Source organism: Ranitomeya variabilis, chromosome 3 (genome assembly GCF_051348905.1).
Source record: "Ranitomeya variabilis isolate aRanVar5 chromosome 3, aRanVar5.hap1, whole genome shotgun sequence".
Lineage (NCBI taxonomy): Eukaryota > Metazoa > Chordata > Amphibia > Anura > Dendrobatidae > Ranitomeya > Ranitomeya variabilis.
The window spans coordinates 244,537,741-244,609,829 of record NC_135234.1 but is presented as its reverse complement, the minus strand read 5'-3'; the positions used below and the strand labels follow the sequence as shown (position 1 = coordinate 244,609,829).

The 72,089-nt window shown below is 44.5% G+C and overlaps 1 protein-coding gene and 1 long non-coding RNA gene across 2 annotated transcripts; both read left to right on the top strand.

Annotated features, from left to right (window-relative positions):
* Nucleotides 1-7,645: 7,645 nt before the first annotated feature.
* Nucleotides 7,646-28,559, top strand: LOC143818128 (uncharacterized). The gene is made up of 3 exons (XR_013224330.1): nt 7,646-8,143; nt 22,670-22,706; nt 28,529-28,559. It is a non-coding gene; the product is annotated as an uncharacterized LOC143818128 (long non-coding RNA).
* A 14,666-nt stretch (nt 28,560-43,225) lies between these two features.
* Nucleotides 43,226-52,667, top strand: RABIF (RAB interacting factor). The gene is made up of 2 exons (XM_077295321.1): nt 43,226-43,437; nt 50,889-52,667. The coding sequence occupies exons 1-2, from the start codon at nt 43,327-43,329 to the stop codon at nt 51,132-51,134; spliced, it is 357 nt and encodes a 118-aa protein (XP_077151436.1). The 5' UTR covers nt 43,226-43,326; the 3' UTR covers nt 51,135-52,667.
* Nucleotides 52,668-72,089: the final 19,422 nt, after the last annotated feature.

Genomic DNA, 72,089 nt, shown 5'->3' with positions numbered 1-72,089 from the left:
CAAAAAGCTCTGTCTACCCCATAATCTGTACCCCTCGGTGACAGAATGGCCACACGGTATCACCCACAGAGGCAAGAATCGGATGAATTACCTGATTTGGAAGACTTACATGGCACCTGGGATCTCTACTGTCACCCAAAAATATTTCAAGTCCTGCCTTGTGTGTGCAGCATGCAATCCAGCACCGCCTCAGAAAGTTACTCAGAAACATTTGGCTAAACCACTCTATCCCTTTCAGAGAATTCAAATAGATCACAATCAAATGACAAAAGTAGGGAAGTGCGGGTATGTACTGGTAGTGACTGACATGTTCTCAGGATGGCCCGAAGCCTATCCAGTAACCAACATGACTGCCAGAGTGACTGTTAAGAGACTGATGACTGAAGCAGTATGCAGATATGAGGTCCCAGAGGTAATTGAGAGTGACCAAGTACCCGCATTCATTGCAGCACTAAGGAACTATGGACATTGGTGGGAGCTGATTTGGGTTTACATACTCCATATCACCCACAGAGCAGTGGGAAAGTAGAAACACTGAATGGCACCTTCAAAAATAAATTACTGAAAGCCAGTTAGGAGCTCAGACTTGGACAGACATTTTGCCCGTTGCCTTATACTCAGTCAAAAACACTCCAAGGGGTCCCACTAAACTTACACCATTCAAGATTTTTTGGGGGGCCCTCCAAGGTTGGGTCAATATTTTTTACAACAGCTAGCCTTAGGAAGTGATACTCTTGTAAATTATGTAATTGCCCTTACTAAAGAACTGTCAGTAACACATGTAGAAGTTTTATCATCCATTCCAGGTCCAGATTCCAGTGAAGGTACCCATACTTTCCAACCTGGTGACTACGTGCTGGTAAAGAAGTTCATCAGAAAGACATCCCTGGAGTCTAGATTTGAGTCCCTACCAAGTGCTCCTGACTACTACTTTGGTCAGGGTTGCTGTGCGCCTCCTGGATCCATCTCTCACATTGTAAACGTGTTAGTTAGGGACCGAGTAGGATCTGACCTGCTTGCCAAAGTCCAGCTACAAAGGGAGGTTTTCCACAAGGGAAAACTTGTCTCAAACTGGTGAAAGCTCCAATTCCCCCTCCCGGGCGAGACGGTCAGATCTAGGATGTGTACATCAGGGTTAGTCGCACATGTGTATTTTATGTAACCATGGAGATGGGAGATTGGAGAGTAACAGATCCAGCAGGTAGGACATGGGTAACGCGCGCCGATATACCTCCCCGATATACCCATAATTGGTTACACATTGTCTGGTGTCTATAGCATCCATATTGTCATGAAGCCTCTGATGTCATAGTGACACTTAACACTGGTGGGTTGGGGAACCACGGTTGGATCAAGATAAAAAAAGGGGTAAAGTATTTAGGGGGGACTGTTGAGGAGAGCCATAAGATCAAATACTTAATTAACCTCAAGACCCATAACATGTACTGCTTAACCTTACATAAGTTTTCTCAGATCAAAGTGAGACCCTAAAGATGGCTGCCATTTCCTGTATCAGCACACAATGTGCTGGTATCCAAGATGACGCCCACCCTGATGACCTCATAGATCCACCCACAGTGACGCCCACCCTGATGACCTCATGGACCAACCCACCCTGATGACCTCATGGATCCGCCTATGGACTTGCTTATTGCCCAACCCACTAACCAATGGAATACATCCGATCACTCCCATTTTAGAGCTAACCGAGCCCCCTTAGCGGGGATATATAAACTTGTGTCTGACTAATAAAGTCCCCTTTTCTTGGAGCTGAGCTACAGATTGATCAACTAGAGTTTACATCTGACTGTGTGTGTCATATGTTCATTTCTTTTGGTGCGCACCTGAGCAATATCCATTGGGCCAGGAGTAGGCAACTGAAGTGAAGTGAACATTTTATTAATTGTTCAACCTAACGAGCACCATTGATTCCATGGTGCTGTACATGAGACAGGGTTACATACAAAGAAATAAATTACAGTGAATAAACTATCGATGACAGACTGGTACAGTTTTGAGAGAACACCTAGTGTGTTTGAAACGCGTTGCTGCTACCCTTCGTTAGGGTGAACTATATCCTGCCTAATCCTGTTTTATCCATGAACCAATAAACTTTGGAGAAAAATATTTTGGAAGCTGGTTCACCCTTTTCTTGATTTGCTACACGTGAAACTACACGAGTCCAGTGCTTTCTCTCACCACATGCTGCTACAGGTGAGCTGTTTTTTTCCTTTTATCCAGAGGGAAGGACCCAGCCATTGTGGGCTTACATTGGGGGTTTGCAGTAATGGCGGTCAGGTTATTGCAGGCTGTAAACTTCCTTGAAGAGAGGTATTCAGGTTCTGTCTGAAAGTTGCAAATGTGGTGGATAATTATTATAATAATTATTATTATTATTTATTTATATAGCACCATTAATTCCATGGTGCTGTACATGAGAAGGGGTTACATACAAGGTTATAAATATCGTTTACAGTAAACAAGTTTACAGTGACAGACTAGTACAGAGGGGAGAGAACCTGTCCTTGCGGACTTACATTCTATGGGACGTGTTGGGACACAGAATGCCAGAGGATGGTGGATACTCGAGAGACGTTTTGGAGGTGATTGGGTAAGGAACGTATAAGTGTGGATGAGAGAAGAAAGAACGGAGATTACGTGTTGGAAGGTAATGGGAGATTAGACCAGAGATATATGGAGGAGACAGATTATGGACGGCTTTGTAAATCAGTATTAATAGTTTGAAAGAAAGTAAATATGGCACTCCAAAATGATGCAAACCATGAGATTTATTTACAATGGACAATCCAGAAAAGTGAAACGTTTGTCTATTATTCAGACCGACAATCAATCACCTGGAACATATACAACCCCTGGCAAAAATTATGGAATCGCCGGCCTTGGAGGATGTTCATTCTGTTGTTTAATTTTGTAGAAAAAAGCAGATCACAGACATGGCACAAAACTAAAGTAATTTCAAAAGGCAACTTTCTGGCTTTAAGAAACACTAAAAGAAATCAAGAACAAAATATGTGGTAGTCAGTAATGGTTACTTTTTTTTAACCAAGCATAGGGGAAAAATTATGGAGTCATTAAATTCTGAGGAAAATATTATGGAATTGTGAAAAACAAACAAAAAACACTCCAAAACATCACTAGTATTTTGTTGCACCACCTCTGGCTTTTATAACAGCTTGCAGTCTCTGAGGCATGGACTTAGTGCCAAACAGTACTCTTCATCAATCTGGCTCCAACTTTCTGATAGCTGTTGCCAGATCAGCTTTGCAGGTCGGAGCCTTGTCATGGACCATTTTCTTCAACTTCCACCAAAGATTCAAATTTTTTGTTCTTGATTTCGTTTAGTGTTTCTTAAAGCCTGAAAGTTGTCATTTGAAATGACTTTAGTTTTGTGCCATGTCTGTGATCTGCTTTTTTTCTACAAAATTAAACAACTGAATGAACATCCTCCAAGGCCGGTGACTCCATAACTTTTGCCAGGGGTTGTATATACAGTACATATTGATGTAATAATACAATTAATCGGACACAAAAACTTAACAAACGCAATATACATTCAATCCAAAACAAAGTCCAGATTTCAGCGAGGTATAAATTAGAGCTGTAGGATAATAAGTGGACCAAGGTTATGTGCGACAGTCATGCTAGAGAAAACCTACTTTTTTCTACGACATTAAAGGGAGAACAAAGAACAAGTAAGAGGGGAAAAAAAGAGCCCGGTCGTCAGCTTCTTCCTCACACACCTACAGAGGGTGATGATGCCTCTCCATGACGCTTCTTGGATTGCACCGCCTATTCCTCTTATATAGAAATAGAAGAAAACAACCGCACTCAAATTATGGATTTGCGTCATAAATGTGAGGATTTTAATAGGAACACCACAGTGATATAATCAATTGTTGAGGTAACGTTTCGACCCTTTCATGGGCCTTTATCAAACCTCACTGTAAAAATACAGAGAAAAATAATATTAGAAATCATATGTAAAATAAAGCGAAAGTATACATATACAGCCTCAATGTACAAAACAGGAGAATGCGGACAGGGCGCCAAAAGTAGAGAGCATACAAAAATAGCAGGGGAACCCATGTAGATGAGAAAATACTATATACAAAATACACAATATTTACAATAAATGCCCTAAGAAATGTAATCAAAAAATTGGGATGGACTGCTACAGAGCAAGGAGGCGAGGGCGGAAGAAGTGGACAGTGGTGCCTTACTAATATATCAAACATGAACAACATGGTACGGTTAATACATGCAAAAACAAGCAACAACTATTATAGCATGTGTATGCAAAGTGTTAAGCATAACTGACCTTCAAGAAGGAAAACGGGAGGTGAGCGATGTCAAGAAGGACACAGTGGCTCCTGAGGAGGGTAAAAAGGAACGTCAAATAACAATAAAGTGCAGGGAAGGATAAAGATTAGGACAAGAGAGCAGACAGAGCTAACAGCACAATTGCCAAAAAACAAGGCCATAAAGAAGTAATGGAGACACCGCGCACATACCACTACAGAAGGAGGAAACTGGGTGTATCCGGAACAGCACGGATAGGGAATGGGGTCCCTGTAAAAACTAGAAATCCAAAAGCGCAAATAAAAGGGCTTGTAAGATTAAAAGGTGCTGGAAGGGGTGCGCATGTAGGTACCAGAATATATAATACCTGTGGGTCCTATAGCAGGAGGAACGGCGGTGGTGTGGACCATGGATAGTGGCTGTGAGTAAAATAGACCAGGGACAGGAACTGAGGTAGGGCGGGAAGAGAGAGAAGATGACGTGGGACGCAGAGCGGCAGAGGCGCATGGGACCTGGCACCTGCGCAGTGTGCAGGGTACCCAGGTGGAATGCAAGAGGAGGGCGCATGCGCGGAGAATGCTGGGCCAGAATGAAGCGTAGGGTGGACGGCGCATGACGCATGCGCAATGTAGGTATGGCAACAGCGGGAGCGCGGTGCTACGGCGCGTGCGCATAGCAGCGGTGGCTCAGCTGTGTTGGAGCCAAGAGTGTTGTGCTACTGGGGAGGGAGCCGGAGGTAGAAGTGAAGACGAGAGATATAAGGATGTGTGAATGGGCAAGGAAATGGAATAAATAGAAGTAAGGAGAAAGAGAGAGAGCATGATATAGGAGAAAAGAGGGAGAGAGGTAGTAAAAAGAAGGGAAGATAATAACGAAACAAATGGGGTGAAAAGTAGAAAAATGTGAAGCAAGAAGACAGAATAAATGAAAAAATAAAAAAATGAAAAAATAAAAAAATAAATAAATATATAAAGAATATATAGAAATAATTAGAAAAATTAAAATAGTAAAGTGATAAAATAAAGACGAAATTAATGGGTAAGAAAATGAAAAAATAACGAAAGGAAAATCCTGATGATATAAAAATACATTGAAAAATCAATAAAAGTAAAAAATAAAAAATAAGGTACAACAACCTGAAAAAGGGGGAAAGGGATTTAAGAAAGAATGGAGTAATAAATATAAAATAAAAAAACAATAATAGTAATGAGGAAAATGCGAAAATAGAATACTCATAAAGTGGAAATAAAAGGAAAAAAAGAAAAAATATAAGAGAAAATGTAAAAAATGAAAGTAAAAATAAAAATTAAAAAATAGAAAATAAAAAAAAAGGAAAATAATGGATCTGGGTACTGACCCCAGTAGAGCGTAATGGATAACTATACTCAGGCTACCTGCAAGTGGGGGGATAGGTTAGTAAATTTAGAATAGAGAGGGTCAGCGTGCTCACACCTACATAAAGACAGTTTAGATTAAATGAATTAAGATATGAATGGAAACATACAATATATGTAATAACATAATATGTAATAACATAAGGCTCAGCCGGAGGTCACATGGCCACCTGGTAGAGAGATATTAATCAAATTAAATTGAGTTCCCTATTGAGACCTTTAGGCATTAGTGTCTGTAAGGTAAAAATCCAATAGGATTCACGTTGGCGTAGTAGTTTTATGTGGTTCCCACCTCGTCTGGGACGCTCAACCTGTTCAAGCACCTGGAAGCGTAGCTGGGACACTGAATGGTTGGCCGCTACAAAATGGTATGGAAGGGGAAGCCAGGTTTTCTTACACCTTACGGTGGATTTGTGGCTGGATATGCGATCGCGGATATGCTGCGTTGTTTCACCCACGTAAAGAAGCCCGCATGGGCATTTCACGGCGTAGACCACGTTATTAGACTCGCAAGTGAAGAATCCCTTGATTGGAATTTGTTTACCGGAGTTTGGATGGGTGATAGTGTTAGACTTAATCACATTTGAGCAACAAGCGCAGTTTAGACAAGGATATGTGCCGCGCCTTTCGGTGCCCAAAAAGGTTTGGCGAGGTATCCTGGAAGAACTGCCCAGGTCTGCCTTGACAACTTGGTCCCTGATGTTGTTTGGTCTACGTTTACACATAAGTGGCGGTATCCGGAATGCTTCTATGTGCGGGTATGCATTGTGCAATAGAGACCAGTGTTTACGGATGGTATTGTAAATCATGGGCATAACCGGGTGATGAGTATGGACAAAGGGAACTCGTTCTGGTTTAGTTGGTGATATGAAATTTGGAGATGGATTAAGGGCCTTGTTTTTTGGCAATTGTGCTGTTAGCTCTGTCTGCTCTCTTGTCCTAATCTTTATCCTTCCCTGCACTTTATTGTTATTTGACGTTCCTTTTTACCCTCCTCAGGAGCCACTGTGTCCTTCTTGACATCGCTCACCTCCCCTGTTTTCCTTCTTGAAGGTCAGTTATGCTTAACACTTTGCATACACATGCTATAATAGTTGTTGCTTGTTTTTGCATGTATTAACCGTACCATGTTGTTCATGTTTGATATATTAGCAAGGCACCACTATCCACTTCTTCCGCGCTCGCCTCCTTGCTCTGTAGCAGTCCATCCCAATTTTTTTATTACATTTCTTAGGGCATTTATTGTAAATATTATGTAAATATTGTGATATTGTGTATTTTGTATGTAGTATTTTCTCATCTACATGGGTTCCCCTGCTATTTTTGTATGCTGTCTACTTTTGGCGCCCTGTCCGCATTCTCCTGTTTTGTACATTGAGGCTGTATATGTATACTTTTGCTTTATTTTACATATGATTTCTAATATTATTTTTCTCTGTATTTTTACAGTGAGGTTTGATAAAGGCCCATGAAAGGGACGAAACGTTACCTCAACAATTGATTATATCACTGTGGTGTTCCTATTAAAATCCTCACATTTATGACGCAAATCCATAATTTGAGTGCGGTTGTTTTCTTCTATTTCTGAATGGTCTGGATTTCTCCGGGTTCAACCAGCACCAATTCCATAAATCCCAGAGTGCACGTCTTTTCCCTTTCATCGCTAATCCTTGTGGACGTCTGCACCTGTGCCCTCAATGTCTACTGATACCTTCGCCTTTGATGATACTGCTGCCACAAGGATTCTTGGTAAAGTTACCAGCTCAGGTGAATTCCTGAAGACTCCGGCTCAGGAACTTCGTACCAAGGACTATGAGCATGAGCGGAGGAGGTTGACTTTGTTCGATCTACATTCCGTCACATTAGCCGAATACTATAGACTCAGCAGGATCCCGCGTGGTCTTAGGTGCCATCTAAGACCTACACTTTTTTCTGACAAACCTGATTTTTGTGAAAAATTTCAAAAGATCTTGAATAAGTGTTCACTGGATATTATTTTATTGACTATCGATTTCCTTCAAACAGCTATCATCGAATCTGAGAAAAAGCTTACTGCCATTGAAGAACAATTGTCCACTACACTTACAGCCACCGATTGGAATTCCTTAAAGGTTAAAACCGACAAATCAATAGACGAACATCGTAAGTACTTACAGGACAAAAAGAGGTCCAAGTTTCAACAGGATTCAGAGGACTACGCCTCGGGCCGAGTCTACAGATGGAACAATTCTGCATCTCCATACACCAGGCGAGGCAACAATGGACCTCGACATTACAGGCCCTACAGCTCAGACAGCGACAGCTCTACAAACAGTTCACATAATCGTTTTTTATTCGGACGACCCAACTCGAGGCCCAACACCCGTCCCGGAGGCGACCAACAAGGAGGGCCGCCAGGAAACCGAGAACGTATGACAACGAGGTCAAAGGTAAGGCCCCCAATTCAGTCATCAACATTTCCTCCTACACCCTGAGTCCCGCTGAACTATCAGTTCTACAAAAGGGCTTATCCTTTTGCCCCACTCCACCATGGGACAAATTCAAAATGACCCAGGACTTACAACGGTTTTACCGTAACCTTCACCGCAAGACCCATTTTGGACTGTCACAGGACTCTGCTAGGAATAGGATCCCCACGGCTGTGGAGGATCCTATCCCTGAACTCAGTATTGTTAACCTAGGGCTGCGTACCACCAGTAGCTTCAATCCTCCACGCACTAATCATGCTACTGAGACCTATATTGACCTAACCCAAAGAGAAATCAACACTATACTAGAGCAACATCGTTTGGGAAATTTTCCCACTCACAGCAACATTTCCCCAGTTGAAAAACAGGCCATCGAGTCACTCAGGACCAATAAGAACATTACCATAAAGCCGGCCGACAAGGGTGGGGCAATTGTCGTTCAGAATACAGCTGATTACTCAGCAGAAATACTGAGACAATTATCAGACACTACTACATACCAGAAAATCCCTTCTGATCCGACCCCTAACATAAGATCCCAGATTAACATGATCCTTCACAAATACCAAGCTCTTAATATCTTAGATTCTAAAACTAGCCGTTTTCTCACCAATCCTCATCCTGTTACTCCAGTCATTTATACACTACCAAAAATTCACAAATCACTCCTCAATCCACCTGGCCGACCCATAGTTGCTTCAACCGACTCTATCCTGGCCCCCATCTCAATTTATTTGGAGAAGATTCTCACTCACCTTTCTAAAAATATGAGATCTTTCATTCTTGACACAGGGCACTTCCTCCAAATCCTAAAGCAATTTGCCATCACCCCGCCTGAATGTCTCCTCGTCACGTTTGTGTTGTGTATCCGCTTTTTGGGCTCCCCTGGTGGTTGCTGGTGGTACTGGTGACTTGTTTGCACTTTGCTGCTTCTGTTCACCTGCTTCCATCAGCGTTTGGGAGTTTCCTATTTAGCCTTGCTCTCCAGTCATTTCCTTGCCGGTCATCATTGTAACCAGAGCCTTCGGTTGCATGTTCCTGCTACTAGTCTGCTGATCAGCTAAGTGGACTTTGTCCTTTTGTTTTGTATCTTTAGTCCAGTTTGCAGTTTTTGTAATTCTCTGTAGCTGGAAGCTCTTGCGGGCTGAAATTGCCACTCCTGTGTCATGAGTTGACACAGGAGTCTTAAAGTAATTTCAGGATGGTTTTTTGAAAGGGTTTTCAGTTGACCGTGAAGTCCTCTTTTGTATCCTTCTGCTATCTAGTAAGTGGACCTCTCTTTGCTAAATCTACTTTCATACTGTGTATGTCTTTTCCTCTTATTTCACCGTTATTACATGTGGGGGTCTGCTATCATCTTTTGGGGTATTTCCCTAGAGGTAAGCCAGGTCTGTTTCTTCCTCTACCAGGCTTAGTTATTCCTCCGGCTGGCGCGTGGCATTTAGGAAGCCGTAGGTATGCTCCCTGGCTACTATTAGTTGTGTGGTAGATTTAGCTCACGGTCAACTCGAGTTTCCATCACCCGAGAGCTCGTTCGTTATTTATATGTTTCTTACGTTCCCTTGCCATTGGGAACCATGACAGTATGACCGGCCATGTGTTAAACTTATTGGCAGAAGAAAGGAGAGAAAAAGGAAGTCTGTACATTTTTTTTTTTCTTTTTCCCTATGCTTGCTCCATAGTTGGATCAGTTGTATTTCAGCTCTAATTACTGCCTTTGCCTTTCTCTCCTTATAATCCTTGAATGGCTCTGAGCTCACCTGTTTAAAGATGGATCCTCAGAGTTTGGCTGCAGGTTTAAATAATCTTGCTACAAAGGTTCAAAATTTACAAGATTTTGTTATGCATACTCCTATTTCTGAACCTAAAATCCCTACACCAGAGGTGTTTTCCGGAGATAGATCTCGGTTTCTGAATTTCAAATATAATTGTAAATTATTCCTTTCTCTCAGACCTCACTCCTCAGGAGATCCTGTCCAGCAGGTTAAGATTGTAATTTCTTTGCTGCGAGGTGACCCTCAAAATTGGGCATTTTCATTGGCACCAGGGGATCCTGCGTTGCTCAATGTGGATGCGTTTTTCCTGGCTTTAGGGTTGCTTTATGAGGAACCTAATTTGGAGATTCAAGCTGAAAAAGCTTTGATAGCCCTATCTCAAGGGCAAGATGAAGCTGAGATATACTGCCAAAAATTTCGTAAATGGTCTGTGCTTACTCAGTGGAATGAGTGCGCCTTAGCGGCAAATTTCAGAGAGGGCCTTTCTGATGCCGTTAAAGATGTTATGGTCGGGTTCCCTGCGCCTACAGGTCTGAATGAGTCCATGACAATGGCAATTCAGATTGATCGGCGTTTGCGGGAGCGCAAACCCGTGCACCATTTGGCGGTATCTTCTGAAGAGACGCCAGAGAAAATGCAATGTGACAGAATTATGTCCAGAAGCGAGCGGCAGAATTATAGGCGTAAAAATGGGTTATGCTTCTATTGTGGTGATTCTGCTCATGTTATATCGGCATGCTCTAAACGTACTAGGAAGGTTAACAAGTCTATTTCAATTGGCACTTTACAGTCCAAATTTATTTTGTCTGTAACCTTGATTTGTTCATTATCAGTTATTACCGTGGATGCCTATGTGGACTCTGGCGCCGCTCTGAGTCTTATGGACTGGTCCTTTGCCAGGCGCTGTGGGTTTGATTTAGAGCCTCTGGAAGTCCCTATACCTCTGAAGGGTATTGATTCTACACCTTTGGCTTGTAATAAACCACAGTTCTGGACGCAAGTGACTATGCGTATGACTCCAGACCATCAGGAGGTGATTCGCTTCCTTGTGTTGTACAATTTACATGATGTTTTGGTGCTTGGATTACCATGGTTACAGTCTCATAACACAGTCCTTGACTGGAAAGCTATGTCTGTGTTAAGCTGGGGATGTCGGGGGGCTCATGGGGACACTCCTATGGTGCCCATTTCGTCATCTATTCCATCTGAGATTCCGGCATTTTTGTCTGATTATCGTGATATTTTTGAAGAGCCTAAGATTGGTTCACTCCCTCCTCACAGGGATTGTGATTGCGCCATAGATCTGATTCCTGGCAGTAAATTTCCAAAGGGTCGTTTGTTTAACCTATCTGTACCTGAACATGCTGCTATGCACGAGTATATTAAGGAGTCCCTGGAAAAGGGACATATTCGTCCTTCTTCATCACCTTTAGGAGCCGGTTTTTTCTTTGTCTCTAAAAAGGATGGCTCTCTGAGGCCTTGTATTGATTATCGACTCCTGAATAAAATTACAGTCAAATATCAGTATCCGTTGCCTTTGCTGACTGATTTGTTTGCTCGCATAAGGGGGGCTAAGTGGTTCTCTAAGATTGATCTTCGTGGGGCGTATAATTTGGTGCGAATTAAGCAGGGGGATGAGTGGAAGACCGCATTTAATACGCCTGAGGGCCATTTTGAGTATTTGGTAATGCCTTTCGGCCTTTCTAATGCACCTTCTGTCTTTCAGTCCTTAATGCATGATATTTTCCGTGAATATTTGGATAAATTTATGATAGTGTACTTGGATGATATTTTGATTTTTTCTGATGACTGGGAGTCTCATGTTCAGCAGGTCAGGAGGGTTTTTCAGGTTTTGCGGGAGAATTCTTTGTGTGTAAAGGGTTCAAAGTGTGTTTTTGGGGTTCAAAAAATTTCCTTTTTGGGGTACATTTTTTCCCCTTCTTCTATTGAGATGGACCCTGTCAAGGTTCGGGCTATTTACGACTGGACGCAGCCTACTTCTCTGAAGAGTCTCCAGAAATTCTTGGGCTTTGCTAATTTTTATCGTCGATTTATAGCTGGTTTTTCTGGCATTGCTAAACCTCTGACGGATTTGACTAAAAAGGGTGCTGATGTTGCCAATTGGTCCCCTGCTGCCGTGGAGGCCTTTCGGGAGCTTAAGCGCCGCTTTTTGTCTGCCCCTGTGTTGCGCCAGCCTGATGTTTCCCTTCCCTTTCAGGTTAAGGTCGATGCTTCCGAGATTGGAGCGGGGGCGGTTTTGTCGCAGAAAAGTTCCGACTGCTCAGTGATGAGACCATGTGCGTTCTTTTCGCAAAAATTTTCGGCTGCCGAGCGAAACTATGATGTTGGTAATCGGGAGCTTTTGGCCATGAAGTGGGCATTTGAGAAGTGGCGTCATTGGCTTGAGGGTGCCAAACATCAGGTGGTAGTTTTGACTGATCACAAGAATTTAATTTATTTGGAGTCTGCCAGGCGCCTGAATCCTAGACAGGCACGTTGGTCGTTGTTCTTTTCCCGGTTTAATTTTGTGGTCTCGTACTTACCGGGTTCTAGGAATGTGAAGGCAGATGCTCTTTCTAGGAGTTTTGAGCCTGACTCTCCTGGGAATTCTGAACCTGCCGGTGTCCTTAAGGATGGAGTGGTTTTGTCTGCTGTCTCTCCTGATTTGCGACGTGCTTTGCAAGAATTTCAGGCGGATAGACCTGATCGTTGTCCGTCTGGTAGACTGTTTGTTCCTGACGAGTGGACCACTAGAGTCATCTCGGAAGTTCATTCTTCTACTCTGGCAGGTCATCCGGGAATTTTTGGCACCAGAGATTTGGTGGCTAGATCCTTCTGGTGGCCTTCCCTGTCTCGAGATGTGCGTGTTTTTGTGCAGTCTTGCGATGTGTGTGCTCGGGCCAAGCCTTGTTGTTCTAGGGCTAGTGGGTTGTTGTTGCCCTTGCCTATTCCGAAGAGGCCTTGGACGCACATCTCTATGGACTTTATCTCGGACCTCCCTGTTTCTCAGAAGATGTCTGTCATCTGGGTGGTGTGTGACCGTTTTTCTAAAATGGTTCATTTGGTGCCATTGCCTAAGTTGCCTTCCTCATCTGAGTTGGTCCCTCTGTTTTTTCAAAATGTGGTTCGCCTGCATGGTATTCCGGAAAACATCGTTTCTGACAGGGGTACCCAGTTCGTGTCTAGATTTTGGCGGGCAGTCTGTGCCAGGTTGGGCATTGATTTGTCTTTTTCGTCTGCATTCCATCCTCAGACCAATGGCCAGACGGAACGAACTAATCAAACTTTGGAGACTTATTTGAGGTGTTTTGTGTCTGCGGATCAGGATGATTGGGTTGCCTTTCTGCCGTTGGCGGAGTTTGCTCTTAATAATCGGGCTAGTTCTGCCACTTTGGTTTCTCCTTTCTTTTGCAATTCAGGGTTTCATCCGCGTTTTTCATCTGGTCAGGTTGAATCTTCGGATTGTCCTGGAGTGGATGCGGTAGTGGATCGGTTGCATCAGATTTGGGGACAAGTGGTGGATAATTTGGAATTGTCCCAGGAGAGGACTCAGCAGTTTGCTAACCGCCGTCGTCGTGTTGGCCCCCACCTTCGTGTTGGGGACTTGGTGTGGTTGTCTTCCCGTTTTGTCCCTATGAGGGTTTCTTCTCCTAAATTTAAGCCTCGGTTCATCGGTCCTTATAGGATTTTGGAGATTCTTAACCCTGTCTCCTTTCGTTTGGACCTCCCGGCATCTTTCGCTATCCATAATGTGTTCCATCGGTCGCTGTTGCGGAGATATGAGGTACCGGTGGTTCCTTCTACTGAACCTCCTGCTCCTGTGCTGGTGGAGGGTGAATTGGAGTACGTGGTAGAAAAGATCTTGGACTCCCGTATTTCCAGACGGAGACTTCAATATCTGGTTAAATGGAAGGGCTATGGTCAGGAAGATAATTCTTGGGTAACTGCCTCTGATGTTCATGCCTCGGATTTGGTTCGTGCCTTTCATAGGGCTCATCCAGATCGCCCTGGCGGTTCTTGTGAGGGTTCGGTGCCCCCTCCTTAGGGGGAGGGTACTGTTGTGTATCCGCTTTTTGGGCTCCCCTGGTGGTTGCTGGTGGTACTGGTGACTTGTTTGCACTTTGCTGCTTCTGTTCACCTGCTTCCATCAGCGTTTGGGAGTTTCCTATTTAGCCTTGCTCTCCAGTCATTTCCTTGCCGGTCATCATTGTAACCAGAGCCTTCGGTTGCATGTTCCTGCTACTAGTCTGCTGATCAGCTAAGTGGACTTTGTCCTTTTGTTTTGTATCTTTAGTCCAGTTTGCAGTTTTTGTAATTCTCTGTAGCTGGAAGCTCTTGCGGGCTGAAATTGCCACTCCTGTGTCATGAGTTGACACAGGAGTCTTAAAGTAATTTCAGGATGGTTTTTTGAAAGGGTTTTCAGTTGACCGTGAAGTCCTCTTTTGTATCCTTCTGCTATCTAGTAAGTGGACCTCTCTTTGCTAAATCTACTTTCATACTGTGTATGTCTTTTCCTCTTATTTCACCGTTATTACATGTGGGGGTCTGCTATCATCTTTTGGGGTATTTCCCTAGAGGTAAGCCAGGTCTGTTTCTTCCTCTACCAGGCTTAGTTAGTCCTCCGGCTGGCGCGTGGCATTTAGGAAGCCGTAGGTATGCTCCCTGGCTACTATTAGTTGTGTGGTAGATTTAGCTCACGGTCAACTCGAGTTTCCATCACCCGAGAGCTCGTTCGTTATTTATATGTTTCTTACGTTCCCTTGCCATTGGGAACCATGACAGTTTGACGTCAAAAGCCTCTATACCTCCATTAGGCATGATCTAGGTATAGCAGCGGTTGGTGATCTCCTGGAGCAATCTTCATTCTCATACTATTCCAAACAGCTATGTCTTGACCTTTTGTCTTTGATTTTACGCAATAATTTTTTTCTATTCGGCGATCACTTTTATCTTCAGACCCAAGGTACTGCCATGGGTGTTAATGTAGCTCCGGCCTACGCCAACACCTATATGGATGCTTTTGAACAAAACTATGTCTACAATAACTCTTTGTTTCAGTCCCATAATGTTGTGAAATTGGATTCTGGGCTCCCCCGGTGGCCACTTGTGGAATTGAACTTGTGTCATCATCCCCTCTGTTCACCTGCTCCTATCAGGATGTGGGAGTCGCTATATAACCTTGCTCCTCTGTCAGTTTCTTGTCGGTCAACAATGTAATCAGAAGCCTTCTGTGCTTGTTCCTGCTACTAGACTACTCCCAGCTAAGTTGGACTTTTGTCCTTGTGTGTTTTTGCATTTTGTTCCTGTTCACAGCTGCTGTTTCGTTACTGTGTCTGGAAAGCTCTTGTGATCGGAAATTGCCACTCTGGTGTTATGAGTTAATGCTAGAGTCTTAAAGGAATTTCTGGATGGTGTTTTGATAGGGTTTTCTGCTGACCATGAAAGTGTCCTTTCTGTCTTCCTGCTATCTAGAAAGCGGACCTCGATTTTGCTAAACCTATTTTCATACTACGTTTGTCATTTCATCTAAAATCACCGCCAATATATGTGGGGGCCTCTGTCTGCCTTTTGGGAAAATTTCTCTAGAGGTGAGCCAGGACTGTCTTTTCCTCTGCTAGGATTAGGTAGTTCTCCGGCTGGCGCTGGGCATCTAGGGTTAAAAAACGTAGGCATGCTACCCGGCCACTTCTAGTTGTGCGGCAGGTTTAGTTCATGGTCAGTATAGTTTCCATCTTCCAAGAGCTAGTTCTCATATATGCTGGGCTATGTTCTCTCGCCATTGAGAATCATGACAGTTTGACCGGCCCAAAAAAGGGTTAAATTACTGGCTGAGAAAGGAGAGAAAAAAGAAGTCTGCTACAATTTTTTATTTTTTTTTCCCTCTAGTTCTGAGTGTGCTCTTAATTGAATCACTTGCTAGTCTGCCTATACTGCAGCCTTCCTCTCTTTCTCTCCTTCTAATCCTTGAATGGCTCTGTGTTCACCTGTTTCAAATGGATCTTCAGAGTGTAGCTACAGGTTTGAATAATCTCGCCACAAAGGTACAAAATTTGCAAGATTTTGTTGTTCATGCACCTATGTCTGAGCCTAGAATTCCTTTGCCTGAATTCTTCTCGGGGAATAGATCTCACTTTCACAATTTTAAAAATAATTGCAAATTGTTTTTGTCCCTGAAGTCTCGCTCTGCCGGAGACCCTGCACAGCAGGTCAGGATTGTAATTTCCTTGCTCCGGGGCGACCCTCAAGACTGGGCTTTTGCATTGGCACCAGGGGATCCTGCGTTGCTCAATGTGGATGCGTTTTTTCTGGCCTTGGGGTTGCTTTATGAGGAACCTCATTTAGAGCTTCAGGCGGAAAAGGCCTTGATGTCCTTGTCTCAGGGGCAAGATGAAGCTGAAATATACTGCCAAAAATTCCGCAAATGGTCTGTGCTTACTCAGTGGAATGAGTGCGCCCTGGCGGCGATTTTCAGAGAAGGTCTCTCTGATGCCATTAAGGATGTTATGGTGGGGTTCCCTGTGCCTGCGAGTCTGAATGAGTCCATGACGATGGCTATTCAGATCGATAGGCGTCTGCGGGAGCGCAAACCTGTGCACCATTTGGCGGTGTCTACTGAGAAAACGCCAGAAAATATGCAATGTGATAGAATTCTGTCCAGAAGCGAGCGGCAGAATTTTAGACGAAAAAATGGGTTGTGCTTCTATTGTGGTGATTCTACTCATGTTATATCAGCATGCTTTAAGCGTACTAAGAAGCCTGACAAGTCTGTTTCAATTAGCACTTTACAGTCTAAGTTTATTCTATCTGTGACCCTGATTTGTTCTTTGTCATCTATTACCGCGGACGCCTATGTCGACTCTGGCGCTGCTTTGAGTCTTATGGATTGGTCCTTTGCCAAACGCTGTGGGTATGATTTGGAGCCACTGGAGGCTCCGATACCTCTGAAAGGGATTGACTCCACCCCATTGGCTAGTAATAAACCACAATACTGGACACAAGTGACTATGCGTGTTAATCCGGATCACCAGGAGGTTATTCGCTTTCTGGTGCTGTATAATCTACATGATGTTTTGGTGCTGGGATTGCCATGGCTGCAATCTCATAACCCAGTCCTCGACTGGAGAGCTATGTCTGTGTTAAGCTGGGGATGTAAAGGAACTCATGGGGACGTACCTTTGGTTTCCATTTCATCATCTATTCCCTCTGAGATTCCTGAATTCTTGTCTGACTTTCGTGACGTTTTTGAAGAACCCAAGGTTGGTTCACTACCTCCGCACCGGGAGTGCGATTGTGCCATAGACTTGATTCCGGGTAGTAAATACCCTAAGGGTCGTTTATTTAATCTGTCTGTGCCTGAACACGCTGCTATGCGAGAATATATAAAGGAGTCCTTGGAAAAGGGACATATTCGTCCTTCGTCATCTCCCTTAGGAGCCGGTTTTTTCTTTGTGTCTAAGAAAGACGGCTCTTTGAGGCCGTGTATTGATTATCGACTTTTGAATAAAATCACGGTTAAATATCAATATCCGTTACCACTGCTTACTGATTTGTTTGCTCGTATAAAGGGGGCCAAGTGGTTCTCTAAGATTGATCTCCGTGGGGCGTATAATTTGGTGCGAATCAAGCAGGGGGATGAGTGGAAAACCGCATTTAATACGCCCGAGGGCCATTTTGAGTATTTGGTGATGCCTTTTGGTCTTTCAAATGCCCCTTCAGTCTTCCAGTCCTTTATGCATGACATTTTCCGCGATTATTTGGATAAATTTATGATTGTGTATCTGGATGATATTCTGATTTTTTCGGATGACTGGGACTCTCATGTCCAGCAGGTCAGGAGGGTTTTTCAGGTTTTGCGGTCTAATTCCTTGTGTGTGAAGGGTTCTAAGTGTGTTTTTGGGGTTCAAAAGATTTCTTTCTTGGGATACATTTTTTCCCCCTCTTCCATCGAGATGGATCCTGTCAAGGTTCAGGCTATTGGTGATTGGACGCAACCCTCTTCTCTTAAGAGTCTTCAGAAATTTTTGGGCTTTGCTAACTTTTATCGTCGATTTATTGCTGGTTTTTCTGATGTTGTAAAACCATTGACTGATTTGACTAAGAAGGGTGCTGATGTTGCTGATTGGTCCCCTGATGCTGTGGAGGCCTTTCGGGAGCTCAAGCGCCGCTTTTCTTCCGCCCCAGTGTTGCGTCAGCCTGATGTTGCTCTTCCTTTTCAGGTTGAGGTCGACGCTTCTGAAATCGGAGCTGGGGCGGTGTTGTCGCAGAGAAGTTCCGACTGCTCCGTGATGAGACCTTGTGCTTTTTTTTCCCGTAAATTTTCGCCCGCCGAGCGGAATTATGATATTGGGAATCGGGAGCTTTTGGCCATGAAGTGGGCTTTTGAGGAGTGGCGTCACTGGCTTGAGGGGGCCAGACATCAGGTGGTGGTATTGACTGACCACAAAAATTTAATTTACCTTGAGTCTGCCAGGCGCCTGAATCCTAGACAGGCGCGCTGGTCGTTGTTTTTCTCTCGGTTTAATTTTGTGGTGTCGTACCTACCGGGTTCTAAGAATGTTAAGGCGGATGCCCTTTCTAGGAGTTTTGAGCCTGACTCCCCTGGTAATTCTGAGCCCACAGGTATCCTTAAAGATGGAGTGATATTGTCTGCCGTTTCTCCAGACCTGCGGCGGGCCTTGCAGGAGTTTCAGGCGGATAGACCTGATCGTTGCCCACCTGGTAGACTGTTTGTTCCTGATGATTGGACCAGTAGAGTCATCTCTGAGGTTCATTCTTCTGCGTTGGCAGGTCATCCTGGAATCTTTGGTACCAGGGATTTGGTGGCAAGGTCCTTCTGGTGGCCTTCCCTGTCACGAGATGTGCGAGGCTTTGTGCAGTCTTGTGACGTTTGTGCTCGGGCCAAGCCTTGTTGTTCTCGGGCTAGTGGATTGTTGTTGCCCTTGCCTATCCCGAAGAGGCCTTGGACGCACATCTCGATGGATTTTATTTCGGATCTGCCTGTTTCTCAGAAGATGTCTGTCATCTGGGTGGTGTGTGACCGTTTCTCTAAGATGGTCCATCTGGTTCCCTTGCCTAAGTTGCCTTCTTCTTCCAAGTTGGTTCCTCTGTTTTTTCAAAATGTTGTTCGTTTGCATGGTATTCCTGAGAATATCGTTTCTGACAGAGGGACCCAATTCGTGTCTAGATTTTGGCGGGCATTCTGTGCTAGGATGGGCATAGATTTGTCTTTTTCGTCTGCTTTCCATCCTCAGACTAATGGCCAGACCGAGCGGACTAATCAGACCTTGGAGACATATTTGAGGTGTTTTGTGTCTGCGGATCAGGATGATTGGGTTGCTTTTTTGCCTTTGGCGGAGTTCGCCCTCAATAATCGGGCCAGCTCTGCCACCTTGGTGTCCCCGTTTTTCTGTAATTTGGGGTTTCATCCTCGATTTTCCTCCGGTCAAGTGGAATCTTCGGATTGTCCTGGAGTGGATGCTGTGGTGGAGAGGTTGCATCAGATTTGGGGGCAGGTGGTGGACAATTTGAAGTTGTCCCAGGAGAAGACTCAGCTTTTTGCCAACCGCCGTCGTCGTGTTGGTCCTCGGCTTTGTGTTGGGGACTTGGTGTGGTTGTCTTCTCGTTTTGTCCCTATGAGGGTTTCTTCTCCTAAGTTTAAGCCTCGGTTCATCGGCCCGTACAAGATATTGGAGATTCTTAACCCTGTGTCCTTCCGTTTGGACCTCCCTGCATCCTTTTCGATTCATAATGTTTTTCATCGGTCATTGTTGCGCAGGTATGAGGTACCGGTTGTGCCTTCCGTTGAGCCTCCTGCTCCGGTGTTGGTTGAGGGTGAGTTGGAGTACGTTGTGGAAAAGATCTTAGACTCTCGTGTTTCCAGACGGAGACTCCAGTATCTGGTCAAATGGAAGGGATACGGTCAGGAGGATAATTCTTGGGTCACTGCCTCTGATGTTCATGCCTCCGATCTTGTCCGTGCCTTTCATAGGGCTCATCCTGATCGCCCTGGTGGTTCTGGTGAGGGTTCGGTGCCCCCTCCTTGAGGGGGGGGTACTGTTGTGAAATTGGATTCTGGGCTCCCCCGGTGGCCACTTGTGGAATTGAACTTGTGTCATCATCCCCTCTGTTCACCTGCTCCTATCAGGATGTGGGAGTCGCTATATAACCTTGCTCCTCTGTCAGTTTCTTGTCGGTCAACAATGTAATCAGAAGCCTTCTGTGCTTGTTCCTGCTACTAGACTACTCCCAGCTAAGTTGGACTTTTGTCCTTGTGTGTTTTTGCATTTTGTTCCTGTTCACAGCTGCTGTTTCGTTACTGTGTCTGGAAAGCTCTTGTGATCGGAAATTGCCACTCTGGTGTTATGAGTTAATGCTAGAGTCTTAAAGGAATTTCTGGATGGTGTTTTGATAGGGTTTTCTGCTGACCATGAAAGTGTCCTTTCTGTCTTCCTGCTATCTATAAAGCGGACCTCGATTTTGCTAAACCTATTTTCATACTACGTTTGTCATTTCATCTAAAATCACCGCCAATATATGTGGGGGCCTCTGTCTGCCTTTTGGGAAAATTTCTCTAGAGGTGAGCCAGGACTGTCTTTTCCTCTGCTAGGATTAGGTAGTTCTCCGGCTGGCGCTGGGCATCTAGGGTTAAAAAACGTAGGCATGCTACCCGGCCACTTCTAGTTGTGCGGCAGGTTTAGTTCATGGTCAGTATAGTTTCCATCTTCCAAGAGCTAGTTCTCATATATGCTGGGCTATGTTCTCTCGCCATTGAGAATCATGACACATAATCTCTGCTGGCTTCGCTACATAGACGATGTCTTTTGTCTATGGACAGGCCCACAGGATTCCCTTATCACTTTTACAGACCACCTCAACTCTGTCCGTGCTGAACTCCAATTCACATTGAACTTCAGTACATCCCAAATTTAATTTTTAGACACTCTGGTCATCAGAGGTCCTAACGGAGATCTCAGCACTAGTGTTGAGCATTTCGATACCGCAAGTATCGGGTATCGGCCGATATTTGCGGTATCGGAATTCCGATACCGAGTTCCGATATTTTTGCGATATCGGGAATCGGGATCGGGATGCATATTCATGTGTAAAATAAAGAATAAAAATAAAAAATAGGGATATACTCACCTTCGGACGCGCCCTGGTTCTAACCGCTGCAACCGGCAGCCTCCGTTCCTAAGAATGAGCGAGTGAAGGACCTGCGATGACGTCGTGGTCTTGTGATTGGTAGCGTAACCGCTCACGTGACTGCGACGTCATCGAAGGTCCTTCACTCGCTCATTCTTAGGAACGGAGGCTGCCGGTTGCAGCGGTTACAACCAGGGCGCGTCCGAGGGTGAGTATATCCCTATTTTTTATTTTTATTCTTTATTTTACACATGAATATGGATCCCAGGGCCTGAAGGAGAGTTTCCTCTCCTTCAGACCCTGGGAACCATCCAGGATCACTTCCGGTATTTGTGTCCCATTGACTGGTATTGGTATCGGGTATCGGTATCGGCGATATCCGATATTTTTCGGATATCGGATACAATCCAATACCGATACTTTCAAATATCGGAAGGTATCGCTCAACACTACTCAGCACTGATCTTTTCTCAAAACCTACTGACACCAACAGTCTTCTTCATTATCAGAGTTGCCATCCGGCCTCCATCAAGCATAGCCTGCCCCGGTCGCAGTTTAAACGAGTGGTACGCATAGTCTCTAACCCAGATCTACTACCTACCCGTCTTGATGACATGTCCCGCAAGTTCCCAGCAAGACAATACCCCAGCAATCTACTTGTCAGAGAAAAGAGGTCAGCCCTTAATCCATCTCCAAATGTCATATCACCAACTAAACCAGAACGAGTTCCCTTTGTCCATACTCATCACCCGGTTATGCCCATGATTTACAATACCATCCGTAAACACTGGTCTCTATTGCACAACGCATACCCGAACATAGAAGCATTCCGGATACCGCCACTTATGTGTAAACGTAGACCAAACAACATCAGAGACCGAGTTGTCAAGGCAGACCTGGGCAGTTCTTCCAGGATACCTCGCCAAACCTTTTTGGGCACCGAAAGGCGCGGCACATATCCTTGTCTAAACTGCGCTTGTTGCTCAAATGTTATTAAGTCTAACACTATCACCCATCCACACTCAGGTAAACAAATTCCAATCAAGGGATTCTTCACTTGCGAGTCTAATAACGTGGTTTACACCGTGAAATGCCCATGCGGGCTTCTTTACGTGGGAGAAACAACGCAGCATATCCGCGATCGCATATCTAGCCACAAATCCACCGTAAGGTGTAAGAAAACCTGGCTTCCCCTTCCATACCATTTTGTAGCGGCCAACCATTCAGTGTCCCAGCTACGCTTCCAGGTGCTTGAACAGGTTGAGTGTCCCAGACGAGGTGGGAACCACATAAAACTACTACGCCAACGTGAATCCTATTGGATTTTTACCTTACAGACACTAATGCCTAAAGGTCTCAATAGGGAACTCGATTTAATTTGATTAATATCTCTCTACCAGGTGGCCATGTGACCTCCGGCTGAGCCTTATGTTATTACATATTATGTTATTACATATATTGTATGTTTCCATTCATATCTTTGTTCATTTAATCTAAACTGTCTTTATGTAGGTGTGAGCATGCTGACCCTCTCTATTCTAAATTTACTAACCTATCCCCCCACTTGCAGGTAGCCTGAGTATCGTTATCCATTACGCTCTACTGGGGTAAGTACCCAGATCCATTATTTTCCTTTTTATTTTTATTTTCTATTTTTTATTTTTATTTTTACTTTCATTTTTTACATTTTTTCTTGTATTTTTTATTTTTTTCCTTTTTTTTCCTTTTTTCCTTTTTTTCTTTTTTCTTTTCATTTTATTTCCACTTTATGAGTATTCTATTTTCGCATTTTCCTCATTACTATTATTGTTTTTTGTTTTTTATTTTATATTTATTACTCCATTCTTTCTTAACCCCTTAGTGACAGAGCCAATTTGGTACTTAATGACCGAGCCAATTTTTACAATTCTGACCACTGTCACTTTATGAGGTTATAACTCTGGAACGCTTTATCGGATCCCGCTGATTCTGAGATTGTTTTTTTCGTGACATATTGTACTTCAAGTTAGTGGTAAAATTTCTTCGATATTACTTGCGATTATTTATTAAAAAAATGGAAATATGGCGAAAATTTTTAAAATTTTGCAATTTTCAAACTTCGTATTTTTATGCCCTTAAATCAGAGAGATATGTCACAAAAAATAGTTAATAAATAACATTTCCCACATGTCCACTTTACATCAGCACAATTTTGGAAACAAATTTTTTTTTTGTTAGGGAGTTATAAGTGTTAAAAGTTGACCAGCAATTTCTCATATTTACAACACCATGTTTTTTTTAGGGACCACATCACCTTTGAAGTCATTTTGAGGGGTCTATATGATAGAAAATAACCAAGTGTGACACCATTCTAAAAACTGCACCACTCAAGCTGCTCAAAACCACATTCAAGAAGATTATTAACCCTTTACGTACTTCACAGGAACTGAAACAATGTGGAAGAAAAAAATGAACATTTAACTTTTTTTTGCAAACATTTTACTTCAGAACCATTTTTTTTAATTTTCACAAGTGTAAAAACAGAAATTTAACCACAAATTTTGTTGTGCAATTTCTCCTGAGTACGTCGATACCCCATATGTGGGGGTAAACCACTGTTTGGGCGCACCGCAAAGCTTGGAAGAGAAGGAGTGTCGTTTTACTTTTTCAATGTAGAATTGGCTGGAATTGAGATCGGATGCCATGTCACGTTTGGAGAGCCCCTGATGTGCCTAAACAGTGGAAACCCCCCACAAGTGATACCATTTTGGAAACTAGACCCCTTAAGGAACTTATCTAGATGTGTGGTGAGCACTTTAAACCCCCAGGTGCTTCACAGAAGTTTATAACGTAGAGCCGTGAAAATAAAAAAATCGCATTTTTTCTACAAAAATGATCTTTTTGCCTCCAAATTTTTATTTTACCAAGGGTAACAGGAGAAAATAGACCCCAGAAGTTGTTGTACAATTTGTCCTGAGTACGCCGACACCCCATATGTGGGGGTAAACCACTGTTTGGGCGCATGGCTGAGCTCGGAAGCAAAGGAGCGCCATTTGACTTTTCAATGCAAAATTGACTGGAATTGAGATCGGACGCCATGTCGCGTTTGGAGAGCCCCTGATGTGCCTAAACAGTAGAAACCCCCCAAAAGTGACCCCATTTTGGAAACTAGACCCCCCATGGAACTTATCTAGATGTGTAGTGAGAACTTTGAATGCCCAAGTGTATCACAGAAATTTATAATGCAGAGTCGTGAAAATAAAAAATATTTTTTTTTTAACAAAAAAGATTTTTTAGCCCCCAAGTTTTTATTTTCACAAGGGTAACAAGAGAAATTGGACCCCAAAAGTTGTTGTTCAATTTGTCCTGAGTATGCTGGTAGCCCATATGTGGGGGTAAACCACTGTTTGGGCGCATGGCTGAGCTCGGAAGGGAAGGAGCGCCGTTTTGGAATGCAGACTTTGATAGAATTGTCTGCTGGCGTTATGTTGCGTTTGCAGACCCCTAATGTACCTAAACAGTAGAAACCCCCAACAAGTGACCCCATTTTGGAAAATAGACCCCCCAAGGAACTTATCTAGATATGTGGTGAGAACTTTGAATGCCCAAGTGCTTCACAGAAGTTTATAATGCAGAGTAGTGAAAATAAAAAATATATTTTTTTCCCACAAAAAAGATTTTTTAGCCCCCAAATTTTTATTTTCACAAGGGTAACAAAAAAAATTGGACCCCAAAAGTTGTTGTCCAATTTGTCCTGAGTATGCTGGTACCCAATATGTGGGGGTAAACCACTGTTTGGGCACACGGCAGAGCTCGGAAGAGAAGGAGCGCCATTTTGGAATTCAGACTTTGATAGAATTGTCTGTGGGTGTTATGTTGCGTTTGCAGAGCCCCTAATGTACCTAAACAGAAACCCCCCACAAGTGACCAAATTTTGGAAACTAGACCCCCTAAGGAACTTATCTAGATATGTGGTGAGAACTTTGAATGCTCAAGTGCTTCACAGAAGTTTATAATGCAGAGTAGTGAAAATAAAAAATATATTTTTTCCCACAAAAAAGATTTTTAGCCCCCAAGTTTTTATTTTCACAAGGGTAACAGGAGAAATTGGACCCCAAAAGTTGTCCAATTTATCCCGAGTACGCTGATGCCCCATATGTGGGGGTAAACCACTGTTTGGGCGCACGGCAGAGCTCAGAAGGGAGGGAGCACCATTTGACTTTTTTAGCGCAAAATTGTCTGTCGTGTTTGGAGACCCCCTGATGTACCTAAACAGTGGAAACCCCCCAATTCTAACTCCAACCCTAACTCCAACACACCCCTAACCCTAATCTCAACCCGGTCCATAATCCTAATCACAACCCTAACGATAATCACAACCCTAACCCCAAAACAGCTCTAATCTCAACTCTAACCATAACCCTAATCAAAACCCTAAATCCAACACACCCCTAACCCTAATCTCAACCCTAACCTCAAACCTAACCCTAATCCCAATACACCCCTAACCCTAATCCCAACCCTAACCTTAACCCTAATCCCAACCCTAACCCTAATCCCAACTCTAATCTCAAACGTAACCCTAATACCAACCCTAATCCTAACCCTAATCCCAACTCTATCCCTAACTTTAGCCCCAACCCTAGCCCTAACCCTAACTTTAGCCCCAATCCTAACCCTAAATTTAACCCTAACCCTAGCCCTAACTTTAGCCCCAACTCTAACCCTAAGGCTACTTTCACACTTGCGTCGTGTGGCATCCGTCACAATCCGTCGTTTTGGACAAAAAACGGATCCTGCAAATGTGCCCACAGGATGCCTTTTTTGCCCATAGACTTGTATTACCGACGGATGGCCACACGTCGCGTCCATCGTGCACTGGATCCGTTGTGTTTTGGCGGACCGTCGTCACAAAAAAAGTTCAATGTAACCTTTTTTTTGTACGTCGCGTCCGCCATTTCCGCGCATGCGTGGCCGTAACTCTGCCCCCTCCTCCCCAAGACATAGACTGGGCAGCGGATGCGTTGAAAAACTGCATCCACTGCCCACGTTGTGCACAATTTTCACAACGTGCGTCGGTACGTCGGGCTGACGCATTGCGACCGCCCCGTACCTACGCAAGTGTGAAAGAAGCCTAAGGCTACTTTCACACTAGCGTCGTACTCGGCCCATCGCAGTGTCGGGCCGACGTACCGACGCTAGCGTTGTAAGCGCCGCACAACGGGTGCAGAGGATGCTGTTTTTTCAACGCATCCGCTGCCCCATTGAGAGGTGCGGGGAGGCGGGGGCGGAGTTCCGGCCGCGCATGCGCAGTCGGAAATGGTGGACACGTCACACAAAAAAAGTTACATGTAGCGTTTTTTTGTGCCGACGGTCCGCCAAAGCACGACGCATCCGTCGCACGACGGATGCGACGTGTGGCAATCCGTCGCAATGTGTCTCTAATGCAAGTCAATGGAGAAAAAAAACGCATCCTGCAAGCACTTTTGCAGGATGCGTTTTTTCTCCAACGACGCATTGCGACGGAAGCCAAAAAACGCTAGTGTGAAAGTAGCCTAACCCTAACCCTAAATTTAGCCCCAACCCTAGCCCTAACCCTAACCCTAATTTTAGCCCCAACTCGTCTCTCCTGCCGGCCGGCAGATGGCAGCAGATGGCGGGCGCACTGCGCATTCGCCCGCCATTTTCTTTGCAGAGGAAGAAGCCGGCCGGCAAGAGGAGACACAGGAGGACTCGGGGACGCCGGGTGAGTATGATAGGGTCCCCGAATCCCCCTATTTCTCTGTCCTCTGATGTGCGATCACATCAGAGGACAGAGAATTACAGATCGCTTTTTTTTTTTTTTTGCGGTCGCCGGTAAACAGTTAATTTCCCGGGATCGCAAAACAGGGGTCGGTAAAAACCGACCCCGATCATGTTCTTTGGGGTCTCGGCTACCCCCGGCAGCCGAGACCCCAAAGATCTTCCGGGCGGCGGGCGCACTGCGCATGCGCCCGCCATTTTTTCCCGGAAAAAAGATGGCGGCGCCCATCGGGAGCCACGAGGAGCACCGGGGGAGATAGGTGAGTATTGGGGGGCTATTGGGGGCCATCGGGGACACTATTTCTCTGTCCTCCGATGTGCGATCACATCGGAGGAGAGAGAAATTAAATGGCAAATCGCGTTTTGTTTTTTTTTTGTTGCGACCGCTGGTAAACGGTTAATTACCGGCGATCGCAACTCGGGGGTCGGTAAAAACCCCCCGAATCATGTTCTCTGGGGTCTCGGCTACCCTCGGCAACCGAGACCCCAGAGAAAATCCGACTCTGGGGGGCGCTATTCACTTTTTGTGGTTTAAGTACCCTTAGCGGCCGCCGTTAAAAGGCGTATCGGCGGTCGTTAAGGGGTTACATCCCTTTCCCCCTTTTTCAGGTTGTTCTACCTTATTTTTTATTTTTTATTTTTTACTTTTATTGATTTTTCAATGTATTTTTATATCATCAGGATTTTCCTTTCATTATTTTTTCATCTTCTTACCCATTTATTTAGTCTTTATTTTATCACTTTACTATTTTATTTTTTCTAATTATTTCTATATATTCTTTATATTTTTTTATTTTTTTCATTTTTTTATTTTTTTCATTTATTCTGTCTTCTTGCTTCATATTTTTCTACTTTTCACCCCATTTGTTTCGTTATCTTCCCTTCTTTTTACTACCTCTCTCCCTCTTTTCTCCTATATCATGCTCTCTCTCTTTCTCCTTACTTCTATTTATTCCATTCCCTTGCCCATTCACACATCCTTATCTCTCGTCTTCACTTCTACCTCCGGCTCCCTCCCCAGTAGCACAACACTCTTGGCTCCAACACAGCTGAGCCACCGCTGCTATGCGCACGCGCCGTAGCACCGCGCTCCCGCTGTTGCCATACCTACATTGCGCATGCGTCGTGCGCCGTCCACCCTACGCTTCATTCTGGCCCAGCATTCTCCGCGCATGCGCCCTCCTCTTGCATTCCACCTGGGTACCCTGCACACTGCGCCTCTGTCGCTCTGTGTCCCACGTCATCTTCTCTCTCTTCCCGCCCTACCTCACTTCCTGTCCCGGGTCTATTTTACTCACAGCCACTATCCATGGTCCACACCACCGCCGTTCCTCCTGCTATAGGACCCACAGGTATTATATATTCTGGTACCTACATGCGCACCCCTTCCAGCGCCTTTTAATCTTACAAGCCCTTTTATTTGCGCTTTTGGATTCCTAGTTCTTACAGGGACCCCATTCCCTATCCGTGCTGTTCCGGATACACCCAGTTTCCTCCTTCTGTAGTGGTATGTGCGCGGTGTCTCCATTACTTCTTTATGGCCTTGTTTTTTGGCAATTGTGCTGTTAGCTCTGTCTGCTCTCTTGTCCTAATCTTTATCCTTCCCTGCACTTTATTGTTATTTGACATTCCTTTTTACCCTCCTCAGGAGCCACTGTGTCCTTCTTGACATCGCTCACCTCCCGTTTTCCTTCTTGAAGGTCAGTTATGCTTAACACTTTGCATACACATGCAATAATAGTTGTTGCTTGTTTTTGCATGTATTAACCGTACCATGTTGTTCATGTTTGATATATTAGTAAGGCACCACTGTCCACTTCTTCCGTCCTCGCCTCCTTGCTCTGTAGCAGTCCATCCCAATTTTTTGATTACATTTCTTAGGGCATTTATTGTAAATATTATGTAAATATTGTGATATTGTGTATTTTGTATATAGTATTTTCTAATCTACATGGGTTCCCCTGCTATTTTTGTATGCTCTCTACTTTTGGCGCCCTGTCCGCATTCTCCTGTTTTGTACATTGAGGCTGTATATGTATACTTTTGCTTTATTTTACATATGATTTCTAATATTATTTTTCTCTGTATTTTTACAGTGAGGTTTGATAAAGGCGCATGAAAGGGTTGAAACGTTACCTCAACAATCTAATATATAATTGCCTAGAATACTACTTCCTGCAATTTGTGCCAAATTCCGTGGCTTTGTCCGGAGCTAATGTCCGGAGCTAATGTCCGGAGCTAATGTCCGGAGATAAGTGACGTCACCAGTGTCCTACACCCAGGCTGAGCACAGGGGCCCCAGGCAGCATATGGGGCCCCAGGCAGAGCACAGTGGCCCCAGGCAGAGCACAGGGGCCCCAGGCAGCATATGGGGCCCCAGGCAGAGCACAGTGGTCCCAGGTAGAGCACAGGGGCCCCAGGCAGCCTATGGGGCCCCAGGCAGAGCACAGGGGCCCCAGGCAGCATATGGGGCCCCAGGCAGAGCACAGGGGCCCCAGGCAGCATATGGGGCCCCAGGCAGAGCACAGTGGCCCCAGGCAGAGCACAGGGGCCCCAGGCAGCATATGGGGCCCCAGGCAGAGCACAGTGGTCCCAGGCAGAGCACAGGGGCCCCAGGCAGCCTATGGGGCCCCAGGCAGAGCACAGTGGCCCCAGGCAGAACATGGGGCCCCAGGCAGAGCACAGGGGCCCCAGGCAGAACACAGGGGCCCCAGGCAGCATATGGGGCCCCAGGCAGAGCACAGGGGCCCCAGGCAGCATATGGGGCCCCAGGCAGAGCACAGTGGCCCCAGGCAGAGCACAGGGGCCCCAGGCAGCATATGGGGCCCCAGGCAGAGCACAGTGGTCCCAGGCAGAGCACAGGGGCCCCAGGCAGCATATGGGGCCCCAGGCAGAGCACAGGGGCCCCAGGCAGCATATGGGGCCCCAGGCAGAGCACAGTGGCCCCAGGCAGAGCACAGGGGCCCCAGGCAGCATATGGGGCCCCAGGCAGAGCACAGTGGTCCCAGGCAGAGCACAGGGGCCCCAGGCAGAACATGGGGCCCCAGGCAGAGCACAGGGGCCCCAGGCAGCATATGGGGCCCCAGGCAGAGCACAGTGGCCACAGGCAGAGCACAGGGGCCCCAGGCAGCATATGGGGCCCCAGGCAGAGCACAGTGGTCCCAGGCAGAGCACAGGGGCCCCAGGCAGCCTATGGGGCCCCAGGCAGAGCACAGTGGCCCCAGGCAGAGCACAGGGGCCCCAGGCAGAGCACAGGGGCCCCAGGCAGCATATGGGGCCCCAGGCAGAGCACAGGGGCCCCAGGCAGCATATGGGGCCCCAGGCAGAGCACAGGGGCCCCAGGCAGCATATGGGGCCCCAGGCAGAGCACAGTGGCCCCAGGCAGAGCACAGGGGCTCCAGGCAGAACATGGGGCCCCAGGCAGAGCACAGGGGCCCCAGGCAGCATATGGGGCCCCAGGCAGAGCACAGGGGCCCCAGGCAGCATATGGGGCCCCAGGCAAAGCACAGTGGCCCCAGGCAGAGCACAGGGGCCCCAGGCAGCATATGGGGCCCCAGGCAGAGCACAGTGGTCCCAGGCAGAGCACAGGGGCCCCAGGCAGCATATGGGGCCCCAGGCAGAGCACAGGGGCCCCAGGCAGCATATGGGGCCCCAGGCAGAGCACAGTGGCCCCAGGCAGAGCACAGGGGCCCCAGGCAGCATATGGAGCCCCAGGCAGAGCACAGTGGCCCCAGGCAGAGCACAGGGGCCCCAGGCAGCATATGGGGCCCCAGGCAGAGCACAGTGGTCCCAGGCAGAGCACAGGGGCCCCAGGCAGCCTATGGGGCCCCAGGCAGAACATGGGGCCCCAGGCAGAGCACAGGGGCCCCAGGCAGAGCACAGGGGCCCCAGGCAGCATATGGGGCCCCAGGCAGAGCACAGGGGCCCCAGGCAGCATATGGGGCCCCAGGCAGAGCACAGTGGCCCCAGGCAGAGCACAGGGGCCCCAGGCAGAACATGGGGCCCCAGGCAGAGCACAGGGGCCCCAGGCAGAGCACAGGGGCCCCAGGCAGCATATGGGGCCCCAGGCAGAGCACAGGGGCCCCAGGCAGCATATGGGGCCCCTGGCAGAGCACAGGGGCCCCAGGCAGCATATGGGGCCCCAGGCAGAGCACAGTGGCCCCAGGCAGAGCACAGGGGCCCCAGGCAGAACATGGGGCCCCAGGCAGAGCACAGGGGCCCCAGGCAGAGCACAGGGGCCCCAGGCAGCATATGGGGCCCCAGGCAGAGCACAGGGGCCCCAGGCAGCATATGGGGCCCCAGGCAGAGCACAGCGATATTTTGGACCACTGTGCGGTGTTTCAGACCCCCTGTGTGATGTCTGGGGCCCTGTTCTTAAGTATATTAAAGATTAAAGTAACGTATATTAAAGTATATTATAGATCAAATTTGACACGTTTATGAGCACCATTGAGTGATATACTCAAGAATGACATAATTTTTCAACATTTTATGGTTTCAAACTGTAAACACTCAGATTTTTTTTTACTTCAACCAGAAAACCTTAACGGTTCATAAAAAACTTGACTGTTCAGGATATGATAAAAGTCATAGTATTCTGAATCTTTAACTTATAAAGATACCTTTACATGGGGTGATTATTGGTTCCAGAGAGGCTTTCGGCCGATAATCGTACACATGGCTGGTGACAGGACAATACAATATAAACGTTCAAAGGTAAACACTGATAACATTAAAATCTAATATATAATTGCCTAGAATACTACTTCCGGCAATTTGTGCCAACTTCCGTGGCTTTGTCCGGAGATAATGTCCGGAGATAAGTGACGTCACCAGCGTCCTACACCCGCTCAGGGTGGACAAAGATATATGCCTTCGTGGTGCGCGGCACTTTTCTGATTGGTTGCCGCCTGCCGCGAGCGACCAATCAGAAATGTGCCGTACTGTGACACACTCCGCCCGCCATTTTGGTGTGATTTTTGAATTTTTACCTCACAGCAAGTTTCTACTGCGTGGAGGCGGTCCCAGTGACGTCGCTCTTCAAGCTCCTGCCGAATTTCGTCAAAAAAATGATAATACCATTTACCAAAACTATATATATTTAGTTGTGAAGTGGTTCAGTGACATTTTCACACCAATTTTGAACTTTTGTTTGGTGTTTTCTCCATATACTGCCTATTATTCACTGACTGTTATACTGAGAGACTGCTGTTTATTAACCTCTTCGTTGCCACACTGGGTATATTGCTCTATTATTTGCCACATAAGGACATTGTCCATTATTGCCCAGCAATTTCTCTGCAATATAAACTGCCTATTTATTAATATCTGTATTCCTGCAAAGAACTAATGCCTATTATTAACTGGCTATTTTCCTACTACCTGACACTGCCTCTTATTAACCTGTTGTTTGCCACCACCACGCTTAAAGCTGTTTAGCTTAGCCAACATGAGCTCTAATAGTAAGGATACTAATGACACAGAGCCCAAAGTTGCTGATGGCGCACGTAAGATTAGGTCTGATATAAAGTATACTAATAATGCAGAGCAAAAAGACGCCGATGCCGCACGTAAGCGTAAACAGCGTGCTAACAAGAGTACAGAGGATAGATGCAAGCGCCTGGACACTGTTAAGTATAGAAATGACACAGAGTCCAAAGCTGCTGATGGCGCACGTAAGATCAGGTCTGATATAAAGTATGGTAATGATGCAGAGCGAAAAGCCGCCGATGCCGCACGTAAGCGTAAACAGCGTGTTAACAAGAGTACAGAGGATAGATGCAAGTGCCTGGATACTGTTAAGTATACTAATGACACAGAGCCCAAAGCTGCTGATGGCGCACGTAAGATCAGGTCTGATATAAAGTATGGTAATGATGCAGAGCGAAAAGCCGCCGATGCCGCACGTAAGCGCAAACAGCGTGTTAACAAGAGTACAGAGGATAGATGCAAGCGCCTGGATACTGTTAAGTATACTAATGACACAGAGTGTAAAGCTGCTGATGGCGCACGTAAGATCAGGTCTGATATAAAGTATGGTAATGATGCAGAGCGAAAAGCCGCCGATGCCACACGTAAGCGCAAACAGCGTGTTAACAAGAGTACAGAGGATAGATGCAAGCGCCTGGATACTGTTAAGTATACTAATGACACAGAGTCCAAAGCTGCTGATGGCGCACGTAAGATCAGGTCTGATATAAAGTATGGTAATGATGCAGAGCGAAAAGCCGCCGATGCTGCACGTAAGCGCAAACAGCGTGCTAACAAGAGTACAGAGGATAGATGCAAGCGCCTGGACACTGTTAAGTATACTAATGACACAGAGCCCAAAGCTGCTGATGGCGCACGTAACATCAGGTCTGATAATAAGTATACCAATGACGCACAGCGAAAAGACACCGATGCTGCACGTAAGCGCAAACAGCGTGCTAACAAGAGTACAGAGGATAGATGCAAGCGCCTGGACACTGTTAAGTATACTAATGACACAGAGCCCAAAGCTGCTGATGGCGCACGTAACATCAGGTCTGATAATAAGTATACCAATGACGCACAGCGAAAAGACACCGATGCTGCACGTAAGCGCAAACAGCGTGCTAACAAGAGTACAGAGGATAGATGCAAGCGCCTAGACACTGTTAAGTATACTAATGACACAGAGCCCAAAGCTGCTGATGGCGCACGTAACATCAGGTCTGATAATAAGTATACCAATGACGCACAGCGAAAAGCCGCCGATGCCGCACGTAAGCGCAAACAGCGTGCTAACGAGACTACAGAGGACAGATAGAAGTGCCTGGACATTGTTAATGCTGCTTGCAATAAACGCATTACTAATGAGTCTTTTGAGGACAAAACTAATCGATTAAGTAATAAAGCTGCTGCTGCACGCTCTCAACGTTGCAAACATAATATTTCCACGTCCTCAGTCATAGATTCTGCCCACAATACAGCTTCTTTGTCTCCATTCATAGAATGTGTGCAGCCTGAAGCTCCTTTAACCGTTGGTAAATCTGCACGTAAGCGCAAACACTGTCCTACTTACACTCCAAATGATAAACGCCGTCGCCTGTACACCGTTAAGTCTGCTTATAAGACATGCTTCACACCTGACTCTTCTAAGGCAACAAACAAACCATTACCAAATGCAGCTGGTGCACGCCGTGAACGGCGCAAAAAAACCGCTTGCACCTCCATATTAATAAACCCTGACCACGATACACCTTCCAACTCCTCAGTGATTGAATCTGTGGACAGTGAAGATCCTCTACCAGGTCCACGCTTTATACATGTTGGCTTAAAGAAACATTCCAATGCTCCGTTACCACAACCTGTACCTCAACATCCTACAGGTTTTACTAATGATGACAGTACCATAGTAGAACACTCCTGTGGTCCTATGAACTATTTATGTGAACATTGTCAAGCATTACATTTTAATGCTGAGATACCAGCAGATAAAAATTTTACTCTGTGTTGTCACAAGAGTAAAGTGCATATACCTATACCCCAATATCCCGAGGTCTTTAAACGATTGCTGACAGGGGAGAGTGAGTTCAGTAAGAATCTCATGGAAAATATTCGTAGTATTAACAGCTCATTTGCTTTCGCCTCCATGGGTGCCAATATATCCCCTCCACCTGGACATGGCCCTTACTGTTTCCGTATACATGGACAAATATATCATCGTACTGGAACCCTACATCCCAGTGATGATCAAGTTCCAGCTTATGCCCAACTGTATATTTTGGATACCGCTACCGCGAATGAACAACGTTTAAACTGTGAACAAAATCAAAAATGTCATCCCACTTTGATGAGTATAATTGCTCTTCAGTTAGACAATGTGAATCCCTTTGTTGCTGCCTACAAAATGTTACGAGATGTGGAACATGAAGAACATCTTAAAGCTGAAGCTAATGGCACTCTCATGCCAAATATCATCATGGCCCTTAAACAAGATCGGAATCAAGACCCTCGCCGATATAATAATCCAACTGTCAATGAAGTTGCTGTCGTATTTGAAAATGACAATGGAGAGCCACCATTTAATCGTGATATTTTAATACATTTACAACCGGACCCCAAAAATCCTTTGGCGCCAAGAACACAACAGGTCAGCATTCTACACAGTAATTTAGATGCTTTACTCTATCCTTTATTTTTCCCTTACGGAGACCAGGGCTGGCATGATGGCCTCAAGCAACAAGGGCAAAGTCCACGCAGAGTTACACAACTGCAATATTACTGCTATGTGCTGTCTGTCCGTAATCAGTTTAATCCACTCCTGAATGGTGGCAAACTCACTCAGCAGTACTTAGTGGATGCTTATGTGAAAATCGAGGCAAATCGCCTAAATTATATCCGTCAACACCAAAAGGATTTGAAAGTAGAGGATTATTGTGTACTCCAGGAACATCTCCAGAAAAAATCCATTGAGAAGGGCATCCCCATTGGAAAAACGGTCATTTTACCATCTTCGTTTGAAGGCAGTCCCAGGAATATGCAGCAGCGGTACCAGGATGCCATGGCTATTGTGACTAAATATGGTCGTCCTGATCTATTCATCACCATGACCTGTAATCCGAAATGGAATGAGATTACTGAGAATTTGGAACCTTGGCAGCGTGTGGAACATAGACCTGATTTGGTGGCACGTGTTTTCAAAATAAAACTGGAAGCACTCTTAAAAGACATTAACAACGGATTATTTGGGAAAGTTTGCGCTATGGTTCATGTAATTGAATTTCAAAAACGTGGCCTTCCACACGCTCACATTTTGATTATTCTGGACAGCAACTCCAAATTAAGGACTGAGGAGGACATAGACAATACAGTGTGGGCTGAAATTCCCAATCCTACCCACTACCCTCAGCTCCATAAAATTGTTCTCCAACATATGATGCATGGTCCGTGTGGAGAACACAACCCAAATTCTCCCTGTATGGATCTGGGGAAGTGTACAAAAGGTTTCCCTAAAGATTTGCAACCAAGAACCATCATAGCTAAGGACGCCTATCCTACTTATCGCAGACACTTTGGCCCATCTTTTCAACACCATTCTAACATGATTGACAATTCGTGGGTGGTTCCATATAATCCGTTCCTGCTATTAAAATACAAGTGCCATATAAATGTCGAAGTTTGTGGTTCCATTCAGGCAGTGAAATATTTATTTAAATACGTCTACAAAGGACATGATAAAACCAATCTTGAAATCTGCCAGACTAACATCCAACATGATGAAACACACCAATTCATGGATTCAAGATATGTCAGTGCACCAGAGGCAGCTTGGCGAATATTCTCATATCCAATGCATAAACAATCTCATAGCATCATTCGCCTTGCTGTACATCTACCGCATTCTCAGCCACTCTATTTTCATGAGGATGACTCTATTGGAAACATCAAACAAAAGCTCCATCAAAATTCTACACTTATGGCCTACTTCAAGCTTAATCAGAACGACCATCATGCTCATATTTATTTATACCGTGAAATTCCCGAAAACTATGTTTGGAAAGAAGGTTCTTGGGAAGTTAGAAAGCGAGCAGGTGGTTCTGTGATTGGACGAATGTATACTGTCAGTGTGAAAGACCAAGAACGCTACTATTTAAGATTGTTATTGTTACATGTCAAAGGTGCAACCAGTTTTGACAGCATAAAAACTGTACACGGAGTCACACATGAAACCTTCAAAGATGCGGCATTAGCTCTTGGCTTACTATTTGATGATAGTCTGTGGAGAAATACATTACTTGATGCCAGTATTCTCAACATGCCAGCACAGCTACGTGACAGGTTTGCCTACATTTGTATTTTTGGTCCTCCAGCTAAACCTCGGGACTTATGGGATGAATTTAAGGAACACTTTGTAGAAGACTACTGCTATGCATACCACTCCGACACTCTGGAGTGTGTCAATTGTGAAGGCTATGCTATGACAGATGTCCAACATGTTTTTAAAGCTCATGGCAAAACTTATACTGATTTTAATTTGCCACGTCCAGTCAAGAAACAACACCTCCTCCCACAGTATGATAAAGATTATGAGTTATCAGCAGCTGCTGAAATGAAAGCTACTCTAAATGAGGACCAACTTTTTGCTTTTGATGCTATCACTCAAGCTTTAGAAGACACTAATTCTACAGCAAAGTGTTTTTTCCTTGATGGTCCTGGTGGCAGCGGAAAAACGTACCTATATCATCTACTCCTACATCAGCTAAGAGGACAAGGAGACATTGTGTCACCTGCTGCCACTACTGGAATTGCCGCCAACTTGCTACAAGGTGGACGAACCATTCATTCTCTTTATGGGATTCCAATTCCTGTGAATGAAACATCTGTTTCCAGGATTAAGAATGATACCGATGCAGCAAAAGATTTGCACAGCACTAAACTTTTTATTATTGATGAGTGCACAATGCTATCCAAATATGCATTGCATGTCATTGATAGAGTTTTACGTGATGTCATGACAACAAATGTAGCTCACAAAGAAAAAACACCGTTTGGAGGTAAAGTGATTGTTTTTGGAGGCGACTTTAGACAATGTCTTCCTGTCATCCCTCATGGGACAAGAACTGATGTTGTAGAGAGCTGTATAAAATATTCACAACACTGGCAACATTTTACTCGCCTGCCACTTATTAACAACATGCGCTCCATTGATCCTCACTACAGCAGTTGGTTGCTTCAACTGGGAAATGGTGAACTATCTAATGAACATAACCTTGGAGATGATGTAATTGAAATTCCTCCAGACATGGTATGCACTGGCTCTTTAATAATTGAAATTTTTGGAGATAATCTTTGTATTGATGTGAATGACACCGAAAGCATAAATACAGCTGCATCTCATGCAATTTTATGTCCAAAAAATGAGGACGTTGAGAAAGTCAATTCCCAAGTCATGGATTTATTGATAGGTGACTATACTGAATATATCAGTGATGATTCCATCGATCCTGATGAAGCTGATGACCTCGATCAATACCCACTTGAGTTTTTGAATTCACTAACACCAACTGGAATGCCTTCACATCGGCTGAAACTTAAAATTGGCACCATTGTCATGTTATTATGTAATCTGAACACGAACAAAGGTCTCTGCAATGGTACGCGGCTCATTGTCACTGCCTTACATGCCAATATCATACTGGCTAAAGTAATTAGTGGGTCAGCAGCAGGAAATGTGGTATTCATTCCACGAATTGATTTGTGTCCATCAGAGACTGGATTACCTTTTAAATTAAGACGGAGACAATTTCCTATCAAGCCCGCATTTGCAATGACCATAAGTAAATCTCAAGGCCAGACCCTCCATCGAGTTGGCATTTATCTACCAGAACCTGCTTTTGCCCATGGTCAATTGTATGTTGCTTTTTCCAGGGTGAAGCAATGTTGCAATGTGAGGGTTAAAGTGGTTAATACACCACTTCAAGGACAATTATTGGCTGATAGTACTAAAGTCTTCACACGTAATATTATCTACAAAAATATTTTAGTTTAAAGTTACTTTTCTTTTTTTTCATTATTCAGTTTTTCTAATAACATAGACAGCAATAGGCAAATTCTATGTATAGAGATAAGGAAAAAAAACAAACAAAAAAAAAAATTAGTGTAGCCATAGACCTATAGATTTTAAGTACTTATGTAGGAAATACGTATATAACATACGTACTCATTAGCATATAGGGTTAATAACTCTATATCATATCTACATAAATTTAGAAATATGATATATCAATACATATTTTTATAGGTAAGTAGAACACACATTAAGTACAAGATGTAAGATGTGTATCATCCAAATGCCTGTATTTGGTGATAGGAACCTGTATTTGAAGCTCCAGCAGTATAGCTGCTGAGAGATTTCATTTTGTTTTTAAAAAGGGTGAGGTTTTTGTGAACAGGTAAGAGACGGGTGGGATGGCTGTTCACACACATCTCTATCTCCAGGTGTGTTCTGTACATAGAAATAGATATATAGATAGGTACATATTTAGATAGATAGGGAAAGAATAGAGATTTTGCTTTCACATCAACATTTTTCTGCTATTTGGAGAATTTATGGTGGAAAAAAGGCTATTTCTGCACTTCCTGCCTAAGGGCTGACCCACGCCACTCTTGCTGTAAGTTGCATGCAATGTATACGGAATTTGTACTTCACTTGCGGCAGGTGCGGCACATGTGGTTTCTGCAGTTTTCGCCACAAAATCTCCACTTACCAGTGTTTTTGTTGTGGCTGCATTTAATGCAATTGTCGAAGCCGCGTTTGCCGCATTTACTGCAAGTTAACTCCAAGCTTCATCTACATTGCATGGCACTTGCTGAAAGTGTGTTGTAGGTCAGTTCTTTGGTGCAAAGTGTGGAAGTTGTATTTTTTTTAACATTACTTCTGCAAATATCAGAAACATGCAGATGTGAAAGAGGTTTGAGTATTAAGAAATAGGAATCAGTTAGTTAGGACCCATCAGTTCAAAGGCTACCGTGACGTGGTTGATGGGCATGCTTATATTAGCCCATCGGTGTACTATGAACGTTGATTTCTTAAATTTTACACTTCTGTAAAAATAAACACAAAAAATTTGGATACACAAAAAGGCTTTTATTTCTGTTGTACTTATTAGAATTATTTAAAATGAAGGCTTAGCTAAGCCCAAGAGATGATTAAAAACGTTTCATACCAACCCATCAGATGTAAAATTACTGTGAAAATACCTGATGGGCACACAAGTATGCGCCAGTATGGGTACTAAGAGCTTTTCCACATAATAATGAAATATTTTTAAATGTCATAGAACATACCAATATACATAGTTATTGATACATATTATTTATTATTTACATTATTGTTCTTAAGCAAAGAACCGTTGTTGTGGCATTTGCCACAACACGCAAAGTTGTTGTCTGATGTCTTTCATTCCTCCCCTCATAAGCATGTTCATGGATCCTGTGTAACTGTACCTTAAATAACAAGAATTGTCAAGAGCTGGTGAGTGCAGCCATTTTTTGTTCTTTCTTACTATTATTTATTAATTGTATTATTCTTACATTTGAATAAATAAAGTATATATTGATTCTAGACTCCCGATTCTTTAGAATCGGGCTGCCATCTAGTTGATTATATCACTGTGGTGTTCCTATTAAAATCCTCACATTTATGACGCAAATCCATAATTTGAGTGCGGTTGTTTTCTTCTATTTCTGAATGGTCTGGATTTCTCTGGGTTCAACCAGCACCAATTCCATAAATCCCAGAGTGCACGTCTTTTCCCTTTCATCGCTATTCCTCTTATATCACGCCCCATTGTGAGCGCTTACTGGTTATTCCACTATCCAGATGTGACACTTTTCCACGATGACGCACGAGCCCATCCTACTCTCCTACTCATACCATGACCCATTGGTTCACCGTTCCCTTCCACTGATTGGTTCTTGTTAGTGAGCAAACGTTCTCAGATACTGTGTTACCCGAACATGCTTGTGTGCCTAAGTGCACACGTTGCAGAATTGCCGCGGAAATTTCTGCGGCAATTCCGCAACTCCTGCCGCGGGTATATCGCATGCGGAATTGGCATGCGTATTCCCGCTAAACACTAGTGTTTGACAAGCGTGACAAACTTTTTACTATTGATGCTGCCTATGCAACATCAATAGTAAAAAGATCTAATGTTAAAAATAATTTAAAAAAATGGTTATTCTTACCTTCCAATGGCCCCCGATCTCCTCATCGGTGCACACGGCGGCTTCCGTTCCCAGGGATGCCGTGTGCAAAGGACCTTTGTGACGTCACAGTCGCGTGACCACAACGTCATCGCAGGTCCTTCGCACACAGCATCCCTGGGAACGGAATCCGCCGCGTGCACCGCTGAGAGGCGGGAGGACTCCGGGGGCCATCAGAAGGTGAGTATATCACGATTTTTTTATTTTATTTTTTTTTAACAATTATATGGTACCCAGCGCCTGGAGGAGAGTCTCCTCTCCTCCACCCTGGGTACCATCCGAACATGATCCGCTTACTTCCCGCATGGTGGGCATAGCCCCATGTGGGAAGTAAGCGGATCAATGCATTCCTATGTGTGCGGAATCTCTGCGATTCCGCAAATTAATGAACATGCTTCTTTTTTTCCGTAATGTGTTTCCGCTCAGGAAAAAAATGCAGCATGTGCATACAAAATGCAGATTGCATTCTTTTAATAGGATGCTTAATGTGAGCGTTTGTTTTTTTTTTTGCGGTTTTATCACAAAAAAAAGCGAAAAATCCGGAACGTGTGCACACAGCCTTAGAGTATCTTTGTTACACTATGGTCAAGACTCACGGCTGCATGTCTCATGGTTGTTCAACAGCCACAACACATGCAGGGATTGCCTGTTGGAAGGCTGCACACTGGCAGGTAATGGCGATGTTGGAAGTCACCCATGATGATGGTGGGAATGTCAGTAGAGAGAAAGTGCAGAAGCCAGGTGGAGAACTGGTCAATAAAGGCAGTGGCCGGCTCGGTATATAACGGCCACTTGGAAGTTAGGGGGAGAGTATGTATGGACAGACAGAACTTCAAAAGAAGAGAGGATGAGTGAGGGGACACGTGGGATTGGGTTCAAGGTGCAGTTGTTAGGAAGGAGACCCAGTCCTCCACCTTGTCTATTGTCAGGGTGAGGAGGCTGGGTGAGGAGGTAAGGCGAGATCATTATTTATTTGGAGAGAGCTGAGGTTTGGGGATAGGGAAGGAGAGTAAGGATTAGTGGAGAAATTACTGTAAGGGAGTATGTAAGTGTTGGAATATAAAGAGATGGGGCAGTCAGTAACCAGTTGTAGCGCTTACCGTCTGGTCACTTCTCGGAAATTACTGGTATATTTCTAATGTGCACTTAATAGCTGCACAGACCTATGCTTCTATGGTGGGAACCGAAGGAAGGATCCACAGGGAGACAGGTCACACAACCAAGAGGAGTGGGATAAATGAAGAGACCGGAGATAAGAAAACTGTTCACAGCAGGGGATGAAAACAAGACATACCAAGAATAGACATAACCGGTGTGAACTGGGAGCAATGGAGTTAAAGGGAACCTGTCCCTCCCCCAAAATCGAAGATGAGCTAAGCCCACCGGCATCATGGGCTTATCTACAGCATTCTGGAATGCTGTAGATAAGCCCCCCGATGGATCCTAAAAGATGAGAAAAAGAGGTTAGATTATACTCACCCAGGGGCGGTCCCGCTGCGGTCCGATCCGATGGGCGTCGCGGTCCAGTCCAGGGCCTCCCATCTTCTTACGATGACGTCCTCTTCTTGTCTTCATGCTGCGGCTCCTGCGCAGGCGTACTTTGTCCTGTCCTGCTGAGGGCAGAGCAAAGTACTGCAGTGCGCAGGCGCCGGGCCTCTCTGACCTTTCCCGACACCTGCGCACTGCAGTACTTTGCTCTGCCCTCAACAGGACAGGACAAAGTACGCCTGCGTCGGAGCCGTAGCGTGAAGACAAGAAGAGGACATCATCGTAAGAAGATGGGAGGCCCCGGACCGAGACGCCTATTGGACCGGACCGCAGCAGGAACGCCCCTGGGTGAGTATAATCTAACCTCTTTTTCTCATCTTTCAGGATACATCGGGGGCTTATCTAAAGCATTACAGAATGCTGTAGATAAGCCCATGATGCTGGTGGGCTTAGCTCATCTTCGATTTTAGGGGGTGACAGGTTCCCTTTAAGGGGTAGTCTATATGGGAGACATAGCAGTGAATGAGACCTGGATGATCACACCAAGGGCGGTGGGAACACGGAAGGCTATATACACCACGGATTCCACTCCCGGTCTACTTCTAGGGTGCACTTAGTAGCTGCACAGACCACGTAACCTATATAACATGCAGGATTCGGGGGCCATTGGGAAATAACACTGCCTGCTGCATGCTCCAGCAATCAGATACAACCAGGGACCCCGGGGAGAAGACAGCGCGGTTTATTACCATTTCTGTCTGTCCTTCGCCGGCTCAGAAAGCAGCGTGGTATACAGAACGAGCAATCAGACAATGCAAATTCAAGTCACTTATGGAGCCTAAAACAAGTTTTTAATATTAAAATAGAAAAAGAAAACCCTACACAGCTAAATCAATGGAAAAATAGAAAGTTATAGACATAGATCTTCACCAGATAAAGCATTGATTGTATCAAAACTGCAGCAAGCAGCCCAGTGAAGGACATCACTGGAATCAGGGGCTCTGGCCTATAGCTTGGTTCTCTCAGTTCTGTAGGAGCGCCGTGTGGCAGCCGCCCGGCCCCACACTGTGGGAGCGCTATAGACGGCCATATACACGCTTTATACCGCTGCGTCTCATTCCTCTCAACTACTCTACAGGAGCCGCGCGTTGTTTCACGTGCCCCAATGACGTCATCTCACTCGATCACATGACAATGACGTAGAGGCCCTGAGTCCGCAGAGCGACAATGGACGAGACGCTGGTGGCTGCTGATGGAAAGAACCTGCGGGCGGTGCTGTGTCAGCGCTGCGGCTGCCGGGTGTTATCTGCCGGGACAGCCACACTGGCCAAGAGAGAGGTTAGCGGCCATATGTAGCCCCTGCTTATAGCCCGGTGCCGGGGCACGCCCGCCTACACCCCGGGCTCCGCAGCCGGCTCCCTGCTGGCAATCAGCTGTGACGCATGCGCGCAGTGCACCCTGTCCTATGGTCGGGCGCAGACACACACTACACTGGCTCTGCAATGTCAGGCTATATGTTTAAGGGCTTTTCCACTACTGGACAACCCCTTTAACTGCCATAGAAAATGAAATGTTGGCGTGGTGTCTCACAGACATGCCCGGCCGGAGCTTGGCTCAGGCTATGGTCCCCTGCCATGTTTTCTCTGACTCCTATATCTACCTGACTGTGATGTGTGCAGCATGAATTGCTTGGCAGTTCCCTTTAAGAGGATGGTGAAACATCCCTTTAATGCTGAATCGTGAATGGTGCACTGCTCTGTGTGACTGTGGTTTGGGACAGGGCAGGGTGGTGGGTGCTGTGATAATAAACCAAGGGGGAATGTTTCCTGAGGAGCGATCACCGCTGCAGACAATCCTGGAGACTGTGTGTTTCTCCTTATGTCAGGCTACTTTCACACTAGCGTCATGCACTGCACGTCGCTATGCGTCGTTTTGTAGAAAAAACGCATCCTGCAAAAGTGCTTGCAGGATGCGTTTTTTTCTCCATAGACTTGCATTAGCGTCGTGTTGCGTCGGTCCGTCGCCACCAAAAAACGTTGCGTGTAACGTTTTTTGGTGCGTCGAGACCGTCTTTTCCGACTGTGCATGTGCGGCCGGAACTCCACCTCCTCCTTCCCGCACATCACAATGGGGCAGCGGATGCGTTGAAAAACAGCATCCGCTGCCCCCGTTGTGCGGCGCTTTCACTGCTTGCGTCGGTGCGCCGCAATGTCGCAATTCGTCGTACGACGCTAGTGTGAAAGTAGCCTTACCGTCTCCTTGTTACCATGGCTCTTATTGTCACAGGTCCTTACCGGTAGCAGGCGATCAGCACCATAGAAGTTAGTGGGGCTCTCCGAGGCTGATCTTATTTTTGCTGTGGTGCAGATCTCTGCTGGGTCGGAGTAGTCACTGACCGCCTCTGCTGGTGATTCTGCAGCTTCACTGATGTCACATTGACAGAGCTGCATCTTCTCTTCTCCTCTGCTCTGTTGCAGGAGCTTCTCTGCCAATGTCATGCTGATGGACAGTCAGCTCCGTGCTGCCTAACTGCGGGGAGCAGACTGTCAGCATGAAATTTGCAGTGGCTCCCATCAACAGAGCAGACAGGGAAGAGAAGGTTCTGCTCTGTTGACAAGAGGTGAAATGAGCCGGCAGAGATCGTCCCCTGGCAGAACAGGCCGGTAGTTAGCGATTACATGCCTGTTAGTTCAGATAACCCCTTTGATGGTGTTATAGAAAGCACCACATTCTGTTTGTGATTCGCTGCTGCTGGTGGGAATACATATTAGGCCATGTTCCCACGTTCAGTATTTTACCTCAGTATTTGTAAATCAAAACCAGGGTTACAACAATCAGAGGAAAAGTATAATAGAAGCACGTCACCACTTCTGCTGCTGCTCTCACTGCAGCGAGTCATTCTCCAATGCTCACCAGCATGATCAGTCGCCTCTGGCCACCGCTTACGCTGATGAGCAAATGTCGCACAGATGGTTTGCGGCGTGGGACACTCTGGAATCTTCATACTTCGGACAGGTGAGGGACATTGCTGTTTTTCATTTTGTTTATTTACAGGGGACAATGGCTTCAGGGGATTAGGTGTTATGTTGAGTATAATGTGTTTTACTCATTTTACACTCGATTTAGACAGTGGGGGCTGAAAACAACTGTCAACATTGTCCGCTAATCGCAGGGAGTGCAGGGGACAATGATGTGAGCTGTCTTCACCACCCGGCGCCTGAGAACAGCGCAAACTGTGCCAGCTTTTCTCAGGCGCCGCTACGTGTGAGACCGATGCGGCACATGGGTGCCAGACGTATGGGACACACGGACACTGATATCAGTTTTGTGTATATAGATTTTGATCACTTTTTTTTTGTACTAGGAAAATAAGACACTAATTTGGAATTGAAGATTCATAAAGGAAGTGTCAGAAAGTAGTGGCACTCACCAGTTTGCTGTTCCGAAGTGTTTAATTCATGTGCAGCTTAATACAAGCACATACTTGGAAGTGCGGGGAGTGCAGGAGGATGACGGCCGTTTCGTGCTAATTGCACTTCTACGGGTCCATCAATGGACATGGACCCGTAGAAGTGCAATTAGCACGAAACGGCCGTCGTCCTCCTGCACTCCCCGCACCCCCCGCACTTCCAAGTATGTGCTTGTATTAAGCTGCACATGAATTAAACACTTCGGAACAGCAAACTGGTGAGTGCCACTACTTTCTGAAACTTCCTTTATGAATCTTCGTATTGCAACACTTATAATAATAATAATAATAATAATAATAATCTTTATTTATATAGCGCCAACATATTCCGCAGCGCTTTACAGTTTAACAGTTTCAAACACAACAGTCATAGGTAACAATGTTAACAATACAGTAATAAAGCAAAATAAGACAAAAAGACGACCCTGCTGGTGAGAGCTTACAATCTACAATGAGGTGGGGGAGATACAAAGCACAGGTGTGTATTTACAATGGTGTATTTACAGTGATGGTCCAGCCATCTTCAGGGGGTGGGGGTAGATGTGCACCTATAGGTAGTTGTGCACCATAAATCCAGTTGCTCCACGCTTGACCGCACCTGAATGAACCGTTGTGATTAACAGTCCTCTGGCTGCTATCCACGTGGACCTAGTGCCGTTCCCCTTCTAAGGATTCCAATAATTTGGAATTGTTTTTAACCATGTGATATCACAGGCAGTTATTAGACCTTTTCTTTTTTTAATTTTCATTTTTTATTGCTGCAACCATAGCGTTTCTATTTTTCCTTTGCAGTCATATGAGGGCTTGTCTTTTTTCTGGATGAGATGTGTTTCTCAGTGGCATCATTTTGAAATACATATAATTTATTAACAAACTTTTTTAACTATATTGAAAGTATTTTTTTTTTTTAAAGCACAGCAATTCTGCCATTGCCATGTTAAATATTGCACTATAAGCTGTGCTACACAAAGTGTTAAAGGGATTGTCCACTACTCTTGTTAAATATTACAATCTCCGATGTGAAATAGAAACACCTGCTGTGCCACTGCCGTTCTAGCGAAGACCCTGCCGGGGCTCCCGACGCTTGTATGATATCGTTATGCCACTATTGACAGCGGCATGAGGTGTAAAAGTGCTGGGATCTAAGCTGCGCTGGTCCCAGCACATGTAGCAGGAGCTTGTCTGTGTAAAACACAACTTTTGCACCAGAAAAATCACTTTTTTTAATAAAATCGTAGGTTGTTTTTTTAGTCATGTTTTAAGAGCCTCAACTGTTTCATTGTTCTGTTTACATAGAGCTTCCAATAGCTTTTTTTTGTGCATCAAATTGTCATTTTTATTGTTGATACATACGACGTTAAAACTTTAATTCATTTTTTGTGCGACGAGGTGAACAGAAAGAACAATTATGGCATACTTTTTCATATGTTTTGTTCTGTTCTGAACAAATAATAAGGTTTCATAGAATGGGTTCAGGTAACCAGCAGCCAAAGGAAGGCACAAAGATAATGACAGTTACTTTTATATGCTACAACCAATGATAATTACTTTATAACTGATATCTACTCTTTTACAGGCGTTTTTGTATGAAATAAACCCTTTAATTCAGAAATTATGTCAGCAGAACTTGTTAATTAGAGTAAAGACAGATGAGGCCTGACATTTTAAAGCCTAGCGAGCAATGAGCATTGAATGCAGCTTCAGATGTGACCAGAGAAGTCATTTTTGTTTCAAACTTTTGGCTGTATGTCTTTTATTTTTGCTTTATTTTTCACCACTTTTAGGCTACTAAAAATGAAATAGTAAATAATGTTTTCCTCAGTGATCAGATAGTTAAAAGCCTGAAGGGAGCAGCAGGGTCATCTTGGTCTACTGTACGTAAGGTGGGCCTTGAGAAAAAGCAGAAAGACAAGTGGAAAAATGTCTGCCGGCCTTCACATTTGTATTTATCAAACATTTTCTCCTACAAGTTTCTAACTAATAGAAGTCCTTGCACTGTACTGAAGGTATTTACATTGCTATGTGGCCATGACTTGGTTATTTTGTTAGTTCTGCTGTATGACAACCCGACAGGTTTCCATTACAACTGTAGCAGAGTTTCTCACCCGGTTTTCGGAGGGTATCTGCACATCAGATCTCTTACTTGCAAAGGAAATTGCTTGGTTTTCTATGAGGAAGATGTTTCAGGACACGTCATTATTTTTTGTGCTGAAGTGTCTTTGGTTGTTTCCTTTGGTCACCATTTTTGACTGTTGTTGGTTTTTTAGTGGTTTTCCATAGTTTTGGGTTGTCTTTTGTACTGTCATTTTCCAGTCGTCAATGAAGAAACTGCTAATAATTTCTGGAGCTTAAAGGCTAATAAAACGCACAAAAAGACGTCCTGTCTTTTTTGCTTTTTCCCATTGACTTGTATTGTAAAGTATGGAGTTTCTCCAGATTTGAAAACTCCTGAAGAATGGTCGGGTCACTTATTTTAGATGCTTGGCGTCTTTAATAATCTGAGGCGGCTAAGAGACTCAAAAGCCAAAACATGCGCAGCAAGCCGTTTATACATAGAAATGTTTGTTCATTCTTTTGAGCGGTTTCCCGGTGCTTTTTCTGGTGGGTTTCGGAGTTGACCCGCCTGAAAAATGTTGTGTACAAAATTGCAGGCCTACTTGATACAGAAAACATATCATTGACTAACTAGACCGTTTTGCTATTCAGTATAACATTAAAACAGTTAGGTGGGTGGAGAACATGAAAAGCATCAATAAGTGCACTCATAATGATAAATCCTTTTTTCTTTTTTTTTTTGCGTTGTACTCTGGTCTACCTCATCTGAGAGCAGCACGATTACAGTGATGTATCACTTACTAGGCTTCTTGCTGCAGTTTTGATAAAATCCGTTTTATGTGCTCCAGATCTAGCAGTTCTCTGAATACTGAGCCCACACCACTGATTGGCAGCTTTCAGTGTGTACTGTGCATAGGCAGAAAGCTGCCAATCAATGGTGAGTGCGGGTTTATACAAAGTGCATGAATATGGAGGACTTATATGGCAGCAGGTTTACTAGTTCTCTTGTGAGAATCTCCTGCTGGTAAAGCCGTTATTTTATCAAAACAATAGCAAGCAGCCCAGTAAGTAAACATCGCTGGAATCACGTTCTCTGTCCTAAAGCTGGAGTCACACTAAACGACTTACCAACGATCACGACCAGCGATACGACCTGGCCGTGATCGTTGGTAAATCGTTGTGTGGTCGCTGGGGAGATGTCACACAGACCGCTCTCTCCAGCGACCAACGATCAGGGGAACGACTTCGGCATCGTTGAAACTGTCTTCAACGATGCCGAAGTCCCCCTGCCGCACCCGGGTAGCCAGGGTAAACATCGGGTTACTAAGTGCAGGGCCGCGCTTAGTAACCCGATATTTACCCTGGTTACCATTGTAAAAGTTAAAAAAACCAAACCACTACATACTCACATTCTGATGTCTGTCACGTCCCCCGCCGGCGTCCACAGAGTTATAACTGCTTTCGGCAAGAGCGCTGCTAATGCACGAATGTGTCAGCGCCGGCAGTAACAGCGGTGACATCACCGCTGTGCTCTGCTTTACGGCCGGCGCTGACACAGTCAGTGCAGGGAAGCTCTCGGCAGCAGCGCGTGCATTAGCAGCGCTCCTGCCGAAAGCAGTTTTAACCCTGTGGACGCCGGGGGACGTGACAGACATCGGAATGTGAGTATGTACTGTTTTTTTTTTTTACTTTTACAATGGTAACCAGGGTAAATATCGGGTTACTAAGCGCGGCCCTGCACTTAGTAACCCGATATTTACCCTGGTTACAAGTGAACACATCGCTGGATCGGCGTCACACACGCCGATCCAGCGATGACAGCGGGTGATCGGCGACCAAAAAATGGTCCTGATCATTCCCCAACGACCAATGATCTCCCAGCAGGGGCCTGATCGTTGGTCGCTGTCACACATAACGAGATCGTTAGCGGGATCGTTGCTACGTCACCAAAAGCGTGACGTTGCAACGATATCGTTAACGATCTCGTTATGTGTGACTCAGCCTTAATATTATGTGCTCTCATTAGGTGGCCAAACCCTGGTGAGATTTCCGTTAATACTTTTTAATTCTAGTGTGACTCTTGTCTACAACTGTTACTTGTTTTTTTAAATAGGTCTTTTTGTCATTTATATTTTATTACTATAAGGTTTCCGGATCATATAAAAAGCAGCATCTTATCACCCAGCCGCATCAAATCCCCTCCCGCTCCCCAAGAATGAAATGACTGCATCGCTCAGCACAGCAAAGAGCAGTGGGGAACAACACTCTGCCAAACTCGGGGTTGTTGCCCCTGAACACTGCCGCTGTCTCCTAGGAAGAGCAAGCAGCCTGTTCTTCATCTAGATCTGCAGAACATTGAGACCATTATGATCCGTATTGGTCGGTGTAGAGTTTGGTCACTAATGTGGATCAAAGGGGAGAAGGAGGGGAATAACAATGACCCCACAAAGAGAGTATTTCATTGAGCCCTGACCAGCCACACTGCGGGGGAGGCATGTGGTCTGTTTTAGCAGTGGAGTTAGGCTGTGTGCATACGATGCAGATTTAGTGAGGCTCCGCAGCGTTTTTTTTCCACGCAGAAACGCTGCAGATCCGCAAAGTGATTTACAACACAAGGTAAATCAATAGAATAAAAAAATGCTGTGCTAATGGTGCGGAAAATTCCGCATGAAAAACGCTGCGGATCAAAAGTGCGTTTCTGCACCCTTCCATTATAGAAATCCGCAGTGGTACAAAACGCAAGAAATCCGCAACAAAAAAGCGTCAAATCTGCACCTGCGTTTTCTCCCAGGAGATGCGGATTTTGTGCAGAAAATTCTGCACCCCAATCCGCATCGTGTGCACATAGCCTTATGATGACGATATTGAGCCACCACTCCTCTGCACAACTAGGTCGGCCAGAGTGAGGCTCTCTGACATGCTGCAAAATACACTCTGGGTGGAAGTTACAGAGCTATGACGGGTGCTAGTATGCATGGAGGCACAGATATTCCTGAGAAAGTATCCAAAATACACACACACATACATATTGGTCACATGGAAGTTGTTAATATATGTTAAAAAAGAAATTGATGGACCAGTCAATATAGGTCATTTAAAAAACAGAAACATAACAACTTTTGCTGAAATCTTATATTTGCAGTACACTGGTAATTACGGGTGGTCCTGAGCAGGGACCTGTCCTCTCTGTGATGTCCATATAGTCTGATATACTCTAACTTCCTTCCCGGTTACTAATGTCTCTTATTGTACTCCTTTTCTGCAGCTACTTCTGCCTTCCATGAAGAAGAAATCGTCTCTTGCTGATGAGTCCAATCCTGACTGTGAGCTTCTTGCTGAGCACTGGCTTGTACATGACATGTTTACGTTTGAGAATGTGGGCTTCACCAAGGATGTAGGAAATGTAAAGTTTCTGGTGTGTGCAGACTGCGAAGTGGGGCCCATTGGTTGGCATAGTCTGGAAGAGAAGAGTAACTTTTATGTAGCATTGCAACGAGTCCGACATGAATGAGGAATACAAGAACTGACCCCAGAAGAAGCTTCTAAATCAAAGAGTGACTTTATGTTGTGATGTCTTACAGGTTGGACCAGCACTTCACCCTAGTGCCATACTTGTTTTCTACACACTCATTAAAAGGTCACCAATGTTTTCAAGATAATGGAAAGAGTCGCATAGCATCCCCTTGTCTTATTTCACTGGGACGGTTACGAACAGTTACTAGATTTGGTGATAAAACAATCCTTCTATCCTAGCCCTGTATTGTAGTTGAACTGGTATACCAATTATTGACCCTCTGTGTACTTTCAAGAGTTATGATTCCCTATCCATAGGATATGGCATAACTTGCTGATCCCTAAGGAACTCATTAACCAGGTTATGGAGAACCCTGTCCTGAATGGAGCAGAGGTGAGCATCTTCAGCCATTGCTGTGTTCATTGTCTGTGGGACGTCCAGAAATAGCAGAATAGAGTGCCCGACTAGTTCTGGCAGTCACCATAGACCATGAATGGAATGAAGGTTGAGCATGCCCACCACTGCTCCACTCTACAATAATCCTGGTTCTCAGGTTTGCTGGGAGGCCTAGCAATTGGACCCCAGCTATCAGTGAAGTTTTCTCTATCTTATAGATGGGGGATAATTTTTCATTCTTGGAATTCTTTTGATTATGTTTATAATAGATGGTCGTGAACCAAAGCGGCAATAAAAGAAAGATCATGAAAGTACGGTATATTGTAAACTTGACTTGGAAAGCTAGTTAGGGTCTTTTCACATTGCGTTTGGTGCTTCTGCCTGAATCCTGTATTTTGGGGTATTCAGACGGCAGCATCTCAAGGAGAGTTGAACAGCAAAACTGGAGGAAAAATACTGTGACTGCATCAAAAACAAGCCAAAAAGTTGGTTGTCAATGGCAAATTTTAAAGGTGCACTTTAAAGGGGGCACTGGTATGAAATATACACAAATTCTGAATGTAGATAATATTGCATATATACGAGATATGCCGTAAATGTCTCATAAGAGAAGAATCCTCATTTATCTCCAGACTTAAACTCTATTGATCGTCATCATGCCTGATTGGACAGCTTCTTCCTGTTTTTTTTTTCCAATCACTTCTATGAGACTTGGCTGAGCAAACTGCACAAATCCATGTCCACCTCTCACTTTTTTTTTCCTCAGCCTGGATGCGATAGCCAGCTTAACCGCGAGACAGGGTGGGGAGTTCCCAGTTCTAGACATAAGTGAGGGTCCTAAAAGTACGATCGACATCGATAAGACGAATATGAAATATTCTATGGATTTGTCATAAATGTTAGATTTGAAATGACAAGGGGAACATTTGGATCTGTATTATGACCACAAGTTGCTGCCTTATTATGAGTCTAGCAACCTGAACAGTATCACAGATCCCTATATTGTTGTCAGATGGGTCATACCTTTTTAACATTAGAAAAGTAAATGTTTTGAGATATATATATATATTCATAGTCGGAGATTATTTCTGTTTTATTTGTATTTAATGGACAAAATAAATCCATTCAAAAGTGGCTGAGTATTTCAAAAATTCTACGTTAGTTGTAAAAAATAATGTCAAATAGGTTTGACTTATTTCTGTGTTAGCAGTTGATGTAGTAATAGTAAAAAAACTCAGATGACATACTGTATAAAAAAATTGGTGGTATTATTACTATTCTCTTTTTTTAAATTTGCAGCATCCCCTGTGTCTGAATTCATATGGTTAAGTCACAACGAGAAATCTGTCAGAGTGAAATCCACATCATAATATTCATGTTACACCTCAGATTTAAGGCTCTGATCACGATGTACTGGTAAACGAAGTTAGGCATATGCAATTGGCATATACGCCGTTAGTATGTGTCAGCATATCCTTTTTTCTTGATAGATTACAATATTCAGAGCACAGGATTATAGTAAAAAAAATGTATATGTCAACCTGTAAACCATGTCTAGAGTTAGTTACATACAGTCAAGGCCGAAAGTGTTGGCACCCATGAAATTATCCCAGAGAATGAAGAATTTCTCCTAGAAAATGATTGCAACTACACATTTTGTTATACACCTTTTTCTTTCCTGTGTGTGTATTGGAACAACGCAAAAATAAACAGGGAAAAAAGGCAAATATGACATAATTTCACACACAATCCCAAAAATGGGCCTGACAAAATTGTTGGCACCTTTCCAACATTGTGGGTAAACAACTTTGTTTCAAGCATGTGATGCTCGTTAACACTCACCTGTAGCAAGTAACAGGTGTGGGCTTATGAAAATCACACCTGAAACCAGATAAAAAGAGAAGTTGACTCAATCTTTGCTTTGTGTGTGCTACACTAAGCATAGAGAAGAGAAATGTCTGAGAACTTGAGAGCCAAAATTGTTCAAAAATATCAATAACCTCAAGGTTACAAGTCCATCTCCAGAGATCTTGATTTTCCTTTGTGCACGATGCGCAACATAATCAAGAAGCCTTTGCACTGTAGCTGATTTCCCTGGACGTGGACGGCAGAACAAAATTTATAAAACTCAGATGGTCCGGATGGTGGATAAGGAGCCCAAATCAAGTTCCAAGGAAATTCAAGCTGTCCTGCAGGCTCAGGGTGCATCGATATCCGCACAAACTTTGTCAACATTAAATGCTATGGCAGAAGGCCAGTAGGACCCCACCGCTGACACAGAGACATAAAAGGCTTGACTGCAGATTGCCAAAATATACATGAGTAAGGCAACATTTCTTGCAAAGTATTTTGTGGACAGATGAGACCAAGATAGAACTTTTTGGTGAAGCACATCATTCAATTTACCAAAAATGGAATGAGTCCTGCAAAGAATAGAACACAGTATCTGCAGTATGGTGGAAGTTCCGAAATGTTTTGGGGTTGTTTTGCTGCCTTTGGCATGAGGTTCTTTGACTGTGTGCAAGGCATCATGAAATTTGAAGATTACCAAAGAATTGTCGGTCGCAATGTAGTGCCCAGTGTCAGAAACCTGGGTTTGCGTTCTAGGATCATGGGTCTTCCAGCAGGACAATGACCCCAAACATGCTTCAAGATGCACCCAGAAATGGATGGAAGCAAAGGACTGGAGAGTTCTGAAGTGGCCAGCAATGGATCCGGATCTACATCACATTGAACACCTGTGGAGACAGTTTAAAATTGCTGTTGGGAGAAGGCGCCCTTAAAATATGAGAGACTTGAAGCAGTTTGCAAAAGAATTGTCCAAAATTCCACTTGAATAAGAAGCTTGTTGATGGTTATAGGCAGCGACTGTTTGCAGTTATTTATTCCAAAGGGTGTGTGTAACGAACGGAAACGGAGGCACAGATGTAGAAGTTCACATTCGTATTTATTGAAGTTTAATGTGGAACCACTAGACCACGGTCCGGGGGGCTCCGAAGGGGGCGTTACTGCGTGAGCCCCAGACACCCGTAGTAAGTCCCCTCGAACAGGGACAGAATAGTATGCCCAGAGAACACGGGTGCTACCTTCAGTTAGACCCCGTACTCGTGGTGGCTGTCCCAGCGGAACAGTTTGACCAGCAGGGTTAGTTGATGCTGCAGAGATGACCAGAAGATACCTGGTGTTAGAGTAGAAGCTGGTATCGGGAGTACTGGCGTAGACTGGAAGAGTGGCAGGCAGACTGATGGGACTAGATGGGTCCAGCATAGATGGTGCGGATACAGTCCAGAATAACCGGGTAACAGATAGCAGCGGATCTGTGGAAACAGACAGTGTAAGCGGAGTACTTGGCAGATACTTCAGAAACAGAAGCACACATAAACAGGAACCGGAAGTTAGCAACAGTGAATACTTGTTGCTCCGGCGCCCTCCCTATGGTGGAGGAGCTAGAAATAGTCACCAGCCACAAGCTATTGGTTAGAGGCAACTTTTGGAAAATGCACACTGTCTCTTTAAGAGACCGGGAGCGAGCGCGCGTGCGACCTAAGAACCCTACCTGGGAACCTACTGGCCGCACGCCAGGAAGCAGGAGAGGAAGGAGGGGCAGAGGCTGCAATCAGACAGAGTGGAGCCGACACAGAGCGGGCGTCCCGACGGGGACCCCTTGGAGGTACAGGGACTGGACCGCGTGTAACAGTGTGCAACCAAATATTAAAGTGGTTGTCCACTACTTTCGCGTGAATGGCCGGCGGCCAACACCCAGCACCACCGCCGATCAGCTGTTATTGGCAACTGCCAGCCAGAAATACTCATTTGTGGAGCTGCTCCATCTTTTGATAGTGGACGCTGCAGGGTACTACACATCCGCCTCCTATTGATTTTGAATAAGAGGCAAATTTGCAGTACCAAGCCTCGGCCACTACTAGAAGATAGCCAGCTCCAAAAGGGCTGTTTCACACATCCTGATATTTCCAGTACTGGAAAAAAACAGTGCAGGATATATCAGTGTCCGTGTGTTTTAATATGTGTGGCAACTGTGTGCCACATCAGTATCACAAGTACCATCGCCTGGGAATCGGCGGTACTGTTCACATTCCCCGGCTCCAGGTGCTGAAGACAGCTCACATTATTGTCCCCTGTCAACTGATAACAGCGAGAGCAGGCGTCGGCTGATGGGAGTATTCACCAGCTACCACCTGTGCGATTAAATAACTATAAAAAAAAAAAAAAAAAAGACTTGGAGTTCCCCTGTATTTTTGTTAACCAGCCAGGAAAAACTGACAGCTTCGGGCTGCAACTTTCAGCTGTCATCTTTTTTTTTTAATCAGATAAATTTTTATTGAGTAAAAACATGTAAAACTTGTGTTACTCATGACAGAACATTTTACTCAAGTAACAGTTTTAAGTATAAATTATATCTCCCTCCCCTTCCCCCCTTAGAAACCATAACAGACACAAACAAAATTCCTCACATTCTATACATAATCAAGTAGTGTATAATCACCACCCCTGAACTTCTCTCATAACGTCACACCATTCCCGCCGCACTATTTCCAGTCAATCCATGGTTGCCATAACTCGTGGAAAAGATCCAGTTTTTTTCTCTTGGTGTAAATGCTTTTTTCCAGAAGAAGTATATGATCCGTTTGTGTAATAGTTTCTTCTAGTCGGAGGTTCCTCTCTAATCCAGAATCAGCTGTCATCTTTAGCAAGGATGGTTATCAAGAGTAGAGAGGTCCCCACACAGTATTTTTTAATTATTTAAATAATTTTAAAAAACGGCATGGGGTCCCCCTCATTTTTTTACAACCAGCCAAGCTAAAGGAGACAGATGGGGACTGGTATTCTGAGGCTGGTAATGGGCCCCCACAGCCTAAAATTAGCAGCCCTCAGCCACCCCAGAAAAGACGCATCTATTAGATGTTCTAATGCTGACGCTTTGTCTGGCTGTTACTTGTGAGTGACATCATAGGGACTGGGAAGGAGCCCCTGGTTCCGGGACGCCCGACAACAGAGTCGTGACACTAAGTGAATACTTGCTGCGGCCGCCGACATCAATAACTGCTGATCGACGGTGCTGCTGTATGTCAGACCCTGGCCAGTCAAACATTGATGACCTATCTTTAAGGGAACCTGTCACCCCCAAAATCGAAGATGAGCTAAGCTCACTGGCATCAGGGGCTTATCTACAGCATTCTGTAATGCTGTAGATAAGCCCCCGATGTATCCTGAAAGATGAGAAAAAGAGGTTAGCTGCTCAGCTGGTTTAAACATTCACCCCCTGTCCACATGGGCCCAGGCAGTCATGGGCTGTGAGAAGATGTGGCCTATGCAATTGTTGACGTGGCACCACACTCACAACCCTGACAAGCTGAGAGGCCCTTTTCACTAGCACCAGTGAAACAGTGCCTGGTAGGACTTCCATCAGTTCCTCGTGAGATATAAGCCCGGTCCATTAACAGGATAGTAACACCACTGCCTTTGTCCCTGCATGGCTTCCAATCTCCCACCAGGCAGGGACACCGACTTACCACCCCTGGCTGTGCTGTCCTCTGCTTGCAGTGCATCTTTTCTGGCAGCATGTTTAGGGTATTTAAGATCTAACGGGTGCTCACTGAAATAGGGATTTGGTGCTCTGAAGAAAAAAAATCCTAATATTCAGAATATGAGCACGTTTAAGGTGCATAAATGGGAACTTCCTGGTCTTTAAAGGGCCAATGCATGCTTGCCTAATATTTCCTCAGCCAATTGTTGGGAGGCAATTTGTATTTAAGGCATCTCCACATGTTGTGAAATGCCTGAGCCACATTCTCCTTTAGTGTTGATGTAACTACTAAGTTGCCAGGTCCTGACCTGTTTCTGTCTCTGAACTCTAAACCTTGTTTCCCTGGGGCTGTATACTGAGGCCAGAACCTGTATTCCTGGGGCTGTATGCCCAGGCCTGAACCTGTATTCCTGGGGCTGTATGCCCAGGCCTGAACCTGTTTTCCTGGGGCTGTATGCTCAGGCCTGAACCTGTGTCTGATCTAGTCTGAATTAGGATATATCCCTGAACCTGTTTGTATCTAAATCTGCACTTATCTCTAAAATTGCAGTGTCTGAACCAGTCCCTATCTCCTAGCTTGTGTCTGAATTAATGCCTATCTCTAATCTGTTGGCACTGTGCAACTTTTTTGATCTGTTAGTACACTACTTCATTGTAAGTATCCAGTGTGAATCTGGTCCTGTCCGTACATCTGCGGTTCCCTGTCTGTCCGCACCTGCAGACTGGAACCTTTCATGTTAGTGACCCAGTTCTTCCTGAAGCTATTCCTGTTTGTCCAGTCTGAACTGGTTCCTACCCCTGCCTGTATATCAGCCGTGCCCGCCATTACCTGTCTGTATATAAGCTGTGCCCGCCTGCACGACCTGCCTGTATACCAGCTGTGTCTACTTGTCTCCTCCTGCCTGTGAATTACCCGTACCATCCAGCATCTGTCTGTCAATCAGCTATAGCAGACAGTATACTTACAGCACCTGCCATTACAGTGTCCTTTAGGGGTCAGCTACCGAGCGTCCGAGGTCTGTCCTGGAGTAGCACCTGGCATTCATCCGGAGCCAAGTCTAATCCATCGGACTCTAGCAAAGTCGGGTTTTTGCTTAGCAGTGCCCCTCCCGACTATTCAGTCCACCGCTCAGTGGGTCCACAAGCCACGTGCGCCTCCTGCGCACATAACAGGGACTCTATCGGGCCAGAAACCAGCCCCAGTAGCATGGAAAATTAACCTGAAAACACAGACGTGTGGATCGAGATAAAGGAGCAACCAAGGATAAAATATATTTAACAGCCTTAAGGGCACACTAGACAAAATACTATATACTCAATGGTTATACATAGACAATGGTCAGATATGCAAATACAAATAGTGGTACTACAAAGTATGCAGAAGATAAGTCAGTTACCAGTCAGATGAAAGGCCTGGCATGTGGAGGATTGGCTGCCACATTCGAGGCTGGTGGTGCCCTCTGTTCCTTGACTTCTCTCTGCAAGATATTTCATTGCGACCTCTCTGGAAAAAAGCAATTGGCTATGCTTTACACGAGCGTTTAACTCCTTGGGGTCACTGCCCTCCTGCCCCTGGGCTAGACTTAATCCTCTCCCCTTGCCTCTAGCAGCCAAAAACTCCAAAACTTAAGATGGGTCATAACTCTTTAATAGAAGGTCCTAGGGAGGTAGTTTTTGCGCCATCTGATCAGGCCTTTCTACGTCTTGAGACCAAACATGGCTTTGTTACCTGGCTCCTACTAGCCATTCTACATATCTCCCTACACTGGGATGTTAGAATGGATCGAGACCTTTCCTTTGGACCTTTGCATTGGGCCCATTCCAGAGATCTTGAAAATGGAACCGGGGTGTGGCCAGGATGTGCAATAAGTCCATATTCTAATTATGAAATCCTAGCTGACTGAGCAAAGCAGTTACAAGGCATGGGCTCCACCGGAGGTGTTCCTTTAGACGTTTGGATACTAGCTAGTGTGACATGCTTTCAGGAGGATTCTAAGCTGCCATTAAATCCCTCCATCCTTCACAGTGTGTAATTGTAATAATTTTCAGAGAGAAATACTTCATTTTCTGGAGTAATTTCAAGGGTGCCAACACTTTCAGCCATGACTGTACCTCTGGCGTCATAAGAATACATATGAAAATGCTCTAGACATAAAAGGCTACCAGAAGGCTCAAGCATAGTGTGAAGTGCTGCAGAATATGCTGATACTATAGAACTATTAGGACTTTTTCTTACTTTTCTCATTAGTTTTTTTAAATACACAGTCAGCCATAACCACAAAACCTCTAAAGTTTAACAATGATATCTGGCACTGCCTTCTGGTGTCTTTGAACTCTTTAAAGCAACATGATGTACTGTATTTGTATGTCATTTGCGGCATGTTCCTACACAGTGCTGTACATATATGCCAGGGTGATTGCAGAGGCACAGAAGTTGTGCGATCTGAGACCTGTGGTGAGTTGTGGCTCTTGGAATGTGGTAATGCAAAAACAACAAAAAAATCCAGGAAGGCAGTGTATTTCACATGTCTTGTCACCCTACATGGTGTCTTCCATTTACCACGCACTGCCTCCACATCTCAGAACAATGTTCCTTCCATTCTGTTCCCAATATGGCTGTCATGGCGACTTGGGGAGTGCAGTGGTACCGTAAGTCTAAACCATGCATTTCTTACCACTATGGCAGCTATCTTGGAAACTGAAGAAAAACGACGACCATCTGAGCACAGGAGGCAAATGGAGGGCACTAGATAGTGACTAGATATGTAAAATGTAGTCACTGTTCAAATGGTTGTCTCAAGATCCCAATCTTCAGGAAGGACATCGACTACTGTAGTACTGTAGAGGTAGCTGGTAATCTTGGCAATGAGCTGTAAAGTTTGAAATTTAAAAATCTCTCTTTTTGAGAACAGAGGGAATTTTTAAAACCAGGGCAATAGCAGTTACAGTAGTGTTCAAAATTATAGCAGTGTCTTCAAAAACATGAGTTAATCACAAAATCTTTATACTAGTTTTTATTTCCATGTATTCGGAACATGGCACACTGTTTTCTAATTCAAAACATGAAGAGAAATGTATATGTTTTCCAACTACTTTGCAGAAAATAACAAAAAGGTAACATTGGGCTGTTCTAAAAAAAATAGTGTCTGCATTTGTCTTTACAAACTCACAATATGTAATATTGATGTGGATTTAGCATGCCTGTGAATCTATAATCTAATATTTAGTTGTATACACACAGGGTTTTTTAGAACTGCTTCACATCTATTGAGTTTAGCCAGTGGTGAAATCCAAGTAGTATTTAGTATTTAGCATATTGTATTTAAAATATAACCTTTAATTAAAGTTTTAAAAAAAGTATAACTCTCAAAGCAACAAACTAACAAAAAGTGCAAGGTGCATAGAACAACCACCATGAAAAACTTATGGAGTGGACATAAACAAACGGGGTAGTCATTGTATAAAACCTCTATATACGCAGTAGTCTGTTCCTTGACTAAATTACCGCATAACCCGCAGCCTTTTTACTCTGTTAGCATGGGGTTTATATATCCGCTCTCTACGGATCAGATTTTTTGGACGATCCCGATAGTACGGTCATGTCCGATCAGTGCATCCTCCACATACTTCAAATAGTCAAAACACCCACTCCACAGTTCATCAATACATAGTTATTATACACCTATACCATTTCAGTGAGTGTGACCAATAAGCATAACAGGACCCTATCAACATTACTAGGTCCGAATGCTTCCCACACACAAGACCCTCTTCTGAGACCATATGTGTAAAAAAAAAAAAACAAAACAAAAAAAAAACAATATGCAGCAGATTATGGGGTCAACAATGTCAGCAGTATCAATCCCCGGGTGGTTACTTATCAATGCAACATCTCATTCTATCAGTGCATGCTCTAAGGGTACCGTTACACAAAACGATTTACCAACGATCACGACCAGCGATACGACCTGGCCGTGATCGTTGGTAAGTCGTTGTGTGGTCGCTGGAGAGCTGTCACACAGACAGCTCTCCAGCGACCAACGATGCCGAAGTCCCCGGGTAACAATGAAAAATCAGGGGGATCTTAGTCCAAGTATCAATAGACTAATCCGAGGACTCTTTTCAGTAGAATCAAAGTATAATTTATTAAGTCACAACCAGTCATACAGAATGCCAACGTTTCGGCAAAAAGCCTTTATCAAGGCATTTATCTATAAAAAATAATAATAAATGAAAATCAGTACAAATCATTGCAGAAAACAACAATAATAAAGACAGGTTGTGTACATAAAACAGAATAGAAATCTATAACCAAATGGATATATTAGATGACATATCATAAACCATACACAAAAGTGGAATAAGGATATGTCCTAAATACAGAAAAAAAGAAGAGAATGAGATATACATATCGCAAGGAACATCATCTGTGAATATGTGAAAAGAAGGGGGAAAAAGGGCCATCCAACTTGGATGAAATGCCCTAGATATGGCTCAGAGTATATTTAAATATATTGGTCCAGAAGGCAAAGGAAAAAAAACAAAATAGGGTCCAGCACCAATAGACAACATGATAAAGTCCTATATATGGGAGCACATCCATCTGTGAAAAGTGATAAAAAGAGAGAGAATGTTACCTGTATGGTGGTAAAGGATAAGGCTAAAGGGATACAATAAATAAATAAGAACCACATTAGAATAGAGGATGAAACCAGAAAGATAGAGAACCCTAGATCGCGTATACATACCTGCTGCGTAGAGGAAAAAGAGACGAGGGCACTGCCGCTGTGCTCTGCTTTTACTTTACGGCCGGCAGTCAGTCAGTGCGGGAAGCGGACGGCGAGGGACCTGACGGACACCGAAATGTAAGTATGTAGTGTTTTTTTTTTTTTACATTTACGATGGTAACCAGGGTAAACATCGGGTTACTAAGCGCGGCCCTGCGCTTAGTAACCCGATGTTTACCCTGGTTACAAGCGAACGCATCGCTGGATCGGTGTCACACACACCGATCCAGCGATAACAGCGGGAGATCCAGCGACGAAATAAAGTTCCAAACGATCTGCTACGACGTACGATTCTCAGCAGGGTCCCTGATCGCTGCTGCGTGTCAGACACAGCGATATCGTATGGATATCGCTGGAACGTCACTGATCGTACCGTCATAGCGACAAAAGTGCCACTGTGAGACGGTACCCTAAGACAGTGTTTCTCAACTCCAGTCCTCAAGACCGACCAACAGGTCATGTTTTCAGGATTTCCTTACTACTGCATAGGTGATGGAATTAATGTTTGAGCAGATGATGAAATTATCACCTGTGCAATACTAAGGAAATCCTGAAAATATGACCTGTTGGTGGGTCGTGAGGACTGGAGTTGAGAAACACTGCTCTAAGATATAAATCTCCCATCTTACCCCTCAGGATTGAAGGGGCCTGACGCAGCATAAATGATAGGCATATGCAACAAATTGAAAAGATCTCACCCGCATGGATATTGTCAAAAACACGACCTTAAATCCTGGTTCAGTGGTGGACACTTTCTCCCCCACCCCGACGCGTTTCGCTATGCTCATCAGGGGATACTTTGGGGCCAGCGTGATCATGCCATCAGAAAGACGCTGTCATTGCGCGGGAACAATTGTCCGGCCTTATAATTGTGCCCTGCAGTAAAACCCAGACAGACCTCTGGTTTCTGCCTTGCATAATTTCCGGTGTCTGGACCGCATGCACAGACCGAAAGTCCACTTGATGGAACGCATATGTGAAACTGAAGTCATGCATATGCGACCCCTAGCCGCTCGTGGAACGCAAGCGCCGAATATGTGCATGCGCATCTGTGAGACTTCTGTATTTCTCAATCTGCTCTACAAATGGAGAAATCACACTGTGCATCACGCCTTCTATTCAGAGCAGTTCAAAACATGCTACTGTTACAGGCAATCATGGTACATTACCTTACAGGCCATACATTATGGTCCATCATAGTGCCACTTCATTATGTGCAGGTTTCACACCACGGAATACACGAAAAAGATCACTTGACGTCACTGGGACAGAGACCCTTGAAGATCAGGACATACCTCCTTGTTTTTGCAGATTGAGAAATACAGAAGTCTCACACATGCACATGTGCACATTCGGCGCTTGCGTTCCACGAGAGGCTCGGGGTCGCATATGCATGACTTCCGGTTCACGTGTGTGTTCCATGAGCGGACTTCCATGCAAGCCAGAGACCGGAAATTACCCAAGGCAGAAACCGGAGGTCCGTCTGTGTTTGAATGCAGGGCGCAATTATAAGGTCAGACAATGCTAGATTGTCCACTAGCAATGACAGCGTCTTTCTGATGGCATGATCACGCCCCAAAGTATCCCCTGATGAGCATAGCGAAACGCGTCGGGCGTGGGGGAGAAAGTGTCCACCGCTGAACCTGGATTTAAGGTTGTGTTTTTGACAATATCCATGCGGGTGAGATCTTTTCAATTTGTTGTACAGGTCCTTCTCAAAAAATTAGCATATAGTGTTAAATTTCATTATTTACCATAATGTAATGATTACAATTAAACTTTCATATATTATAGATTCATTATCCACCAACTGAAATTTGTCAGGTCTTTTATTGTTTTAATACTGATGATTTTGGCATACAACTCCTGATAACCCAAAAAACCTGTCTCAATAAATTAGCATATTTCACCCGTCCAATCAAATAAAAGTGTTTTTTAATAACAAACAAAAAAACCATCAAATAATAATGTTCAGTTATGCACTCAATACTTGGTCGGGAATCCTTTGGCAGAAATGACTGCTTCAATGCGGCGTGGCATGGAGGCAATCAGCCTGTGACACTGCTGAGATGTTATGGAGGCCCAGGATGCTTCAATAGCGGCCTTAAGCTCATCCAGAGTGTTGGGTCTTGCGTCTCTCAACTTTCTCTTCACAATATCCCACAGATTCTCTATGGGGTTCAGGTCAGGAGAGTTGGCAGGCCAATTGAGCACAGTAATACCATGGTCAGTAAACCATTTACCAGTGGTTTTGGCACTGTGAGCAGGTGCCAGGTCGTGCTGAAAAATGAAATCTTCATCTCCATAAAGCATTTCAGCCGATGGAAGCATGAAGTGCTCCAAAATCTCCTGATAGCTAGCTGCATTGGCCCTGCCCTTGATGAAACACAGTGGACCAACACCAGCAGCTGACATGGCACCCCACACCATCACTGACTGTGGGTACTTGACACTGGACTTCAGGCATTTTGGCATTTCCTTCTCCCCAGTCTTCCTCCAGACTCTGGCACCTTGATTTCCGAATGACATGCAAAATTTGCTTTCATCAGAAAAAAGTACTTGGGACCACTTAGCAACAGTCCAGTGCTGCTTCTCTGTAGCCCAGGTCAGGCGCTTCTGCCGCTGTTTATGGTTCAAAAGTGGCTTTACCTGGGGAATGCGGCACCTGTAGCCCATTTCCTGCACATGCCTGTGCACGGTGGCTCTGGATGTTTCCACACCAGACTCAGTCCACTGCTTCCTCAGGTTCCCCAAGGTCTGGAATCGGTCCTTCTCCACAATCTTCCTCAGGGTCCGGTCACCTCTTCTCGTTGTACAGCGTTTTCTGCCACATTGTTTCCTTCCAACAGACTTACCATTGAGGTGCCTTGATACAGCACTCTGGGAACAGCCTATTTGTTGAGAAATTTCTTTCTGGGTCTTACCCTCTTGCTTGAGGGTGTCAATGATGGCCTTCTTGACATCTGTCAGGTCGCTAGTCTTACCCATGATGGGGGTTTTGAGTAATGAACCAGGCAGGGAGTTTTTAAAAGCCTCAGGTATCTTTTGCATGTGTTTAGAGTTAATTAGTTGATTCAGAAGATTAGGGTAATAGGTCATTTAGAGAACCTTTTCTTGATATGCTAATTTATTGAGACAGGTTTTTTGGGTTATCAGGAGTTGTATGCCAAAATCATCAGTATTAAAACAATAAAAGACCTGACAAATTTCAGTTGGTGGATAATGAATCTATAATATATGAAAGTTTAATTGTAATCATTACATTATGGTAAATAATGAAATTTAACACTATATGCTAATTTTTTGAGAAGGACCTGTATATGCCGATCATTTATGCTGCATCAATCCCCTTCAATCCTGAGGGGTAAGGTGGGAGATTTATATCTTAGAGCATGCACTGATAGAATGAGATGTTGCATTAATAAGTAACACCACCCGGGGATCAACACTGCTGACATTGTTGACCCCATAATCTGCTGCGTATTGGATTTTTTTTACATATGGTCTCAGAAGGGGGTCTTGTGTGTGGTAAGCATTCGGACCTAGTAATGTTGATAGGGTCCTGATATGCTTATTGGTCACACTCACTGAAATGGTATAGGTGTATAATAACTGTGTATTGATGAACTGTGGAGTGGGTGTTTTGATTATTTGAAGTATGTGGAGGATGCACTGATCGGACATGACCGTACTATCGGGATCGTCCAAAAAATCTGATCCGTAGAGAGCAGATATATAAACCCCATGCTAACAGAGTAAAAAGACTGCGGGTTATGTGGTAATATAGTCAAGGAACAGACTACTGCTTATATAGGGGTTTTATACAATGACTACCCCGTTTGTTTATGTCCACTCCCTAAGTTTTTAGTGTTGGTCGTCCTATGCACCTTGCACTTTTTGCTAGTTTGTTACTTTGAGAGTTATATTTTTTTTAAAACTTTAAAGGTTATATTTTAAATACAAAACGCTAAATGCTGCTTCACATCTATGTTGCATAGAGTCACCTAACTTCTGGCTCCTGTCAACTGTTACTTCAGTCCTGGACACTTTGACTACACCCCAAAATTTTTTTGCATTTGTTGGCTTTGCCTCAGAAATGGCATTTTTGATGTCACCCGACAAGTTTTCTATCGGATTAAGGTCCGGAGAATGGGCTGCCCACTCCATAACCTCAATTGCTCGTTTACTGGTGTGTTTAGCATTGTTGTCTTGTTAAACCACCCATTTCAAGGGCATATCCTCTTCAGCGTAAAGCAGCATTACGTCTGCAAGTATTTTAATATATGCAAATTGGTCCATGATTCCTGGTATACGGTACATAGGTCCGGCACCATAGTAAGAGAATCATGCCCATATCGTGATGCTTGCACCACCATGCTTCACTGTCTTTAGAGTGTACTGTGGCTTGAATGCAGAGTTTGAGGGTCATCTGATGAACTGTCTGGGGCCCTTGGACCCCAAAAAAACAATTTTACTTTCATCAGTCCACAAAATGTTTCTCCATTTCTCTTTAGGCCAGTTGATGCGTTCTTTGGCAAATTGTATCCAGTTCAGTACATGTCTTTTTTTTTTTTTTTTTTTTTTAACAGTGGGACTTTGCGGGGACTTCTTGCTAAGAGATTAACTTCACACAGGTGTCTTCTGTCACAGAACTCACAGGTAACTTGAGCCTGTCTTTGATCATCCTGGAGCTGATCATTGGCTGAGCCTTTGTCATTCTGGCTATTCTTCCATCCATTCGACTGGTAGTCTTCCGTTTTCTTCCACGTCTCTTCACGTCTCTCTGGTTTGGCTTTCCGTTTTAAAGCATGGTAAATTATATTAGCTGAATACCCTATCATTGTCTGCACTTCTTTATACAGTAAGTTATACCCTATCCATTCAACTTTTTAACCAAAGTACACTGTTCTTCTGACCAATGTCTCGAATGACCCATAATTCTCAGGCTTTCAAGGAGAAATGCATCTACATGTCCTGGCTTCACCCTTAAATATGGGCCACCTGATTCACACTTGTTCCTTCACAGAATAATTGACCTCAGTCAGGCCGGGTTCACATTAGCGTTTCTGTGTGCAGCGTATGATCCGCAGAGATCCGCATGTGTCATGCGTACATATCTTTAACATTGTGTACGCAGTGACATACTTTTGCATGCGTACGCATGCGGCTTTTCGCGGTGTGCGGCGGTGACCGGCGAACGCAACATGTTGCATTTTTTAGGCGTCAAATATTGCACAATCATGCACATGTGGATGAGTGCGTAAAAAACGCATTACTGTCTATGGGAACGCATTGGTACACAAGGACATGCATTCGATACGCATGCGTACTTTAGACTGCGCATGTCCAGGAAATTATGTCACCAATTCCACTATGCGCATAAAAAACGCAAAGGCATTTAAACGCATGCACACACAGCTCTTTTTTTGCGTCATGCTCAAGATGATGCAGAGGCGTAAGCATGCATTTGCATGCGTTTGGCATGCGTTTGCGCATGCAGATGATACGCTGCACACAGAAACACTCACTTCTATTATTTTGAACACACCTCCTTTCAATTAATTATTCTAATACACAGACTCAAAAACATTTCTTAGAATCTACTGCACCAACTGTTAAGTTGTTTGACATGTGGTAATATAATTTATACTAAAACCAGTGATTAATCTGGTTAGCCATACTGGACTGCTATTATTTTGAACACTACTGTACTTGTTTTTACAAGCACTTAGCAATTTTATCCACCTAATAAAATGAAACAAAACTTTTAAAGGGGTTATCCAGGACTTTGCTTATTTTTTCCTGTGGCTTAAAACTTACACGCAGCGGCACAAAGTGGTCATGGACTGCTCCTGTCAGCAATTCTGCTGCTCCATTTGACCTTGTGTCTACAGATGAGCACTTTACCGCTCTTCTCTGTCAATGGGGTGTCACTGTCAACGTTTTTTGAGAACAGAGAGAATTTTTTAAAACGGGTCAATTGCAGTTACTTGTTTTTACAAGCACTTTGCTAGGTCATGTCCCTGGCTCCTCGCAGTTAGGAAGCAGGGTGCCAGCTGTCAATTAGCATGACATCGTCAGTGACACCCTATCTACAGAGCAGAAGAGAAGCTGCTTTTGTTGTGACTAGTGATCAGCGAACCAGAACTTTTTTTACTGTTCTTTCTGAGCGAAGCAGAGAGAGAGATTTTCCAGCTGCAAAGTTCGAGTCCCAATTGATTTTTATGGGGTTCAGGTTCTGTTACCCAACCCAAACTTTGGACTGAAGTTTTGACAAACCCGGGCTTCTATGGATCCTTTCATCCCTAGACGTGACATCACTGGAAGCCGCAAAATCACTGGTTCAGGGTAGAACAGGCAGGTAGTTAGCAACTACCTGCCTATAAGTACTTAGTCCCATAGGGAAAAATAAGCAAAGTCCCAGATAACCTCAATAAGTAAGTTGCAACTTTGCCTGTTATCCAACTCCCTACAGAGATTCAATTAGATTCACGGAATTTGGAGGACAAGTCATTCTGCAACAATAATTAGATGTGTGGTTTGTGTCAAAGTAACATTGATATTATTAATACCAAGGCTAAAAGTTTTCTAGAATCACACTAGCTTCATCAGCATCCCTTCTTCTCATGGCTGTGTGTATGTGAGTAAAACGTACCTAGCTGCAGAACATGGCCCTGATTAATGCTGGCTGTGGTATGGCAGCATGGATGTATTGACAGGTTCCCTTGAATTGTCTATATTTTTAGCTAAAAAATCATTTTTGTTCTTAGGTTTTATTACAGATGTAACTTTGTGCACCTTGTGTAGCCTGTATATTCTATAGCCAACCTTTTATTAATGGCCCCAGGATGGTGCATAAATTAAAAAAAATCTTTATTTACTTTCCAGACCTATGCTGCTGTTCTGCTCTCAGACCAGTGTCCTCCACTGGTCTCCTGACTTAAACAGTGTCTCATGAGTGTTGCAGACAATAAACCCCAGGATTCACAATTCTGACCCAGCAGAATTGGGGTATGTGCACAATATCAGTAAACGCTGCGGGTTGGACTCTGCGTACTTATGCAGCGTCCATCCTGCATTGTCCAGATGTTACAGCATAGTGGATGGGATATCAAAAAATCCCATGCCCACTATGCGTCCAGAGGCGCCCACGGCTCACCCACGGAGACGGACATGCGGTGTGTCTCTCCAGACCGCAGCATGTCTATTTATCTTGCGGAGATGCGAGCCTCCGCAAGATAAATTTCATCTGTAAAATGTATTGGACCCGGTGAAGCCACACACTTCAATGAACACATGCGCATTCACCCACGTTCAGTAGCCGGCATCGCTTTGGACGCAGTGGACATACGCTGCATACAAAGCGCTGCCAATTCCTGATCGTGGGAACGTAGTGTTTTTTATATTCTTTACAATATTTAACAGTCCCACAAGGGACATTGCATACACAATACATTGTACTGCTGAGGTAGTGCAGAGAATTACATATGTCTGTCTGTATACTACAAGTTGATTCACTCACTACTTTCGGCCAGTCTCACACGTCCAGATAATTCCGGTACCGGAGAAAATGGTACTGGAGTTATCCTTGTCCATGTGCTCACGTGGCACATCAGTATGGCACACGTGCGGCAGCCATGTGCCGCCTGAGGACCACACAGACCGTGCAGGAGAGACAGCGCTACAGTAAGCGCTGTCCCCTGCGTGTGGTGCTGAAGGCGGCATTCATCTCTTCTCCCCTGCAGCGCTCGCAGGAGAGAAGGGATGAAAAATCAAGTTTTGGGGGTTTTTTGTTAAAAAAAAAGTTTGGGGTCACCTCCCGCCTCCCACCCCTCCCCACGCGCGCCCGCCCGCTTGCAGAGAAATACTCACCCAGCTCCCGCGATGCCTCCTCTCAGCGCTGGCAGCTCGTCCTGTGTGAGCGCTCACGTGGTACCGCTCATTACAGTGATGAATATGCGCACTGGCACTAAGGTTCATTCATTTGTCATAAACCAAAGTATCTACAGTCCAAGTTTCAGACTGGTCGGCCTTTTCTTTTAGAACTTGCAGCAATTTTTCCAGGTAAAGTAATGAGCGTGTAGAGAGATGGAAAAGAGAGACTGAGTAACTGTAAGCGAACATCGCCATCTGCCCATCAAAATTGAAAGTTAAAGTAAAAAATAAAGAATTGCATTAGCAGGAACCAAGAAGGAAGTACATGGTCCCCAGGGGAAGAGTTAATAGTACAATCCCAGTACAGGTGACATCTGTGTCGCAGTGACTAAATATAAAAGGCCTGGCCAGGCCAAGTAGCAGCAGTTAGTGCTAGTCTTAGCTGGTCTTGCTGCCTCTCCAGCATCCGTGACACTTTTGGCCACGGCAAGGTGGACCAGCAAGGCCCAAACTCAGGCGATGACAGTCAAGCACCGAATGACACCGGTCAACAGCCTAGGACCAGCCCCTATCGATACGGACCAAGGAGGCACTCATCGGCGGTCAAGTATAGAAGAAGCCCTAAGAATACCTGACCAGAGATCTGAGAAACGTGTGGGAAGGGTTGTTACTTTCAGCAGAGACTTATGGTATCCGGTGTGGGCAAGGAAGACACTGCAGATGAGACTGGGTCCGGCTGATGCTAAAGCGGCCCAGAAAGCATTATTAGGCTTTGTCAGGGCCAGAAAGTTGCAAGAGTGCCCTAGAGACTGTTCCCGCTAAATACAGCATTTGTCCTCTTCCGGGGTAGACAAAGGTTGGATTGTAGACCTCAAACTGATCTCGAGGACATATCTTTTGAAATGTACTAACCAGTCTATCTCTATACATGTAAATGATACTGTGAATATTGTTCTTGTGTGATTTATCTGTGATAATAATCTTTCTCGTATTTAACCCTGTTAAGTGAATAGAGTAGAAGTAGATTATTGATCCCCCTGTTGTCTCCGCTGTTGCATTCAGATCATCTGCTTTACAAGTGATTCATCCAGTACTTATTATTCTTACTTACATTTTTAAGCACCCACCCCACTATCACAATGCAGGTTAATTTGGATGTCCTCTGAAAGGTTAAATGTTCAGGACCTATTCTAGCTCAAATCTTGGTTGTTGCAAGTGCTCAGCTTCTGAACTCATGGTATCGCAGCGCTATACATGTTCAGTTCTTTGCATTAACTACCACCTGTCAGCAATGTACAGTTATATGAAAAAGTTTGGGCACCCCTATTAATCTTAAGCTTAATGTTTTATAAAAATTGTTTTTTTTTGCAACAGCTATTTCAGTTTCATATATCTAATAACTGTTGGACACAGTAATGTTTCTGCCTTGAAATGAGGTTTATTGTACTAACAGAAAATGTGCAATCTGCATTCAAACAAAATTTGACAGGTGCATAAGTATGGGCACCCTTATCATTTTCTTGTTTTAAATACTCCTACCTACTTTTTACGGACTTACTAAAGCAGTTTGTTTGGTTTTGTAACCTCATTGAGCTTTGAACTTCATAGCCAGGTGTATGCAATCATGAGAAAAGCTACTTAAAGTTGCCACTTGCAAGTTGTTCTCCTGTTTTAATCTCCTCTGAAGAGTGGCATCATGGGCTCCTCAAAACAACTGTCAAATGATCTGAAAACAAAGATTATTCAACATAGCTGTTCAGGGGAAGGATACAAAAAGCTGTCTCAGAGATTTAACCTGTCAATTTCCACTGTGAGGAACATAGTAAGGAAATGGAAGAACACAGGTACAGTTCTTGTTAAGGCCAGAAGTGGCAGGCCAAGAAAAACATCAGAAAGGCAGAGAAGAAGAATGGTGAGATCAGTCAAGGACAATCCTCAGACCACCTCCAGAGAGCTGCAGCATCAACTTGCTGCAGATGGTGTCACTGTGCATCGGTCAACTATACAACGCACTGTGTTTTTTTGCCACCATGTATAACGCCTTTTTGTATGACCAAACAACTCAATCTTGGTTTCATCAGTCCACAGGTCATCTTCCAAAAAGAAATTGGCTTCTCCAAATGTGCTTCTGCATACCTCAGCCGTCTCTGTTTGTGGCATGCTTGCAGAAATGGCTTCTTTCGCATCACTCTCCCATACAGCTTCTCCTTGTGCAAAGTGCGTTGTATAGTTGACCGATGCACAGTGACACCATCTGCAGCAAGTTGATGCTGCAGCTCTCTGGAGGTGGTCTGAGGATTGTCCTTGACTGATCTCACCATTCTTCTTCTCTGCCTTTCTGATGTTTTT

Bases quoted from the DNA above. Each gene is read 5' to 3' on its own strand.
- RABIF (XM_077295321.1), top strand. From the start codon at position 43,327: ATGGACGAGACGCTGGTGGCTGCTGATGGAAAGAACCTGCGGGCGGTG. The intron at 43,438-50,888 runs GTTAGCGGCCAT...CCTTTTCTGCAG, and splicing joins CCACACTGGCCAAGAGAGAG to CTACTTCTGCCTTCCATGAA.